General features: G+C 34.2%; 1 protein-coding gene and 1 pseudogene across 1 annotated transcript; both read left to right on the top strand.

Annotated features, from left to right (window-relative positions):
• Positions 1-2,040: 2,040 nt before the first annotated feature.
• LOC142340590 (sodium- and chloride-dependent glycine transporter 2-like) lies at positions 2,041-45,044 on the top strand. The gene is made up of 10 exons (XM_075391265.1): positions 2,041-2,954; positions 9,966-10,183; positions 16,312-16,528; positions 17,412-17,567; positions 18,490-18,658; positions 22,195-22,304; positions 22,755-22,949; positions 34,080-34,240; positions 34,828-34,966; positions 44,512-45,044. The coding sequence occupies exons 1-10, from the start codon at positions 2,624-2,626 to the stop codon at positions 44,706-44,708; spliced, it is 1,893 nt and encodes a 630-aa protein (XP_075247380.1). The 5' UTR covers positions 2,041-2,623; the 3' UTR covers positions 44,709-45,044.
• Positions 45,045-59,279: 14,235 nt separating this feature from the next.
• Positions 59,280-62,719, top strand: part of LOC142341188 (sodium- and chloride-dependent glycine transporter 2-like) — an 18,617-nt pseudogene continuing 15,177 nt past the window's right edge.

The following is a 62,719-nucleotide window of genomic DNA, read 5'->3' as shown; positions in this document are numbered from 1 at the left end:
AGTCTATAACCAACGGAAATCATTAAAGATCTGACAGGAATCTTAGAAGAATCTAGAGAGATGCAACATCTTTCATGATTCTTCAGCACATTTAAGCTCCTTTCACCACTGGTTGAGTTAATTTCCTGAGCTCCAAAAAGAGCGCACCAGAAGACACTACTGAAAAAATCAGATGCACTAACCCTTCCCGCTGTCTACTTACAATCAATAATCATGATCTCGATTAAACGATCTCAAATTAAGTTGTTCTCAATTTTTTTAACTCGAGTTTATCAGTTTCAGTAAGAGTATTTTAGGCTGTTTTCGCTTTGCAAATCCTAACCATAAATTTTGAGTACCTATTCGCGCACCAATTCTAGCTTATTCTAGATTGAATTAAAATTGTCAATTTATTAAAATATCAATTACAACATGGCACCATCAGCACCGAAAATCACCTATAGGCATTGGAATTTTTGGGAAAATCTACATTTCAGCACCTCTTGGGATGGGAACAATGGAAAACAAATCTTAAAATGGCTATTCTTGTCATAAAGATGGTTTTTCGATCGATCCGTGACCCGCGTACTACAGTCGCAACACTGCCAGACGATCATGTCCAAAAGAAGTTGGCAAACAAGTTTTCAAAATTAGAAAACGCTCAACGAGAAATTAAGGAAAAAGAAAAAAAACGGAAATCAGAAAGCGGAATAAACAGGGCATTACTTGTAGAAATGAACAATATAAAACTTCCAAAACTAGATATATTGCTTCCAAAATTAGACACCTTATTTTCCTCAATCTGGGAACGGATGAGAGAAGAATATTCAATGTCTAAGATTCACGTGACCTTCTCGCCGAGTCAACTCGTAGACAACAGTAGGATCTTTTAAATAGAACATCTGCAAAAAGAAACAGAAACATCACATTTGAAAACTGCATATGTTCGTGGTTTAATACAATTCGAACAAGACCCCATTGAAAATATTAATGGTCATTTTAAAAAAACTTTCCGAAAATTGGGATCTAGAGGATAAAGAAGACACTTTCAGAAGTTTTTGCTGCTAATATAGTTGACGGTTACATTCAGCGTGATTTATTGCAGTTCGATCTGAGAACGTTAACTATTGCTATAAACAAGGAAAAAGGCTTAAAGATTCAAACCCGAGTAGCATCAATTCAACCCGAATTCATCATCATAGCTGCAATTCGTACAGCAACGACATCTGCTGCAAATAAAATAAAACAATTTCGCAACGCAAATGCAGTCCTATTCCTGACTTTTATTTTTGTGCCTCAAAAAGCATTTTGTAGGGATCAGCGTAGACAAACGATCCTAATTAAAATTGCACAAAAGAGGATGAAACGTGGCACATTTTTGTTTCTGCCATCTTTTTTCATAGTCCATTTAAAATCAAAACCCAAATACATGCATTTTGAGACGTGCTATGCCAATATGTAACCCCTTATAAGAATTGCTCATACTTAGGACACTAGACACAAAACATACGCATCGGTAGGGTAAGCGGTAAGAACTAGGGTTGTTAATGGGGGGGGGGTTGCATGGTTTCGAGCCCGAGTTGGTGCAAAAGGGAAAATTTCTATTCGGTTAAATGATTTTCTCGTGATGCTTTTGCGGTCCGGCTACTAAAGTTGAAATAATCGAACGTTCGAAAATCTTAAAAACATGCAATTGAGCATCAATATGGTCATTTGAATGACAACGTTTTTTCTATCAAGCTTCTCTGTTTATAGGTTTTCTACGCGTTTTCTACCCGTTTCTATACAATTTTTTCTGAACGTTTCAAATTTAAACTTTGACCTTTGAACTTTATCCTGTGGCTTTTGAAACGTTCCCTTATTCCAACTTTATGGGACAAGCTATAGGTTTTTTTAAAAATTGAGAAAACAACCGCATTTCTGTTTTGGCAATCTGTCTTGTCATCACGTCACATGGCGCTAAATTTTATGTTTATAGGTCCGATGACTTCAGCCAAACGGCTCAACTAATTGCTTTCAATAATTATCAACTTCGGAAAGCTTTTCTTCAAGTTGCAGCTGATCAACTCACATTGTGAAAATAATGAAGCTTTCAACTGTTGGCAGTCATCGTTTAAGAAATCGTTGCAACAAATCGTAAAACAAAAATAGCTACACAAATGCGACAACAAATTGTTATTTTTTTTAACTTCCCCCTATTTTGAAACGTTTAAGAAGCGATGACATGCTAAATGCGATTTTGATTTCACAACTATACGTTTAAGTTTTTCGAACGTTTGCTTGTCTCAACTTTGTGGGACTTTTCAAATTTCAACCTTTTTTTTTCAGAAGCGTTCTTTGAATCGTTCGCTTTTGTACAGCAATTTTATGGGACTCATTTATGAAGTCAAACTTATGTGGCTTTAACTTATCGAATAAATAAACTGAAAGCTTAATACGATATTCAAGTTTTCACTTATACTTTAGTCCCCTGCATGAAACTACACAATAACGAGTTACAAATCAACCGATGACAGTAATCACTGCTGTTCATGTATCTTCAACTCTTTATTGAACCAAATTTTCTACTTTGTTGATTAAAATGAACTGCCAGGCAATTATAACTATTACTGAGTAGTTAAAATTTTTACTTCGTATATCGAACATGAGCAGCGAATCGAGCAGCGAAAGCTCGCACGAGAAGCGATTGAGCGATGACAAGACGAGCGAAGTCAACAATTGGGATAACCGAGACAACAAAACCAAGGACAAAAAGTCGACATCTGCCAACGACAGAGGTCAATATGGGTCATACGTTGAGTTTCTTCTGTCGGCTGTTGGATACTGCATAGGATTTGGTAACATATGGAGATTTCCGTACCGGACATTTGCAAATGGGGGAGGGGCTTTTCTTATCCCGTATGCCGTGATCATGTTAACAATGGGAATTCCATACTACTTGATGGAAGAAGCATTAGCTCAGTACTCCAGCAGAGGTAAAAAAAAAGTTTTATTTTAACACTTATTTATCAAAGTACCTGCGTTTCAAAACTAAGAGAAGGGTTTACGGACAAAGTTGGGCCACTGTAGAGAAAGTATTAGGCTCTTAAATTTGATAGCTACCCGCCATCCCCGTTGTTAAAATTACTATAACAAAGTTCAATCTTTTTCTATTAATTCTAGCTCCAAAAAATGGGACAAAGAGTGTTCTGGGTTTTATTGAATTGCGAACTTCTCGACAACGCGGGCTGACCAATATAAAAAACAAAATTGTTAAACCTAAAACGAAGCGAGAAAAAACGCCACGCATGGATGTCTATGGAACCGTACTCGTCATTTAAAGACACGGAAAGGTTGAGTTTTTCTGAAAACTAGGAGTTGGAGGGCACAGTACGCTTGTCTTCATGTAGGTTCAATCCTGTATCAATTAGAAAAATTTTAAGTTCTAAATTTCTTTTTCGGAGTGTCATCGCCGCTTTTTTCGTGTTCTTTCAGCATGAGTGTACTGTCGATTTTCTTTTTCTTTTTGTTGGTTGCAAAATCATGTCTGAATTGAATTTATGAGCATCGTTATTTTATGTTTTGTTATCTTCAAGTTAATGTGGTTTAAGAAATTTTCCTTTTTTGCTGTCGGTTATCGTAAATGCTCCTTGCAATATTTCGTTTGTAACTTCTAAAGACCGCAAAACTATTCGCGAAGTTGTAGATTTTTTGTTTTTGAACACGGTATCAGTGCTGAGGATAAATTTTTTCAATGCTAAACTACTTTGTCACAAAAATAATAAAGTTAATGTGCACTGCAGTTTTTAAAATAACAATTTGTGTCTTCTGGCTACGGGCCTAGGCTGTTTCCAGTTGCGGTTTTTCTGCATTTCTTTCCAAGAAAACCACCAAAATTTATAATCAAAAATTCGGCCTGAAAAAGTTCTTTCGGATAGGTTGCACGTAACAGCCTGTTGCGCCAATTTGGTTAATCTACCCCAAAGATTGTGGAATTTTTATCGTGTAAGATCTGACAAATTTCTGACAAAACCATCTTGCTAATAGCCTGTAAGGGGATGCATCTTATCAGATCTGTTAAGACGTTTATCAGATCTTATACGATAAAAATTTCTCTTATAGGATCTTACACGATAAAAATTCCTTTTATAAGATCTTACACGATAGAAATTCCTCTTATAAGATCTTATACGATAAAAATAAAATTCCTCTTATAAGATCTTACACGATAAAAATTCCTCTTATAAGATCTTACACGATAAAAATTCCTCTTATAAGATCTTACACGATAAAAATTCCGTCTTATCAGATCTTACACGATGAAAATTTCCTCTTACAAAAATTCCTGGAGTATGGTATATTCTTCATATTGAAGACAATTCAGAGTTGCCCTCAAGCAGTAGCCGAAAAACTACAGCATGCAACACTTAAGTGTCAGAGCAACAAAGAGAAAAATATCTTATACTGTCTTTTAAGACTTATAAGATATTGTAAAAAAGAGTATTTGAGTGGCAGGGGCTTTCTCCGAAGCGGAGATTATCAAACAAGGCTAAAAATGTTTTTTTCAAAGACCAAAATTATCTTGGACTGCTAAGTTTAGCCATAGTACCCAGTTAAGACTCACAATAAAACTGCCGCCAAAACAGAATCAACAAACATTTTTTTGTTTCATAATTGGTTAGCTGACCGATTTTTTTTTAAATTTTCCTTGGACCTTGACTACTTTATACGGTTATATTGAAATAATTAAAACATGTCATATCAGATCTTATACGATAAAAATTCCGTCTTATCAGATCTTACACGATACAAATTCTGATAAGGGGAATGTTTATCTTATTAGATGTTTTATCAGATCTTACACGATAAAAATTCTGATAAGAGGAATGTTAATCCTATAAGATGTCTTATCAGATCTTACACGATAAAAATTCTGGTAAGAGAAATGTTTATCTTGTAAGATGTCTTATCAGATCTTACACGATAAAAGTTCCTCTTACCAGAATTTTTATTGTGTAAGATCTGATAAGAGGAATTTTTATCGTTGAAGATCTGATTAGATCTTACACGATAAAAATTCTTAGTCAGAATCTTATCAGATCTTACACGATAAAAATTCCAGAATCACTGGGGTACTTAAAACCCTCCAGATTGCGTTGAAATTTAAGATAGAACCAATCGTCAGAAAACAATTGTAGTAAATTTGGTTAAGTTAAATGGAAATTTGTCCGCAATTCTTTACAGTTTCCAGCCTATAAATTATCAATTCAAACTATTTGACCAAAAATTTCCCAAAAAGTTATTTATTTGTGTTATCTCAAAATTTTGTTCAAAAAAAGTCTATTACTCTCTCTGTTTTCTGATGGTTAAAAAGTATTGTATAAATCTTTTCTCCGTGTTTGAAGATCTTCCGGAAAATTGAAGACTTCAGGCAGTTTAGAGCTCGAAAAACCAGCAGAAATCAACTTTCAAAATGTGAAACTAACAACAACTTTTTTCTGTATTCATTATATCGTGAGAGCAGACAGATCGAACTAAAATCACAAAGTAGAAAGAAACAGAGATGAATGTTGGAGTTGGAGAGTTTACGAATTGTCAGTTTGAAAAATATAACACGTGATAATACGTTTGAAAAATAAGAACCTGATCTTTGCCAGGATTTTGGCTTTTTTTGTCATTTGAACAACTAAATCACTTACTGTTTGTGATACTCCAGATTTAACAAATGCAGTTCTTTAGAAGGAAAAAGAAGAAACTGTTTCCTTTTTGCTTCACATAAAAACTCATTAAAGTTTCCTGTTCTTTAAAAATAGTGTTAGTTAATATAGTGAAAGAGCCAAAACGTAAAACTTACGGACAACCAATGCTTTTCAACGCTACCAAATAGGAGCCTTTAAGGACAGCTTTTCCGTTCCTTAATCGGTTACACGCAACTACTTGCAGAAAGCAAAAACTGCAAGAAATAAAAGTTTTAAAAATTTCGTAATCTTTGCTAAAAATTGCATGCAGTTTTAAAAACAATCAATGTCATAAAAGTGTTTATTAAGTGTAGCTTCAAATATTCTTTTCAGTTTTTAGTGTGTTTACGATTAACCACACAATTGCCCCCAGAAGTTCACGCCTGGTTTTAATCAAAGACACTGACGCCATTAATGGAACAGTGAAGAACTGTGTGAAAATCAGGTGCCAAAAAATTTGAAAAATTTTGGTTTGGTGGCGAGGTTTTATTTTTGTTTCAGTATGTATGTGATTTGTGTGTGTGTGCGCGCACTTGTATTTGTGCGTGGGTTTTTAAAGTAGTTTTGTTGTGTGTGTGCAGAGAAAAGAGGGAGAAAGAGAGCTAGTGTGAGAAAGATAGTTCCTTTAAAAATTAGACACAAATGGACACAGAGTGCAAAAATTGACGAAACGATGAAAAGTTTGAATAAACACTTAACATATGGTACAAATTGCGGCTTTATATACGTCCGTAAGCAAAACTGTGTGCTCAAGTCCTTGGAAAAAGAACCTTTGCCTCATTACGCTACTGAAAAATAAAAAATGACAAAAAAATTCCAAAAAAATTTTTCAAAAAATTCTGCTCAAAATTCAACTTCAATTTTACGATTACTAATACAACTGCTTTGTGAAATCTTCATCGAGATTTCCACCAAAATAATCGAGATATAAACGAATGGTGACCAACTTTGTGTAAAGATCAGATGACAAAAGCTTTTTTAAAATGATTTCTTGTTGGTGAGATTTGTATTTGTGTACGTGTACTTGCTTGTCTGGGATCACGTACTGGTGTGCGTATTTTTAATGTGTGTTATAATTGTTCATAAGAAAAACAGAGAAACAAATGATTACCGCGAATGATATAACTCCGTCAAACGTTTGACAAACATGGAGGTAGACTGCAAATACTGTCAGAAATAAAAAAATTAGAAAATTTACTTTTTGCTATAAAATGCGGCTTCAAACATGTCCAAATCTGCGACTGTGTGTTTGTAATTTTTTCAAACAAAACATCTGAAACATTTTAAATTATTGATTGTCCCATTATGCTCTGTAAAAATACATATTGACAAAATAATTCCCAAACTCCAAAAAGTTGGTTTCAAATTTTAGTATCAGTTTTACAATTACTGATCTCTCTGCCTCGAGAAGACCATTGCAAGTTATCAAGGAAAAAGCAGTGCATAAATGAGCGGTTTGGGACATTGAGAAACGATCAGATGGCAACAAGAATGTTTCATTTTTTTTTGGTGACGAGGTTTCATTGTGTGATCGTTGGTGTGCGCGATTATATGTGGATTTATTTAAGTGCCTTTGTTTTTGAAAAATGCGCAGTAAGTATGCGTAAGAGAGGGTGAGAGAAAAAGAGAAAGTGGGAGAAAGTTAGAGTAAGCTCCTTTAATTATTCGACACGAATAAAGGCAGAGGGCAGGAACTGTCAGAAATCATAACAAAATTAGAAAAATTACTTAATAACTGCTACAGATTGTGGCTTTAAAATGTCCAAACCAAAACGGCGTGCTTTCGATTGTCGCTGAAAATTCGTCTGCCTGATTTTGAAGTTATTGTCACATTATGCTCATGAAACATTCAAATTGACAAAAAAATTAAATGCCATTGGAGATTTTAAGTGTCTATTTTACGATTACCGATAATATTGCCTATAGAAGTCCACACCTGTTCCTCCAGAAGGAACAACCAAGACATAAATGATCGGTGACGAGCTTCGATTTTTCACCAAATGCCATAAACAAAGTTTGTTGTCGTTTGTTTGTGTAATGTGTTTGTTTTTTTACGGTTTTATGAGTCTGTCTTTCAAGCTGTACTACACTTAGTGGAAATCTTTGAAGAAGTTTCTGTTTCGTCTACTGAAAAAGGGCATATTTTAGTTCAATCAGTACAAGTAGTTTTCTCCAAAGCTTGTAGGTTGCTTTTGGATACTCAAAACAATTTCTCTGATAGAATTTCAAAGTAGGTTTTGAACCTTAAGAGGTATATTGGATCATTCTATGCTACGCACAGACTCGCACGAGCCGTCATGTTTTCGTTTCAAATAATTTTAGCAGCTTTTCAAATACATCTCACCGAAGAAAAAACTGTTTTCCTTTAAGCGTATGCGATCCAAATATTGTTCTCCTAATACGAAAAACTTTGACCGACTTGAGAATATTTGATTATTTTAGTCGAAAAAAAGACCCGTTTAATGGAGACAGTTTTTAATTTTTGTTTAATGATAATGGGAAACAAGAAAGGCAACTTCCAAATCTCTGATTTTTTAAAATCAAAGAGCTGTTTATTACGATGATTGTTTACTTTGTTTGGTTTAAGAGATATTGATCTTTTGTGTCAGTTTCACTCAGATTCTGTACGCTATCTAAGACACCTTTCACAGCAGAGCCCTGCCGAATTCCACAGGGACTAATTAACCTCTGTTTTAGATTAATATCCGCGCCCTGCCTACTACATCAATAAAATCGCATACATATCACATATTATATTATCTGGAAAAAATAATTGCAAGAAATTAGAAAGCACATAGTCAATTCAATTTTGCATTTTGGTCAGGAGTGCAAATATTTCATATACGAAACTAGCAACAACGTTCTTTTAGAGTAACCCAGCCTGTAACTTTTCAATTTTAATTCGGAATAATAATTAGACCTAAGAGATTGAGTAATTACGTTATTGGTTCATTACGTCTATAGACAGAAGTTTTGTCCTGATTCCGAACAAACGGATATCAAAATAATTTTGTTTTATCTTTAATAAGTTTTGTCTCGTATGCTGTTTCAATATTTGAGGCCTGCTGATTGAAGTAATGACAAACTTGCAAGTATCTTGTATGTCATCTTTCAACAGACTGCATATTGTTTTCATCTTGTAACAAGATTCGTGCAAGATTTTTTAATGCCTTGCAAAACTGATAATTGTTCCGTCCCAAATAATGACAGATTCTATACACAACACACTCTTCTTTGTTGACCTGTTACCGAGTCTCATTATTGACCGGTCTCCTATCTTAACTTGTAGTGGTTAACTTGTTTAATTCGGGTTTTATTTGGTTTCCTTTTTTTGTTATTGGGTGTTTTTTACATAAAGACATCGAGTTTTGGTCGTGCTTAAGGTTTGCTATTATTTGATTTGTACGTTTGTCTTGTCCAGTACTCTCATAAATGGCAATTCTAATCGGCCCTCTAATCCAGCTTAACTTTTTCACTTATTTGTTTGTTGAACGATACGTGACTTTTTGAAATTTTTCTATCTCTTCCTCATTTGGGAGACAATTAAATCAAAACGTGGATGAGCGGCGTCGGAGAATAATATACGAACGCACATTACTAAGCCTCCTTGTTCTTTGAAGGGTTTTATCAAGTATGATCAGTGCTTGAAATCAAACTGATTATTACCGAATGATTGAGTTTTCCCGTATAATTATTGTTATTTTCTCTCCTCTTTCTCTCCGGGCGTGGAAAAGCACCAGGGCAGAGTCCTGAAGTAAACTATGGGAGTACTGATATATCACGGTATTAAACTGAACTCGTACAGTTCTCAGGAGAAACAAATCCAAACAAATTATAAATCAACTGCAGGAAAATTTTCTCAAATCATGTTCACACCAGATTTTTGAGATTTTTACAGTATAACTTTTGTGGTTTTCGTTTCCTTGATTCTCATCATGGGTTAGGGACTACCAATGGGTGGGTTCTCGCAAGATTTGAACCCGCTCATCACATTAGAGAAGACACTAGAGAAGAATGAAGAGGCCAACGACAATTTTCGTCCAATGACAAGGAATTTTAGTCCCGGGTCGTGGTGTCAACGCTAAAAGTCACTTAAAAATGTAAGATTTGCGGGTAATGTGGTGAAAAAATTTTTTTTCAACGCTATTCACCGCAATTCTTACATTATTTCAACAAAACTTCGACCCGGGGTCAATAACTATTGTGCCTTTTATTTTAACCTGTTGTGCTATTTTTCCCAATAACTGATGTCAGCTGAACACATTCTAGGTCCCACGGCTATCTGGCATATTTGTCCTCTGTTCAAGGGCATCGGATATTCCATGTACATTCTCAACTTCCTGGGAGCTATTTACTACAATGTGGTACTGGGCTGGGTAATCTACTACCTGGTCAATTCATTCACAACCCAACTGCCCTGGGATGGTTGTGACCATTATTGGAACAGTGACCGGTGCAATCAGCCAGTAAAACAATGCTCTGAACAGGTTAGGTCAAAAAAGCTGATTTTTTGGTTTCTTCTGGTTTTTATCAGCATTGAATTTATCAGCAATTCGGGAAAATTAATAGTTAATAGCCTGAAAATTTTTTTAAACTAGTCGGTTTATCCTAGCGATGAGTCAGTAATCTCGGTTGGACTTTATTTCCTCAAGAACCGTAGCAATGTCGTAAAATATTCACAGGGATAGTCTGATGGTTATCTTGAGTAATTATTCTTATGCAACTCTAGCGATAGTTTGAAAAAATTCCAGGAGAGTGCAGTCAAAATGAGTGCGGAGGATAACCATTTTTTCAGACCGGATGAAGAGACGGCAAAAAACTCTAAATACAAACTCGTGTTTTGTTCTTGCTGAATCACTAAGCAGCAAAATCCAAATTTCTTCAAGAACAAATGTTGAGGTAATTCAGGCTAAAAAATATCAAACTGAGAGGAGATGATACCGATAAATATAATTTTCTTACGAGGACTAAGAAAAACAATCGCTAACATGAAAAAGCAGCCAGTTTGAGAAATCGACAAAAATCTGTCCATAAGTGTTTAAAAAACCACTGAAAATTAATCATTAATGAAAGATACGACGTTGAATACATTAATAGTCGTTTTAACACACAAAACAAATTGTTAAAGATAAATGCAAAAAAACTGTTTAAACGAAGCTTGAATTTTTTTCATCAATTGATTTTATCTGGAAAATGTCAGAACGGCGTCTCAGGCGAAGTTGTTAAAAGCAGAAGAAACAATCTGCCAAGATAACTCAACAACAACTATCAACTTGGCAAATTCTTTTTCTTGTAAAACCACTTGAATTTTTAAAGATCAAAGCTTTGACATAAAATTACAATTCGAATGCAGTACCAGCCAGAATAAACGCTCATGAAAATAAATTTAAATTCAAATTATTACAGCTCAGATTCGGTTAAACTACGAAAAAAAAATGTTTCCCGAGTTTTGTTCCCCATTCTTTGGAAATTTCAATTTTACTTTCTCCTACTTTCTATTTAATAAACAACCATTTCAAAGGAAAATATCCAATCTGCAGCTAAATAATGATTCATCAATTTTCAAATCAATTAACAGTTGTTTTTATATATTAAAATAATTTCTGTGAGTCGGCTATCTATTTAAAGTTGGACAACTTTCTGGAGTTTTCACGAGTGTTTTCCGACGATCAAAAGTGAGGTCAAAAACTGAAAACATGTTTTCCATTGTGAACTGATTTTTTCGGTTTTCTGTTGGTTGACTGCTCTGAATGAAGTTTGTAGCAGTTATTGTAAACGTGTGTGTTTTCTTTTGCAAAAATTTCGTTAGGCCATTTTCTTTTAGAACATTATTTTTATATCAGTTAAGTAAATTCTTTCATCCTGAGTTTTCGATTTTCTGCTTTGCTGAAATTGTTCTCATTGAGAAATTGGGTCTGCGTTGCTAAAACAAAAGCGATTGCAAGCTAGGAAAAGAAAAAGGCCTGATATTTTAGTGGTAAGTATTTCAGTTTAGGGCGCAATAGGTCGCGGCTTCTAATTCTTCCCAAGCGGAATTTTACGCACCCATAAGGAAAATTCTTTCTTTGCTGCAGCTTCTTATGATTCAACTTGCCCCCCCCCCTCCCCTGACGCTGGAGTGTAATGTGTCCGACGTTTGCCGGTTTATGTTTTCTTTGTGTTTAAAAAAATAATAGATCTGTTCCCAGACGCACGTACCAATTTTTATATAACAATTTACTATGTAATGGCACGTGCTCTTTAATTGGGGCTTCCATAACTTTTTAGGGGTGCAAACAGAAATGATCCACAAGATATGTGCCAAAACAAAATTCTAAGCAGTTTAAATTCTAAGCAGACCGCTGAATATAGCTTTCTTGTTGTTTATTTTACTATGAAGAGAAAGATCTTTTCTCGATAAAATAATATATAAATAACTACTTTAAATAATCATTCTCTTAAGCATCGAACCATTAAAAATTTAACTTTCCACGTAAAAACTATGAAAGCAAAAATTACAAAAAATGTTGCTCAGTTCTGCCGAAAAAACTTTTATTTTTGAGCAGCATACGATGAAGAAAAGAAACAACTCATGTACTGGTGTGAACGACGCTCTATTATGCGAACGTATTCGGGAGGATTGACAACAAGCGAAAGAAAAATTTTGATAGAGAACACTGTCAATTTTATCAATTTTGTCGGTATAATCCACCTTTCTAAACAAATTTGAATTACCTTATAATTTCTTGCTTTGTGAATGGGTTAGTGTTCAAACTAAATTTAAAAACCAGTTTCCTCTAAGGAGAAATCTGTAGCTGTTCGTTTAAAATTTTGTACCGAAATGGAAATAAAAATATTTTCACAGACTTTTATTTGGCAGAGCTAAGTAAAATCGGGGAAAGAATGATTGATTTAGGTTCCAAACGAAGATGGCTAATTGGCAAGGAAGAAAAGAGTGCCTGAACTGAGGGGAACAATCTTGTGTCACTTTTTTGATCGTGTTGTTTTTGATATCTTGGTTATACTTAGATAAAAGTAGGCTCAGCAAAAAGACGGCGAGAAAGAGATAGTCATTTAAACTGATTAAAAAATACTTCATAAAATTTTAGTTTGCTGCAACATGCGAACTTTGATGCGACAATCTAGCAGTTTTATCAATTTTTGATCTTTTGATGTTTGAAGATTTGTTGTTTTATTGGTAAATTTTATTAATGTATGCAGAGGAATTCTGTTTTTTTTGATAATTTCGTATGTAAAAGAGTTCTCAGTGGAATGAAAACGCCAAAAAATGAAAAGATAGTCATTAATGCTGTCTTTCATTTTCGCAGAAAAAAAAACAACAGTACCTCTCTTGACTTTCTAGACTTCTGATACAGAATTAGATAAATTTAAGCTTTATGGCATAAAAAAACAGCTTCTAATAATTGTAAAAAACTAAACCTTCAGATTGCAATATGTAAAGCAAACATTGGTATAAAAAGATGACGCTAAATTTGAAGTAGCTAAGCTGCAAATAAATTGCTTTAATTGACCATCGTAGAGAACTTGAGCGACTTAGAAGAACCGGTTTCACAATAGAGTTAATACATTCAACAACCCAAATTCACTCATATATCAACACTGGTAAAAAACAATAAGCAAGTTGTACTCAATCTAAATAAGCCTCTCTTAGGAACAAGGAGGCTCGGTAATGTGCTTACGCACATAAGGTTCCGACCCCACTCATCCACGTTTTTGACTTAATTGGCTATTTTTTTAAAAAAAAACATACATAGCGTTCAATAAACCACTAATGGAATACAATAAGGCCACGCTAGAGGGCCGGTAAAATTTGTTGTTAATGGGACGACTGGAAAAGACAATAAAAAAATCAAATAACAAACATTAATTTCGACCAAAACTCTGTCTATAAATTTGAAAATCATAAAATGAACCCTTCATCACATAAAATCTAAAGAAAACAAAACTAAACTTTATTTCAATGGACAAAATATTGGACTTGTTCTCAATGAGACTGGGTCACAGATCGACAAAAAGAGCAAAAAGGTGAGAAGGTCAGAATTACGTTTCTATTTTTGAAATTAATTGATTTAAAAATTGATTATTATCTTTAGATATTATCTGAAACCACTAAAAACTACTTTTTTATCTCCATAGTGAGCAATTGAGACCTGTCATTATCCGGTAGACGTCTTGCGACTACAAATAGAAGGACAAATACCGACAAAATAAAATTTTGTGGGAAAATGTCAGCGAAGCCGTTTAAACCATAAACTTGGTCACTAAGAGTAAAAATAATTTTTAATTGTGCAACATTTACAAACCAATGTAACCTACCTTTGACTTTATATTTTCAAACGAAACCAAAAGTCCTTTAAAACGTACAATTATATAAAAATCTACAACACGCTATGAAATTTCGTATTAACAGCAGTATCCAAGCCGAGAAACAATTTGGCTGAATTGAAACCGTTATTAGATAAATTATAGCTCACTAGAAACGGGTTGATACCTGTCTTTACAAAGAATATGCTAAAAATCGACCAAAAGAAACAATTTTAAGAAATGGAAAAAAACGCAAAAATGTTTTTGAAAACATTTTTTTTTCAAAATTCATAACGACAAAAGTTTTCTGCAAAAAGAAGCCGATTAAGATGTAATAGTCCAGAAAGCCAATTGGACCTGTCTTGAATGATGAGGCTAAGTCACGAGACTACAAAATACAGGCAGAAGCTAAAACTTCACAAACAATTTTACGGCACCACAGTGTTCAAGGTACTATGTTTATAAGTTGTTACGCGCAAGAGCTGCAAATCATCACATTATCACTTGGTCTTCATCTGAACATCTGTGAAGGTTTCCGTAAAAAAGGACATAGAAATGACTACAAAAGAATCCAAAAAAATGAAACAGTAGAGAAATCTCGAAATTTTTTATGAAACTAAATGGCCCGAGCAATCAGTCAAAATATATTAGCAACCCAGAAAATAATGTTTGAATCAACTAAAGTAAAAGAAACTTCTTTTTTTTTGAGATTGAGTTAAATGCTGTCAAAAATCAAAGCAAAAAGGAAACTGTTGAATTTGTGTTTTTGAAAAAAGAAAAAGCAATGTACTGAAAGATTTAAATAGGTTGTTATACGTCCTTGGGAAACAATTGAGATCTATCATTATCAGGTATATGGCGTACAATAACCAAAGAAAGACAAACATACATAAAAAGAAAAAAATCAATTTGTTTTGCGAGAGAACATTGTCTCAGCCCAAAAGCGCAAACTATTCAACAAAAACAATTATTATAAATAACACCATTTTTTCAACCCTTTTCTTTTTTTCCAAAAAAGCTTATCTTCAATTGGAACTGTCCATAATGTGATAATTTGACAACGAAATAAATTGAACTCATAAAATCTGCAATTAGGCTTAAAAATAAAAAAAATTTAAACCTATAGTGTCAAACCAAGAGTCCATTAGTTAAATATAAAACCGTTACAGACATTGATTTATTAGTTAACAGGAAATAATTTTTTGCTTGTTTTTTACTGAGATTACGCCCGAAGCTGCTAGAAGGAAAATAGTGGCAAAGTTCAAAAATTCACCAACATTCTCTTAAAACAAATACATTCAAGGTCATGAGAGACATTAGATAACAGTTGAGAGCTTTGTCTAGTTTACTTAAACCTCCTATGAAGCCATTTGAATCATTGATTGGGGTGACTATTTAGTTGGATTTAAAAAAGTATAAAAAATGAAAATTTAGAAGACTCTTAAAGCAGGCGGGAGCGCAACTAGATCTCGCTTTAAGCTTAAAATTAATAAGCTGCAGTTTTAAGGTGTCTACTTCCAGCAAATTCAAAGAAAGCGGGATAAAAAAGCATATTTGGTCTCATTTTTGACAAAAAAAAAGTCGGAAGTTTGAAAAATTTAGCGTAAATTTTAGCCAAAAAGCAGAGATCGAACAATTCATCAACCCCCCTTTATCTTCTAATACAAACTAAAGAACACTACCGTTAACAATTTCAACATATTTTAGCAAAATAACTAAAATTTGTTCAAAAATACGGAAAATTTGAATAAAAAACAACGGAATATCGTCTACTGATCAGAAAACTTTAAGCCTCGACAACTCCCTATGAAAACCGAAAATCAAAAAGTCTTTTCAATTCCATATTCTACGCTGGACGGGCTTTGTAATGATACCACTCACAATTCTCTGCGATGATTATATCGATCGGCCAAAATTGTCTGAACAAAAAAACCAGTTGAGTTTATAGTTCCTCCCCCCACTAAAAGGTCCTCTGCAACAGAAGACCAATTAACGAACACTTTAAAGAGTTATCAAGCGAGTCTGTCTGCCGCTTGTAATGTGAGTCAAAAAAATTTAATACAGAAAATCTAGATTAAATATGTGTATTTATGGCAAAAGATAGTTTTGCATGAGCTGAGTTCAGCCATGAGGGGTTTTCTTCGCTTGGAATGGAGTAAAGATCTTTTCGTAGGTAACCCAATTGGTTTTTCATTCTCCTTTTGGCCGAGTATTGTCTTTATTTAGATAGATAACCATGTCAAAACCACCTGGGTTCTGTGTCTTCAGTTTTTTCGAATCTAACTATATGTTCGTTGAATTTCCTCTCTAGGATGGAGTGATGGATGATAAAGTGTGTCGTTACAACTTCACTGCCAGAGAAATGTTCATCCAACAGGATAACAGCTGGATATCTTCTGCCGAGGAATTCTGGGTCAACAAAGCACTCTCTCGCTCACCAGGCATTGATGAAATGGGGTCTTTTCTCTTACCTCAATACGCAGCATTTGTCATCGCACAAGTCTTGATATATTTCATCCTCATTAAAGGTTGACATTTCTTACCTATTTTATATCCACAGCTTAAAATGTATTTTACAAAATTTTTCCAAATAGGTTGTTCAAATGTAGAATTTTTTCGTTGTAACCACTATTTTTTTTTTCAAAATTTTTCCAAATGGGTTGTTCAAATGTAGAATTTTTTCGTTGTAACCACTATTTTTTTACAAAATTTTTCCAAATGGGTTGTTCAAATGTAGAATTTTTTCGTTGTAACCACTATTTTTTTACAAAATTTTTCCAAATAGGTTGTTCAAATGTAGAATTTTTTCGTTGTAACCACTATTTTTTTACAAAATTTTTCCAAATAGGTTGTTCAAATGTAGAATTTTTTCGTTGTAACCACTATTTTTTTTTCAAAATTTTTCCAAATGGGTTGTTCAAATGTAGAATTTTTTCGTTGTAACCACTATTTTTTTACAAAATTTTTCCAAATAGGTTGTTCAAATGTAGAATTTTTTCGTTGTAACCACTATTTTTTTTTCAAAATTTTTCCAAATGGGTTGTTCAAATGTAGAATTTTTTCGTTGTAACCACTATTTTTTTTCAAAATTTTTCCAAATGGGTTGTTCAAATGTAGAATTTTTTCGTTGTAACCACTATTTTTTTACAAAATTTTTCCAAATGGGTTGTTCAAATGTAGAATTTTTTCGTTGTAACCACTATTTTTTTACAAAATTTTTCCAAATGGGTTGTGCAAATGTAGAATTTTTTATTCGTTGTAACCACTATTTTTTTACAAAATTTTTCCAAATGGGTTGTGCAAATGTAGAATTTTTTATTCGTTGTAACCGCTATTTTTTTACAAAATTTTCCCAAATGGGTTGTGCAAATGTAGAATTTTTTTGTTGTAACCGCTGTAAATTTGTAACAGGTGTTCAGTCCTCTGGCAAGGTTGTGTACGTGACAGCCACAGCCCCCTTCATCCTCCTATTTGTTCTGTTTGTGAGGGGACTCACCCTCCCTGGAATGGCCAATGGACTCAAGTTCTTCATACAACCAGACTTCAACAAACTCACCGATGTCACGGGTATAATACACAGCCCACTCACACAACTCCAGGAAAACTAACGTCTCCATAAATAACCAATTTGAAACGGGTCCATAAATAACAATTCCTAGCCAAGACAATAAAAAGTGGAAGAACTTAATTGTGTCGGTACGCTTTAAACAGGTAGTTTTTTTGCGTTTTTCAACCAGCATTTTCAAATCTTGTATATCTTTTTGCCGTGCTTTAAAGAGGAGCAAAATGTGAGCTTGTAAAGTTCATCACCATAACAGTTTTAAATATTGTTCATTTTGTAGCGATCTAGCGGTGAAGTCAGTCGTTTTAGTGTCAACGAAATGCGCTCAAATTGCGCTTAGAGTATACTGCGGTAAAAAATTTAACATTTGTATCAGGATTTTTTGAGAAAAAAGAACCAAGACTGTTTTTAAATTTGCTTTGATTTTTAAATTGTCATCATAACCAGCAATTATCTTAATTTGACACCTTAGTTTTGTAATTAAATAGTGGAAAAGTCAGCCGAAAAAACAGAAATTGGAATAAAAATACGCCGGAATTCAGGAATGGATTTTAAAACTTGCGAATTTTAGCACACGCCTTACGGTATTATATCGAGAAAGTTTCCCCGGAAAGGTTTGATGATAGTACATGTTAAAAATTCTGACCAAAATAATTTTTGGATCTTTTCCGTTTGTGACCCCAGTGCATTATGCTCCCTCCAATTACAGAGCACGTGCCATTACATAGTAAAAATATGGCACGTTATGTTAAAATATGTCACGTGCATTGTATGTTAAAATATGGCACGTGCATGGTATGTTAAAATATGGCACGTGCGTCTGAGGGGTGCAAATAATATGCGCCCACTAAGCTGGGGAGTGCAAATAATATGCGCCCACTAAGCTGGGGGAGGGGCACAAACGGAAAAGATTCAAACTTTTAATAGTGTGGGGGTCAGCAGCTAATCAGATAGTGTACACATTGGGACTGGGATTCGGAGGAATACATACAATCTCCAGTTTCAAGAAGTTCGACACAAACTGCGTGAGAGATACCTGGATTGTATCTAGTGTCAATGTTGCCACCAGTCTATTCGCTGGATTCACTATTTTCAGGTTTTTAGTGAAGTTTAATCCTTTCTGTTATTGACCTCTTATAAACCTCCGTAACTGCATGTGTCATTACATAGCAGATTATGGCAGCTGTTACAAAACATATGCAAAGGGTTACAAATAATATTCACCTACTAAACGTTAATAATTAATCTTACAAACTAAATTTTCAAATGATACTAGTGATTTGATTCATATGAGTCGATATGTAAATTCGCAACCTTCGTTTACAAACTTGGAAAAATATATTGAAATAAAAGCGGGTCAGAAACGGTAAATAACTTTTTTTTAGGCATGAAGAAATTCTAACAAGCACAAAGAAAGGAACAAAGCACAGTTGCATGGTGAAATTCAACTGTAGAGCAATTGCATCGGAGAAGTTTGATTTTATGAAAAAAAACCATGAATCAATATTGTGTTCCTAATAGACGAAAGGAGATAAAAATACTAGTTTTGGTCTCCTAGGCAAGTTTACTTTCAAAAAAATTCGAATTCTATTTGAGAGCTTTCTTAAGAAAATTTTTAATTTTGTTTTTTTTAGGTCAACAAGAGACTAGTCACTTTTCAAATCGAGGTTCCGTTGATTAAAACCTCAATTTAAAGTCGAATGAAGCCCAATGAACAAAAAAATCGTTTTCTAGGTATCACTTATGTTTTTTTTTTGGCCTCGACCCTGAGCTTTCGAAATTTTAAATGAAATTTTGATTTTCTTTTTCAGGTTTTGCAAAATTTTTGGAGTCCTATGGCCTAGACTCTTTGACTAGAAGCGCAATAGGTTTCGTATTGTTTCGCATTAAGTGAACCTATCTAGTGCTTTGGGTGGAAAGCTAATGGCTGTAAAGACTTTAAAAAAATTTTTTGATCTTTTCTGTAACATCAATCAATCATAATTTCTTTAACTCTACGTCAGTCGCAGTAATGACAGGACTCCCTCCCTTCCTTCTGCAACCAAAATTATTCTAGTTAGTGATTTTCTCTTCTAACAATTGGTTATATGACTTCAATGGCACAAGATTTAAAAAAACTTTTAAAATTTTTGGATATCTTCGTTATATTGGTTCTTTTTGAAATCTTAACTTATTATAACTAAAATTGGCTCCCATTGGCTCAGAAAAAAACATTCAATGGATCATAGATAAGGTTTTCAGATAAAAGTTCACGGTTTAAGTGGCTTCGACACTTTCTTCTTGAACTCTCCTACTGAGTTTTTGGTTTTTGCCTGTTTTTGTTGTTGTTTTTATAGTCAGACTTTTGGTTGTGTCTTTTTGATAACCTATGCATGACAAACATCCTTGTCTTCTAATTGAGGCTTATTTGAGCGTATTTATTGCATTTCGATGAAAACTTTTGAAAATAATGTTTGTTAAGACTTTAAAAATAAATTTTCGAAAAAATTAACCGCAAACATTTATAACTTTTTCTCGGGAACTTAAAGTCAACCTCGGTAATGACAGGACCCCCATCCTTCCTACTGCAACGAAAATTATTTTGGTTAGCTGTTTTATCTTCTAACTATTGGTTATAGGACTTCAATGCAACAAGAATTAAAATTTTTTTTAATGTTTTCGTTCTGTTCGTTCCTTTTGAAATCTTACCACATTGTAACCTAATATTAATAGCACCCATTGGCATAGAAAAGATTTTCAATGGATGATCGATAAGGTTTTCACAGAAAAATTTATGTTCTAAATGACACAGGCAACTTCTTCTCGCACTTCTGAGTTTTTGGTTTTGCCCGTCTTAGTTGATGTTTTCATAGTCATAATACTTATTGTGATGTCTTATTGATAACTTTTGCATGACAAACATCCTTTTCTTCCATTCGAGGCATTTTAATAAATCTTTGGAGTCCTTTGGCATAGTATTGTTGACTAACAGTGCAATAGGTTTCGTAATTTGCTTTAAGTGAACCTATCTAGAGCTTTCAGCGGACAGCTAATGGCTGTTAAGACTTTAAAAATGATTTTTCGATAATTTTTTAGTTATTAACCGATAATAAATTTTTTTGCGTGAATCGTGAATTTGTCTTAGTAATGACAGGACACCCTTCCTTTCTACAGCAACCAAAAATATTGGCGGTTCTATCTTCTAAGCATTTGTTATATGACTTGCCACAAATTTTCAAAAAATCTAATAATTTTTTTTGGGTAGTTTCCTATTGTTAGCTCTTTTAGAAATCTTATCACTTTATCCTTATATTGATATCTCCATTGGCTTGAAGAAAATTCCCGGTGGATCATGGATAAAGTTTTCAGGGAAAAATTCATGGTTTAAATGGCTTCGACGCTTTCTTCCCGCACTTTTCTAATGAATTTTCTGTTTTTGCTTGTGTTTGTTTTTTCTATACTTATTTGACTTATTGTGATATCATTTTAATTACCTTTGCATAACAAATATCCTTGTCCTCCAATCAAGGCATACGCTCCAATTGAGCGTATTTATTGATTTCCGTAGAATGCTATTGAAATTAATGGCTGTTAAGACTTTGAAACTAATTTTTCAATATTTTTTTGAACAGTAGCCAATCTGAAACTTGTTTTCGGGATCTGTGCGTGAGTCTCGGTAATGACAGGAGCCCCTTCTTTTCTACATCAATCAAAATATCTCTAGTTAGCGGTTTTAACTTCTAACTAGTTGCTATATGACATCAATGCCACGTACTACCCAAAGTTCGGAGTGTTTCAGACTTCCACTCACTAAAAGATTACTTTATAGATAAAAGAGTTTCGTTGGATGAACCGATTCTCTCATAAATGCCAGAACACTCGTTATTTTTGGGGTAACAAAAATTGCCTCTTTGCGTTTGCATTTCATTTGATGCAGAGGCTGTAACGATGTACGTCTTCGGAAATTATATAAGTGTTGTTTTTCTAACACTTATTTAAGAGCTAAAATTGTTAACGGGTGGAATATTTTAATTCCGTTCAGTCTCAAATTCATCAAGATCTACAATAAAGGGTTGAACCAACGACAAATTTCTTAGGAATAATTTTACCCTGATTTACCATTCTTTGTCGCCTGTCTGCAGATACCCAAGTAATCAAAAAAGGTTCATTGTCAGCTGAACTATAACTTTTGTTTTGTTTTGTTTAATTGCTCTCAAACGAAGTTTGTAGCAATTATATTAGTCCTGTCGGTCTTTTTTATGCGATTTTTCGCTTGACCGATTTTTCGTCTGACGCTTTTGACTTTTCGTCCTCAAAAACGGGATAAACATGTAGCCCCCCGAGGGCATTAAGTGCTCTTAGAGCCTTTTAGCTGTTTCAGCTCAAACTGTTTTGCAGACTTATACTTATACTTATGGTGTGAAGGGCGGTTCTTAGAGGTTGAAGACACCCCCACACTGTTGACCCCCACCCCCACTATTGCCTCCACCCCCCACCGCGCTGTTGCCCCCTCCAACCCAGTGTTGCCACCCCATCAGCCCCTGGTGCACCCCCCCCCCCCCCCCGTGGCTAGCTACTGACGAAGCCAACCGCTCGCCGGTCGTTTGAGAGCAATTCGCCCGACGTTAGTCGGTTATGTTTTGTTTTGTTTAGTATAATGGGTTTTCTGGCACACGAAATGCACACTGATGTATCGAAAGCAGTTAGAGATGGGATGGGTCTGGCATTCATTGCCTATCCAGATGTCACGCTTCAGCTTCCAGGTGCAATAATTATTATTCTACAAAACTTGAACTTTATCCACTCTTCGCAGAAACATTGATTGAGAGTTTATGAGATCGCATAAATTAACGTAGTTTTGCAATATATTGCAGAATTATGCCTTTTTCAGCGCAAGAAACTTGGAAGATCTTGCAAGATCAATCTTTTTATTCAAGAACCACAAGCAATCTTGCAAGATATTTTTGTGACACAGTGAAAAGTTACTAAGTGTTATTATAACTATGTTGAAGATTTTAGCATCCGTTAGAACTCATGCATTACGTGCCAGCTCCTGTTTCAAATAGTTGTATAAATATAAGCACTGATACCATCAACTTTTATCGTAAATTGATTATATAAGCCTTATATATGACGAAAAAAAATCCGAAATTGTGAATTCTGGTGGCGAAGTTTTTGGTGATTGATTTTCAGAATTATAATTTTGTTTATAGGTTCCTTCATCTGGTCAATCCTGTTTTTCCTTATGATGGTTAACATTGGAGTGGACACTGTGTTTGTGGGAGTAGAGACGATAGTGGCCCCTATCTTAGATGAATTCCCTCGTCTGGAACCCCACAGAAAATACGTCACTGCTTTTGTAATAATTCTGATCACAGTACTTGCCATTCCAATGTGCACGACTTCAGGTAATTATTTGAAATAATTAAAATTTTTTTTCACACTATTACTTTGACAATGTTTTATGTGTCATTCATGACCTTGTATGATTTCTAGGAAATTATATATGACCTAGTATGACTACTAAGAATTGTGCATGATGAGTATCCCGGGAGACGAGCCTAGACATAAAGTAATAGCGTGAAAAAGACCTGGATTTTACAAACAGCCTGGAAGAGGCCCCTTTTTTCTACTTGTATATCAAAACTCTGGTTTAAAAATGCCGCCTAAAGTTTTCAAGGAGCGGCTTGGCTTAACATCAAATCTTTTCTATCACATGTTAAAACTATAACTCTCGTGTAGTTGAAATCAAATTTATCTCCGAAAAATATAAAGAATTACAGATGAGCTGTTCTTCGGCCGTGTTGTTTCCAAAGTAGATTGTCAGCTGATGAATCATTTACGTCCTAATAGTTGAGAAGGAGGCAAATGAAAAGTGAAGTTGACAACCTCGGGATGACAGTTCTTTGCAATCATACAAGGATCATAACTCAAAACGTATTCTCTAGTGCGATCCCGGAGCTCGGTGGGAGAGAAAATCGAGGCTGAATTTATTCAAAGATTTTTTTTTGTATTTTTTTGCGGTGTGGCCGGTACTTTGTTCGTGTCCCTATTTATATTTTGGCTATTATTGATTTAAGAGTAAAATTTACTGTTTAAAATTAATTTGAAGCTTCACTCCCACATAAAATATTTCCGCTACACGCGATTCGAACAGGGTAAAAGTTGGCTATTTAAATTGCAAAGCCAGTCTTGACCGCAAAGCTTCATGAACAGTGGAGTAAAAAACCATGACTTAGGTGTGAAACACTTGTATACAGTGAAAATAATTGCAGGTTATATGTTTCAAAAATATGACATTACGTTGCGGACTACATTTCGAAGCAAAAAAATTCTCAGATTATGCATTATAAACTTCGTGAACTCAATAAAGTCATAATGAAAAAGTAAATTTACGAGAATATTAGAATTTTCATTAATGTTTTAGAGGTCGGAACTTTATGCTACTTCTAAAATTAAATGTTTTCAAAATTTTTTGTGCTTTTTCATTTTTCGTATAGATTTTTGGACTGCTAAGAATCATTCAATATGATACTACATGAATACTAGAAAAATATTCAAAACATGTGAGCTTTGATGAAAAAATTCTTTGTAACATTAGGTCAATTTTTTAAATGAAAAGTACGCCTTGAGGTAACGTTGCTGTAAAAAAGATTTTATCAGATTAAGACAGTAACCCAGTGTTTTCCATTAGTCAAACGGATGACTGCGTTCCAATAATTGATTGGATGTTTATTATTGGCTTTCTCTAGGTTTTTTGCAATTAAAACAATTTTTGAATTGCATTGGGACGCTGCTTTTTCAGATTGAATTTCATGTTTTGTTAATTTTCAAAGTAATATTGGACTATTGATTTTTTTTACTCCAAAGCGTGAAGCGGAGCTAAAATCTATAATTTTATTGGGTAAGAGTTTTTACTCGAATTTTCAAATGGATTGAGAGAACAGTGCGTGACTGAACAAAAAATCTGTTTTTTCAATGGTGGTACTTCTGATAGTTTTTATGTGTTTCTTAGGTCTTTTCGTATTCATTTTGTCAACTTTTCTCGGTTCCTCAACCAAAATTTACTCAATCAGAATTTGAAACTTCTTACTTCTATGTTTTGTCACAAAACAAGACATTCGGCTCGCTTCAAATATTTTTCTTGTTCAATTGTACACCTTATTTTGAGTTGCGTGCGTGACTTTATATTCTAAATTTTTTGGAGCGGGTTGTTTGCTTTTTCACAAGAAAGAATTTTTGGTCACACTTTGCTTTGTCTTCTTACAAATTGACTATCCCATATCTCTAATTGAGTTTGATAACATCGAACCCCTGTGCGGCTTGTCTAGGTCGTTGTCTATGTCTTTTGTTGCCTCTATTCCGTCAAGCCCCTATAATTTCAATCAATTGTGACTTTTTACGCCTGCATGATTTAACGCCGCAATCTTAGAATCCCCAAATTGCTTCGTCTTTCACCCCGATCTTAATTTTCATATCATTGATAGAAATTAAGTCTAACTAGCAGGCCCGCAAAAGCGTTACAAGAAAATCACTTAAAAGAATAGGTTTTAAACTGGGATTTTTTTCACACCAGCTCGGGCTGTAAGCCATGCCCCTCGTTCAACAGCCAGAGGTATTACGTTACGTTACCGATGGGTTTAGTATATTACCCCAAGTAACAGCAATTTTTGTTATCAAATGCAGTAAAACATGCCAAGTTCAGGAGCTACAACATACAAAAGAGAAAAGAGACAGAAAAGAAAGAGATAAAAAGGGGTACAAGAGGAAGAAAGCAAATAAGTGAAAAAAGTGAGAAAAGAAACTGAAAAGAAAACGAAGAAAAGAAAGTGAAGAAAAGAGAGTGAGGAAAAGAAATTCAAGAAAAGAAAGTGAAAAGAGAAAGTGAGAAAAGAAAGTGAGAACAGAACGGAAGGATAAAAATGAGAAGACAGAGTGAGAAAACAAGATGAGAAAAGAAGGTGAAAAAAGTGGGGAGAATGAGAAAAAAAGTGACAAAAGTGAGAAAAGAAAATGAAAAGAAAAGAGAGAAAACAAAGTGAGAAAAGAAAGTAAGAAAAGAAAGTGAGAAAAAAAGTAAGAAAAGAAAGTGAGAAAAGAAAGTGAGAAAAGACGGTGAGAAAAGAAAGTGAAAAAGTGCGAAAACAAATTGAGAAGACAAAGTGAGAAAACAAATTGAGAAAACAAAGTGAGAAAAGGTGAGAAAGAAAGTGAAAAAAGTGGGAGAAGAAAGTGAGAAAAAAGTGACACTGAGCAAAGAAATTGAAAAGAAAAGTGAGAAAACAAAGTGAGAAAAGAAATTGAGAAAACAAAGTGAGAAAAAAAGTGAGAAAAGAAAGTGGAAAAGAAATTGAGAAAACATAGTTAGAAAAGAAAATAAGAAAAGTGGGAAAAAATTGAGAAAAAGAAGGTGAGAAAAGAAAGTGAGAGAAGAAAGCGAGAAAAGAAAGCGAGGAAAAAAAGCAAGAGAAGAAAGCGAGAAAAGAAATTGAGAAAATAAACTGAGAAAAGAAGGTGAGAAGAGAAAGTGAGAAAAGAAAGTTTGAAAAAATGTGAGAAAAGAATGTAAAAAGAAGTGAGAAAACGAAGTGAGAAAACAAAGAGAGAAAGGAAAGTGAAAAAAGAAAGGAAGGAAATGTGAGAAGAGAAAGTGAGAAAAGAAAGTAAGAAACGAAAACAAAGAAAAGAAAGAGAAAAAAGAATGGGGAAAAGAGTGAGGAAAAAAGCGTGATGCAAAGAGTGAGGAAATGAGAGTGAGGAAAAGGGAGTGAAAAGCGAGAGAGAGAGAAAACAAAGTGAGAAAAGAAAGTAAAAGGCAGCGAGAATAAAAAGTGCGAAAAGAAAATGAAAAATAGGAAGGAAAAGTGAGAAGACAAGGTGAGAAAAGTAAGTGAGAAAAGTGAGAAAAAAAGTCAGAAAAGAAAGTGAGAAAAGAAAGTGAGAAAAGAAAGTGGGAAAAGAAAGTGGGAAAAGAAAGTGAGAAAAGAAAATGAAAAATAGGAAGGAAAAGTGAGAAGACAAGGTGAGAAAAGTAAGTGAGAAAAGTGAGAAAAAAAGTCAGAAAAGAAAGTGAGAAAAGAAAGTGAGAAAAGAAAGTGGGAAAAGAAAGTGGGAAAAGAAAGTGGGAAAAGAAAGTGGGAAAAGAAAGTGAAAAAAGAAAGTGAAAAAAGAAAAAAGGAAAAAGTGTTAAGACAAAGTGAGAAAAGAGAGTAAGATAAGCGAGAAAAAAAGTGAGAAAAGGAACTGAGAAAAGAAAGTGAGAAACGAAAGTGAGAAAAGAAAGTGAGAGAAAAAGTGAGAAAAGAAAGCGAGAAAAGAAAGCGAGAAAAAGCGTGAAAAGAAAAGCAAAAGAAAGTGAGAAAAAAGTTAGAAAAGAAAGTTAGAAAAGAAAGTTAGAAAAGAAAGTGAGAAAAGAAAGTGAGAAAACAAAGATAGAAACCAAAGTAAGAAAACAAAGTGAGAGAAGGTGAGAAGAGAAAATGAGAAAAGAAAGTGAGAAAAAAAGAGAAAAGACAGTAAAATTTAGTGAGAAAACCAAGTTAGAAAACAAATTGAGAAAAGAAACTGAAAAAAGAAAGGAAGGAAAAGTGAGAAGACAACGTGAGACAAAAAGTGAGAAAAAAAGTGCGAAAAGAATGTGAGAAAAGAAAGTGAAAAGAAGGGAACGAAAAGAGAGAAGACAAAGTGAGAAGAGAAAATGAAAAAAATGAGAAAAGAAAGTGAGAAAAGAAAGTAAAAGTAAGTGAGAAAAGAAAGTGGGAAAAGAGAGCAAGAAAAGAAAGTGAGAAAAGAGAAGAAGGAAAAGTGAGAAGACAAAGTGAAAAAAAAGTGAAAGGAATTGAGAAAAGAAAGTAAAAGAAAGTGAGCAAAAAAGTGAGAAAAGAAAGCGAGAAAAGAAAGAGGGAGAAGAAAGCGAGAAAAGAATGCAAGAAAATAAAGTGAAAAAAAGTGAGAAAAGAAAGCAAGAAAAGAAAGCGAGAAAAGATAGTGAGAACAGAAAGTCAGAAAAGAAAATGAGAAAACAAAGTGAGAAAACAAAATAAGAAAACAAAGTGAAAAAAAAGGTGAAGAGAAGGTGACAAAAGAAAGTGAGAAAAAAGTGAGAAAAGAAAGTAAAAAGAAGTGAGAAAACCAAGTGAGAAAACAAATTGAGAAAAGAAACTGGAAAAAGAAAGGAAGGAAAAGTGAGAAGACAACGTGAGACAAAAAGTGAGAAAAAAGTGCGAAAAGAAAGTGAGAAAAGAAAGTGAAAAGAAATGAAGGAAAAGTGAGAAGACAAAGTGAGAAAAGGAAGTGAGAAGAGAAAGTGCGAAAAGAAAGTGAGAGAAATGAGAAAATAAAGTGAGAAAAGAAAGTAAAAGGAAGTGAGAAAAGAAAGTGAAAAAAGAGAGCAAGAAAAGAAAGTGAGAAAAGAAAGGAAGGAAAAGTGAGAAGACAAAGTGAGAAAAAAGTGAGAACAGGAATTGAGAAAAGAAAGTGAGAAAGGAAAATGAGAAAAAAAGTGAAAAAAAAGTGAGAAAACGAAGTGAGAAAACAAAGTGAGAAAACACAGTAAGAAAACAAAATGAAAAAAGGCGAGAAGAGAAGGTGACAAAAGAAAAGGAGAAAAAAAGTGAGAAAAGAAAGTAAAAAGAAGTGAGAAAACGAAATGAGAAAACAAAGTGAGAAAAGAAAGGAAGGAAAAGTGAGAAGACAAAAAGAGAAAAGGAAGTGAGGGAGAGAAAGTGCGAAAGAAAGTGAGAAAAGAACGTGAAAGAAGGAAGGCAAAGAGAGAATACAAAGTGAGGAAAAAAAGTGAGAAAAATGAGAGAAGAAAGTGAGAAAAGAAAGTAAAAGGAAGTGAGAAAATAAAGTGAGAAAAGATAGCAAGAAAAGAAGGTGAGAGAAGAAAGGAAGGAAAACTGAGAAGACAAAAAGAGAAACAAAGTGAGAACAGGAAGTGAGAAAAGAAAGTAATAAAAGAAAGTGAGAAAAAAGTGAGAGGAGAAAGCGAAAAAAGAAAAAGCGAGAGAAGAAAGCGAGAAAAGAAAGCCAGAAAAGAAAGTGAGGAAAAAGTGAGAAAAGAAAGCAAGAAAAGATAGCGAGAAAAAATAGTGAGAACAGAAAGTGAGAATGGAAAATGAAAAAAGTGAAAAAAACAAAGTGAGAAAACAAGGTAAGAAAACAAACTGAGAAAAGAAGGCGAGAAGAGAAGATGACCAAAAGAAAGTGAGAAAGAAAAGAAAAGAAAGTAAAAAGAAGTGAGAAAATGAATTGATTAAAAAAGTGAGAAAAGAAAATAGAAGGAAGAAAGGAAATGTGAGAAGACAATGTGAGAAAAGGAAGTGAGAAAAGAAAGTAAGAAAAGAAAGTGAGAAAAGAATGTGAGAAAAGAAAGTGAGAAAAGAAAATGAAAAAAAGGAAGCAAAAGAGAGCAGAAAAAGTGAGAAAAGAAAGTGAGAAAAACGAGTAAAGAAAGTGACAAAAGAAAATGAGAAAAAAAGGGAGAAAAGTGAGAAAAGAAAGTGAGAAAAGAAAGCGCGAAAAGAAAGTGAGATAAAAGTGAGAAAAAAGAGAAAAGAAGCTGAACAAAGAAAATGGGAAAGAAATTGAGAAAAGAAAGTGAGAAAAGAAAGGAAGGAAAAGTGAGAAGACAAAAAGAGAAAAGGAAGTGAGGGAGAGAAAGTGCGAAAAAAAAGTGAGAAAACAACGTGAAAGAAGGAAGGAAAAGAGAGAATACAAAGTGAGAAAAGAAAGTGAGAAAATTGAGAGAAGAAAGTAAGAAAAGAAAGTAAAAGGAAGTGAGAAAAGAAAGTGAGAAAAGATAGCAAGAAAAGAAAGTGAGAAAAGAAAGGAAGGAAAAGTGAGAAGACAAAGTGAGGAAAAAAGTGAGAACAGGAAGTGAGAAAAGAAAGTAATAAAAGAAAGTGAGAAAAAAAGTGAGAAGAGAAAGCGAAAAAAGAAAAAGCGAGAGAAGAAAGCGAGAAAAGTAAGCAAGAAAAGATAGTGAGAACAGAAACTGAGAAAGGAAAATGAAAAAAGTGAAAAAACAAAGTGAGAAAACAAACTGAGAAAAGAAGGCGAGAAGAGAAGGTGACCAAAAGAAATTGAGAAAAAAAAGAAAAGAAAGTAAAAAGAAGTGAGAAAACGAAGTGATGAAAAAAGTGAGAAAAGAAAATAGAAGGAAGAAAGGAAATGTGAGAAGACAAAGTGAGAAAAGAAAGTGAGAAAAGTAGGAACAGAAAGTAAGAAAAGAAAGTGAGAAAAGAATGTGAGAAAAGAAAGTGAGAAAAGAAAGTGAGAAAAACGAGAAAAGAAAGTGACAAAAGAAAGTGAGAAAAGAAAGGGAGAAAAATGAGAAAAGAAAGTGAAAAAAGAAAGCGCGAAAAGAAAGTGAGATAAAAGTGAGAAAAGTGAGAAAAGAAAGTGAACAAAGAAAGTGGGAAAAGAAATTGAGAAAAGAAAGTGAGAAAAGAAAGTGAGAAAAAAAAATGAGAAAAGAAAGTGAGAAAAGAAAGCGAGAAAAGAAAGTGAGAAAAGAAAGTGAAAAAAGTGAGGAAAGAAAGTGAAAAAAGAAACTTAGAAAACGAGGTGAGAAGAGAAAACTAGAAAAGAAAGTTTTTTTGTCAGACTGTCGGCTTATCCGTTGACAGGCAGAATAACTTAACGCCCTCTGCAACCGTTCAATAGCAACCAAATTTGTTGCTCAATTTTTTGGATTTCAGCTTTAAAGCTTTGCTGCAGTCCTTTTATTGGTAAATCAGTTATTTCTAAAAGTGAACTATAGCGAAGAAAAACAAAGAGAAGCAAAGAAAAGCGAGCACGATAACTGAATTACAGGATAAGAGTCTGAGACAATGAAGAAATCCGAGCAAAGCCTCACAAACCTTAAGACCAGTTCAGACCTGCCCACTCTAATTAATTTTGATTACCAATGGGTGCTTACCAAACCGTCGGCCATCTTGTCGGCCATTAAAACAACTAAGTGGTTAAACTCAATGTAATGGTTAACTTCAGTTAAATGTCAACAGGTCAAGGTTTAACACGCGCTCGCGCACGCATACACACACTCGCAAGCAGGTTCACACACAAACACACCAGGATAAATTCAGTTGTTGTACTCCATGCCATGGTTAACATCAGTTAATTTTCATCAGTTGAAGGTAGCAAACAAACACACACAAAGTACGCACGCAAACACACAGTCACATACACGAAAGCGGTCAGGTTAAAAGAACGTTCGAAAACAAATCGAACGTTTGAAAACCAAGTAAACATTTGAAAACTAATCAAACGATCGAAAACGAATTGAACGTCCCAAAACCGAAAAGAGCAAAATGGTCATCTGAATGCCTACGTGCACACACACACGCACATACATACGCATGCACGCTCACGGACATACGCACGCACACACAAACACACATCACTCACAAGCAAACTGAAACCAAGCCATTACCACAGAACATGCTGCATGTTCAAGGACCGTTAAAACATGTGAAGATTGGTGCTTAAACATAGTGGTATAGCATTCGAGTTAGATTTAACATATAGATATAGACAGATAGATAGATAGAGGGAGAAGATAGATAGTGACAGGAGAGACATGGAGCACGAAGAAGTTTGAAAAGAGGACAGAATTGGAGAAAGGAGAAACGATTGCGACGTTAGTGGAAAAAAATCCCGACGAACTATGCGCCTCGACTGCTCATTAGCTCAACTCATTGCGCTCCCGCTCCTCAACCCGTAGACCCCGGTTCAAACCCGACTGTTGCCAGTCGTGTTCTCAGAAAACCATGTTTAAGGGCCATTAAAACATGTGAAGATTAGGAGCTTAAACATTGTGCCTTTTATGTCGACACTGAATTAATATATAGAATATTCACTTTATTATAAATTTTAGAGACTAAAATCGTGATGAAAAAATGAATAATAGGTTAAAAAACCACTTTTACACCTCAGTCAATTGACTTCAACTTTACTGTAAATTTTTGACTCATAATAGTCCAGAGCATAAAGCAGAGTACTCATTTCCTCTTATGACCATTAGCAAATTAAATATTGCATCTGGTGTTTATTGAAGTTACTAAGAATAATTGGGAAGTGAATCGAACTCTAAAACAATTACTGTTTTTTGTCATGAAATCAACATGATATCTGCCGTCTTTGAGTTTTTAAATTTACACACGATGTTCAACGTATGCCCAAACATAATCGGTCCTACCTGAACCCCCGGACTTGATATATCCGAAATGTTCAAAGCGTTTTTAGAGTTTTGAAGCAGAAATGAAGACCAAGTGCGTGTTTTTTTGTAATTCATATAGAACCTCAGTACTCAAAGTTTCACTATCTTTGCCTAGAGGGATATTTTTTTAATTGATGGAAAAAAGTTTAATTTTTCGAACGGCTGGGAAGGACAAAAAACTCCGGAAAAAGTTTGAAAGCTTGCAAAAAAAGGGAGAAAAATTTCAATTTTTAGGGCTTTTCCAATTTTATTTACTTGTTTTTGGAAATATTTTTTGCTTTTTTTTGTGTTAACCTCTCCTTGCGTTCCCAAGGAGTTATGTTGGATGCTGACATCATAAATCGTTAACGAGTCTGATTCGAGGCCTTTAAACATTAGAGTTTCTAATTTAGAAACACAGTTCTGCAAATTTTAGATTTGAATTATCTGCCAGCAAAAACATCAATCTTAATTTCTTTGATTTTTCTGTTAAATGCATAGTTAAATTTTGTTTCAGTTTTCTGAATTATGCCTGCTCTAAAAGTAGGTTTTAAATTTAACCTCATCTTTCAAAAACATCTCTTCATGCTTTCCAATTTAGATGGCAGTGCAAACCAAAGGAATATCAGACTTCTCAGGTGTTCTTGTTCGACCGAAAGCTTAGATTTAAGAAACCGTCTCGTCATTTTTTTGCGATTTCAAACAAAGGCAAGATATTTAACCACACTATTGAAGGACATTGGCGTTATTTTATTTAGTTCCTTGAATTATAGCTTTGTCGACTGTTCGTTTAGACTTAATTTTCAAAATTGTCGAAAATTTAAGGCAGAACATAAGAAATGGTGACATCTCCAAAATTTAAAAGCAAAAATTTTAAAACCAAAATCAAGAGCAACAAATATTTAGCAAATTTACAAACTTGATTTTCATCAAAGTGTCTCAGAAAATTTTTAGCGTTGTACTTTTTGGATCATTTAGTTAACTTGATGTATTTCATTGTGAAAAAAGTTGTAACGATAAAAGAGTGTTAAAAGTTTAAAAAGTCAATTGAATTTATGTTGCGACTTAATAATTACAGCAATTAAAATAACACAAAACTAAACACATCACATCAATCCATTAATAATAATTTTAGGTTTGTTATATGATTTATTAATCTAGCTGCTCCACTAGATAAAATTGGCCTCGAAAACGTCTCTAAGAAAAAGATGTGCAGATGCCGTTTCTAATTCATATCACAATTCATACGGAAAATGGTTCATCATCAATTTCCCGGAGTACAATTTTTACTTCACATTTTGTACAATTCAAGATGCAGTTTTAAAACAATACATATATTTGTGCCGAATCCTTTCCGTGCTTTGAACTCAGAAGATGTTGTAGTATATTTCTGTAGTACAATTTTAGTGCTCTTGGAGTATAATATTTTAGTTCTTTTAAACCTAGATAATGACGACATTTTGATTTCCATGAAAAGTTATCACTTTTGATTAGTTGTAACTTTTCTCCAGTAATTCTGGAATTTTTTTATCTTGTAATACTTTTCCGACAAAATTTTCTTATCAGCTTTGATCCGATAATGCATTGCTTTGAATTTTTTTCAGATCTTACCAGAGAAGAAATTCAGATGTTTAAGATCTTACATGATGAGATGAAAGATCTGATAAGACATTATTTTTTTTCAAAATTCCAAAAAAATAGTTGCTTTTACAAGCTAGAAAAATGCAACACCCAGCACTACCACGCAAAAATTGATGGAAAAGCATTATTATAATAGCAAAAAATATTGGGAAGGACATTATTTGGGATCTTAATCCAGCATTCTCTGGGTCCGTAAGATGAGATGAGATTGCGGTAAGCATCGAGTTGTTTCAGCATAATCAATGACAACGTTCGACATAGTCTTTTAAAAATTACATCAATTTTCTCATAATTGTATTTGTTACGTCACTGGTGTTGACAATTTTATGAGCAACAAATTGGATTTTTCGTAAACCTGAAAATTGTTCATAAATTTTTAAGATATCAAAAAACTTTTTACGACTGTGACTTTCTCTGATAACTTCTCATAGATTTTATACGATAATAAATAGAGAAACTTAATTATCAGCTTTTAAGAACTGTTAAACTCTTCGTGAGAATTTTTATCGTGTAGAACTGATAGGATCTTAACGATAAAAATGGCGGAATCTGGCGTTTGAATATAAATTAAAATTTGACATCAGTTGTTTTTTCTTCTATACAGATCTTTAGAACAAAGCGTTTTTTTCGGATACGGTTATTTTAAGTGACCAATTTTTTTGTGTAGAACTTAACTTTTTCAAATTTGTTAAAGGCATCTACTGGTTTTCTCTGCTGGATTGGTACACTGCGTGGTACCCTCTATTCCTATTGGAGTTGATCCAGGGAGTGGTCATTGCATACATATACGGAGTGGACAGATTCGCACTCGACATCCAGACAATGACTGGAAAACCTGTCGGATTTTTCTGGAAGGTAACCCTACCGTTTCACACAAACTCTGTTTCACATGCTCAGAAATAAATGCTCTTAACCGTTAAACCATTGCCTAGTAACTCATTTAGAAACAAAATGCTAAAAATGGAAGGTATAAACATATTTTCACACATTTATTTATAATAAATAACAATTTGCATCGAAAAAAGGGATCTATTCTGTTTCGTCCCCCCTCCCAGTGTTTTTATGACCACCAGTTACAAATTATATGTTGTTATATTGCACGTTACTATGTAAGAAAATAGCACGTGCACCTGGGGGTCAGAAAAGATTTATGCTCACTAAGCTGCTGGGGGGGGGGGGGGGGGGGGGGGGAATAGATCCGAAAAAAGTGCTTAATGTATACAAATTTCCCAGCACACGGGTTACCTTACTCTAGTCTAGTAATTTTCTAGTGGGGGACTGCGCCAATTTTGAATATACAGCCCCCTATTAATGCCGAGGTAAAGTCTTTTTAAATGCAATTTGTGTCCAGTAGGTCTTCTGATAGAAATTTCTTTTCCAAGTCGAGGTCTAGAGTAAGGATAAATAAAACCTTTTCTTAGGAGCAGCTACAGTCTTTTCAGGTGTGCTGGTTAGTGGTGTCCCCAACAGTTCTCTTCCTGGTACTTCTCATCAATCTAGTACAGTACAGTAGCATCACTCTGGGAGACTACAAGTTCCCTCTCTGGGCAGAGCTGTTGGGATGGGCCATCATGACAATCGGTACGTATAACCTGGAGTAGTTTTTAAGCCGGAGATTACTGAAAGCCCAACCTTCTTTTGCATGTCCCATATTGAGGTGCCATCCGGAAGTGACCTCTGATCAGATCAAGTCCAACGCCAAAATTACAGGGTCTGGGATTTGTTTTGAGCGCACAATAGTATGATCAGAGGTCATTTCGGTCTGGGAATGATATGATCAGAGGTCACTTCGGTCTGGGGATGGTATGATCAGAGGTCATTTCGGTCTGGGGATGGTATGATCAGAGGTCACTTCGGTCTGGGGATGGTATGATCAGAGGTCACTTCGGTCTGGGAATGGTATGATCAGAGGTCACTTCGGTCTGGGGATGGTATGATCAGAGGTCACTTCGGTCTGGGGATGGTATGATCAGAGGTCACTTCGGTCTGGGGATGGTATGATCAGAGGTCACTTCGGTCTGGGAATGGTATGATCAGAGGTCACTTCGGTCTGGGGATGGTATGATCAGAGGTCACTTCGGTCTGGGGATGGTATGATCAGAGGTCATTTCGGTCTGGGAATGATATGATCAGAGGTCACTTCGGTCTGGGGATGGTATGATCAGAGGTCATTTCGGTCTGGGGATGGTATGATCAGAGGTCACTTCGGTCTGGGGATGGTATGATCAGAGGTCACTTCGGTCTGGGAATGGTATGATCAGAGGTCACTTCGGTCTGGGGATGGTATGATCAGAGGTCACTTCGGTCTGGGGATGGTATGATCAGAGGTCACTTCGGTCTGGGGATGGTATGATCAGAGGTCACTTCGGTCTGGGAATGGTATGATCAGAGGTCACTTCGGTCTGGGGATGGTATGATCAGAGGTCACTTCGGTCTGGGGATGGTATGATCAGAGGTCACTTCGGTCTGGGAATGATATGATCAGAGGTCACTTCGGTCTGGGGATGGTATGATCAGAGGTCATTTTGGTCTGGGGATGGTATGATCAGAGGTCACTTCGGTCTGGGGATGGTATGATCAGAGGTCACTTCGGTCTGGGGATGGTATGATCAGAGGTCACTTCGGTCTGGGGATGGTATGATCAGAGGTCACTTCGGTCTGGGGATGGTATGATCAGAGGTCACTTCGGTCTGGGGATGGTATGATCAGAGGTCACTTCAGGATGGGATTGGTCTGATCAGAGGTGAATTCACGCGCACATTAGTCTGATCAGACAGCATTTCGAGTCGAATTTTGATTTTTTGTTTTGTTTTACCGAGCGAATATGGCTCTGTAGTTACAACATTCACCTATGAGGCTGTTGAGGAAGATTCGCTGTACATGAGATAGATGACGATACGAGGAACTATATACTCAACTGTTTTTTTTCTCACTCTTTCGTCGATCGATATATTCGCCGATCGATATGTTCATTGCACAGGGTTGTGAGTGGTATCAATAGAAAGCTTGTCAAGCGTTGATTTTCAAAACAAAGATTTTTTGACTTTCGCTTTTGCCGAGGATTCAGTAAGTTTTAAGGATTTGTGAACGTTAGCCTAACTTCCGTTGTTTTGTTTATTTTTATACCGAATTTTACATTTTGATCAATTTTCGCTAAACATTGGATTAAACTATTTACGATAGTTTCATTGTTTTTATGTCCAGAGATAAAAAGCAGTTGATGAATTGTTTGAAACAAATATTTTTGCTATTTTTCAGCTAATTTCTTAAAAATTCACCATTTTCTTTTTCATAGAAATGGCTTGAATCTGCATTTATAGCCAATTTTGTCCAGTTTGACCAGTAGTGCAAACAAAAAAACTGCTGAAACACTCTTTTTTACTCAGATATTAGCTTACTGTACCTCCGGTTTCTCGGAAAGTGTTCTGATACTAACATTTGTGCGGTCTTTAGCTATTTGAAGCGATATTCATAAAAAATGCAAAACTCTTTTTTTAGTACTATTTTTGCATACTTTGCAAAAAGACCGTTGCGCAATGTTCGCTTTGTTCAACAGCCCTGAAGCGATAGCAACGCCGGTTGTGGTCGCACCTTCGATTTTTCCAAAGAAAAGGAATTCGGATTGTATTTTATCCTTTCAACATTGTTTGCAACTTTTTCGTCCCAATTTCAGTCAACGCTATGTTCATTTAAAAAGTCAATTAATAAGAGAACCATTTTTTAAAATTGAAAAATGAACAAATTTTTTGTTTTCTGTGGGATGGTTAACGTTTTTACGGCTCGGACAAAACGTTTTCCATAATTTTTTAATGAAAAGGTAATTTTCCACCATTTTTGTTCTACTTTTTTCGTTGTTAATTTGCATTCTTTTGACTTAGTCTCACTCACATTTTCCATTTATTTCCTAAACAGCAAAAATTAATTTTAATTTTTTTTTTGAAAAATTTAATATTATTTTGTCCTATCGTTTTACAAAAATTGTTTAAAGAGAGAAATTATTTTTTAAATTTGCATTTCTCGATCTTAATTCTGCCACTTTTTAGCATATTATCAGCAAAAAAAAGGTTGGCTTTCATTTCAAGTTATTTCAATTTGATCTCTTTTCTTATTTAATTCAAGTTTTTGGCGTTGATACTACGAGCTTTCAATTTTTCAAATTTTTTGAAAATATATTTTATTTGAGGTTCTTGTCCGATCATTCCAGTAATTGCACATCAATGACAAGTCGCATATAACATTAATGGCGTTGAAAGAAGGAGAAATTGATTATATTCAACTTTTTTACTGACTAGATTGTGATTTTACAGGCTTCAGCACTGTTTACCGTTTCCTCTCAAAAGGCTTCAACATTTGAATTTGATTTTTACAGGCTTCAACATTTGAATTTGATTTTTTTTTTGTTTTTTTTTTGGTCGAATGACAATCTCAATACTTAGATGTCTGAGAATTCTTGCCTTAAAGGTATAATTGAAGATATTGAAGGATTTCAGTTAATATTTAATGGTTTTCATTAATTTGATCATTAGTTTCATTAATTTTCTTTAATTGTTTTCAGAGAGTGTATGCTTATTTTCTAAGTTTTCCCTTTTTGTTCTCGTTCTGATTGATAAATAGTCGCAATAAAACCAGACCATTTTTTTCTAATTAAATAAAAGTCACTTGGTTTAGTATAGTGTTTATCTGATGCTGTTTTCACTTTTTGTTGATTAAACTATATAAAAAAAACAGAGAAACAATAAGTTTTGGTCGTAAGTAAGGATTGAGATTTTTAGTTGATTTTGTTGATTAACGTGTCTCCTACTGTCCTTGATGGCAGTTGTAATTGGTGCTCTAATGTGTTTTTCATTTAATTGGTATTGTGATTTGAGCTTACGGCGATGTTTTTAAATGGATAGACGAATTATTATCGAACAGTGAGTTTTTGAAAGTTTTCTATCTCTTCCTCATTTGGTGGACTTCCAGTTTGACCGGTATTGCAGGCATCAAACTGCTGAAAAAAATATCTTTCTTACTATTTTTTTGTATGTCTGGTTTCTTAGAAAGTGTTCTGAAATTAACACTTTTTGCGGTCTTTCGGTAAATTGAGCCGATGTTTATAAGAAGTTCAAGATATTTTTTATATAACATTATTTTTGTACCTTTGCAAAAAAAATAACTGTTAGGCAATGTTCGCATTGTTCAACAGCCCCGAAGTTATGATAACGCCAGTTTTCGTCGCATCTTCAATTTTTCCAAAGAAAAGGAATTTGGATTGTATCTTATCCTTCAAACATTGCAACTTTTACATCGCAATTTCAGTCAAGTCTATTTTCATTTAAAATTTCAATTAATAAGAAATCCGACTTGTTGTTCATTAGGCAAAATAAGCGAAATTTTTGTTTTCTGTGGAAAGTTTGGTTTTTACGGCTCGGACAAAATGTTTTCCATAATTTTTAACAAAAAGTTAACTTTCCTTTATTTTTATGTTCTACCTTTATTCGTTGTTAATTTGCATTCGTTTGAATTAGTCTCACTACCATTTTCCATTTACTTTCTAAGCAGCAAAAAGTTATTCTACTTTTTCAGCGAAAATTTCATTATTGTTTTGTCTTATTGTTCGAAAAAAAAATTGTTTGAAAAAACATGGTTTCTTTCTTAGTTTTGCATTTCTCGATCTTATTTCTGCCATCTTTAGCATATTATCAGCAAAGAAAAGAATGGTTTTCACTTCAAGATATTTAAATTTTATCTTTCTGTTTTATTTAAGTCTAGTACTGGCGTTGATACTACGGGTTTTCAATTTTTTTTCCAAATTTTTTGACAATGTCTTTTTTTAGGTCCTTTTTGTCCGATCATCCCAGTAATTGCACTTCAAAGTCAAGTTGCTTATAACATTAATGGCGTTGAAAGAAGGAGCAAATGATTATATTCAACATTTTGACTGACTAGGTTGTGATTTTACAGGCTTCGACACCGTTTACCGTTTCCTCTCATAGTATTTGACTTTGATTTTTGCCTGTATTTATTTTTTTGTAGTCGTATGACATTTTGTATACTTACAAGTCTTGAAGTTCTTGCATTGAAGGTATGGATGAAGCCTTTGAAGGATTTCAGTTGATTGCTAATGGTTGTCATTCATTTGATTTTAATTGTTTTCAGAAAGTGTATACCTATTTTCTAAGTTTGCCCCTTTTTGTTCTTTCTTTTTGTTAAATAGTCACAATAGAAACAAGCCCTATTTTTTTTCTGAGGAAAAAAAGTCACGTGGTTCGGTTGAGCGTTTATCTTATGCTATTTTGACTTATTTTATGGAACTAAAAAAAAACAGATGAACAAAGAGTTTTGGTCGTAGGCAATGGTTCACGCTTTTATTTGATTTTTATTTATTTTCTCCTACTATCCTTAATGGCAGGTGTCACTGGCGCTCTGATGTATTTTCTGTTGAATTGGTGTAGTGATTTGAGCTTAAGGCGCCTTTTTATATGGATACACGAATGATTTTCGAACAGTATGTGATTTTTTTTAAAGTTTTCTATCTCCTCATTTGGTGGACAAGGAAGTTAAAAACGTGGTTGGGCAGGGTCGGAACAGTATGTGCAAACACAAAGAGCATGCTTGTTTAGATTTTGGCTTTTTTGAGCCATCTTCTGTAAATTTGCTGATAGTTGTTGATCGTACTTCCTCAAAATGCCTTGTTTTTAACTGCGCTGAAACAAAGTTTGTGGCAATTATATTATCCCGTGGTGTCTTGAATGGGGTTTTTGCTGGACAATTTTTTCGTCTGCTCCTTCTCACTTTTTGTCTTGGACAACTTCCACCACCGTAACCACCACTATCACCACCCTCGCCAACACTTCCCCGTAATCCTCCTCCAACTGTTGATTTGGACCCCCTAACGCTTGACTCCTGTCAAGCCACCCTCCAGTAGCATCCCTATTTCCAAGCTGCTGGCTATTACTGAAGCCAACCGATCGTTGCTTATTCTCAAAAATTTCGACTGATGATATTGACTCAGACTAAGATATCGCAGTGTTTGTGAAACAGTCCTCAATTCTGGTTGCTTAGATTGCAATGAGATAAAAGAACACGTTTAAAACCAAAACTGTTTTGAGGAGACAACCTCATGGTGTGAAGCTCACTTCTTAATTTTAAGAGGCAATTTTTGAAGATGCAATTTTAAAACTAAGTGTTTTTGTTCGATTAAAAGATTAAAACTGCAAAATTAAAGCTGCAAAGATTAAAATTGTCGCCGTTTTCCAAATAAAAGTTGCACATTGATGGTTGCTAATGATAGCTGGTTTTCTTTTACCAGTTTTCAGGGAAGAGATACGCGGTAGAGCCAAGAACTCATTGACGACATAATTAAGTTTTTTTTTGTCATCTACATATTAATTCAGTGTCGACATAAAAGGCGCCATGTTTAAGCTCCTAATCTTTACATGTTTTAACAGCCCCTGAACATGCTTTTCGGCAAAAAGCGACTGGCAACAGTAGGATTCGAACCGGGGTCTGTGAGTTAAGAGGCAAAAGCGCAATGAGTTGAGCTAAGAAACAGATGAGCCGCGTATTTATCGGGGTTTTTGTCCATTAACGTCGCATCCGTTTCTACTTTCTCCAATTCTCTCCTGTTTTCACAATTTTTTGTGCTCCATGCCTTTCTGTCACTATCTATCTTGTCTCAATCTACATATTAAAAATAATTCGAATACCTATACGACCATATTTGAGCTCCTAATCTTCACATGTTTTAAGGCCTCTTAAATATACATCAAAGCGCTTTGATTCGCATGTATTTTAGAAAAGGTCAATGACCGAAAACTTGACCTTGCCATATAGTAAATGACCGAAAAGTTACCTATGCCGTAAAGGTCAATGACTGAATACTGAATGTAAAAATGGTTCATTTTTGGAAAAGCTGCCTATGACCGAAAAGCTGTCATTGTCAAGAAGTCAGTCACCGAAAAGTAATTTATGCAATAAAGGTCAATGACTGGATAGCCGCGGATGTTTTTAATCGGAACTTTTTACGCTGAATGTTTGCGTGACCAATTTTTAATCAATTTTTTGCTTCTTTTGTTTTCAGTTTTGCTTGATCTCAGTCTCATAAAAGTTTTGAACAACTGAAGTTTAATTAACTGAATCTTTTGTTGCCAGTTTTTTTTCCAAAAGTTAGGCTGTGAAGAATTTGGTCTATTTTTCTTTTTTACTTTTGAAGGAAGATCCTTTCTCTTCCGTTTCCTTCTTTCTTTGCTCCTTCTTTTTCTTTTTATTTTCTTCATTTGTTTTGTTTTTGGTTATATTTCTTTTTCTCTGTCTCTTCTGCTTTTTATCTTTCCTTTCACTTTCTTTTTTCCTTTTTTATCTCTCCTTTTTTGCTTTTTTCTCTCTATTTTCTGTCGTTCTGCTTTTTTTCTGTCTTTTTCTGTACTTGTATGCGTTTCTTTTCTCTTTTTTATTCTTTCTTTTCTCCTTTTAGTTTCTAAATTGTTTTTCTTTTTTCGTTCCTCTCTTTAGCTTGTCGTTCTTTCCTCTTTCCTTTCTTTTTCTTTTCTGTCTTACTGTACTCTTTCTTCTCTGCTTTTTTTCTCTCTGTTTTCTCTTTTCTGTTGTTTTCTGCCTTTTTTCTCATCCTTTCTCCTGTTTGTTCCTGTTTAGCTTCTCTCTTTATTGTCTCCTCCTTTTGTTCCTGTTTAGCTTCTCTCTTTATTGTCTCGCTCACTTTTCTGTCTTTCTTTTTTTTTGCTCTTCTCTGTCTTTTTTGTCTTTGGTTTTTCTTCTTTTTCTTTTCTTTCTGATAGTATTTTCTGCCACTTTTCGTTTTTTGTTTTTCTTTGCTTTCTCTCTCGTTCTCTTTTTTTTCTGTTCTTTCTGCTTTCTTCTCTCTTTTTTGCTTTCTGTCGTTTTCCTCTTTTTTGTGTTTCATTTTTCCCTTTTCTCTATTGCTTTTGTCTGTTTTTTTTCTGTTTTTTTTTCCTGCCTTTATTTGTTTTCATTCGTTTTCTCTGTCGTTCCTGTCGTTTCTCTTTATTTTCTCGTTCTTTTCTCTTTCCTTTCTGTTTCTCTTTTTTCTACCGCTCTTTTGTGTTTTTTCTGTCTTTCTTTTCTGTCTTGATTTCATTTTCTTTTATCTTGCGTTTCTCTTTCTTGTCTTTCAATTCTGTCTCTTTTCTCTCTTTCTTTTATTTCTTTCCTTTCTGTTCTTTTTTCCTTTCTTTTCTCATTTGTTTCTTTCTGCTCCCTCTTTCTCTTCTTTCTCTCCTTTCGCCTTTTCTCTCTCTCTCTCTCTCTCTCTCCTGCCTGTTTTTCTCTCTTACTTCTCTCTTGCTTTTCTCTTTTCTTGCTTTTCTGTCTTTTGTCTCTTTCTTTTCTGTTTTTCGTTTCTCAATTTATTTTCTCTCTTTTGTTTGTCTTTCTTTTCTCTTTCTTTTCTGTCCATTTTTCTTTTCCTTCCTTTCTCTCGCTCTTTTTTTTCGTTTGTTTTTCTTTCTCTGTTTTTATTTGTCTTTTTTGACTTTTTCCTCTTTCGTCCACCCATCTTTTCTCTCTATTTCGTCTTTTTTTCGGTCATTTTTTCTCTCGTTTGAACTTGCTTTTCTCTCTTTTTCTTCCTTTCTTTTCTCTCTTTTTCTTCTTTTCTGTTCTGCTGCCCTTTGTCTTTCCTTTGTCTTCTGTCTCGTTTTGCCCTTTCGTTTCTTTCTTTTCTCATTCCAATCTGTCTTTGTTTTCTTTTTTCTGTTTTCTCTCCCTCCATATCTTGTTTCTTCTCTTTTTTACGCTCCTTAAAAATGCAGCCTAACGTATTACATGCGTTACGCTACGACACCATGTAGAATTTCGTTATCTGTACAAGTCTTAGCGCTCCCTAATTATAAGGGTCAGCAAAGCCGAAAAAAGTTGAACACAAATTTGCTGGGATTTGGAGGTATTATACTAAACCAAACACATCGGTAACGTAACTTAATACCTATGGCTGTTGAACGAGGGGCATGTGTTCCAGCCCGAGGTGGTAGAAAAAATTGAATTTTAAAACTTATATTTTTCAAATGATCTTGTTATACTTTTGCGGGCCTGCTAGTTAATTTCCAATTTTGCACATTTTCATTGCTGGAGGACCATAGGGGGACCATGGGTTAGTGGAGGGGAAACAATGAGACAGTTATTAGATTTCAAAAAATTCACGGTCTTTGTGCAATTTCCTGCCACATTGCTGACAGTTTCATTGTAATGTCTACAATTATTGACAGAAATAAATCACCTAATCAGGAACTATTTTCTCAAAAACAATAATCGTTTTTACCCAGCAGCGACTTAAAATTTGAGATTTTCGAATTTTTTTAATTTTGTTTGCTGGGCTTAAGTAATTCAGTAACCAAAACTCAGGTCAAACAATATATAAATGAAAGAGGCGGCTTGCAGCTTTGTGACGTCAAACAGTTGTTTAAATTCGATAGGTATTGTTCTGATGGCTAACATTTAAAAAAGTTTTTCCCCGAATTTAGGTAATTAAATTATCGAATGAATTTTCATTTCTAAATTCTTAATATAACTGCTAAACAATTTACTACTAGAATGACTTACCCTAAATCTTATGAGAAGGAAATCAAAAGCACTCTGGGCGAGTTTTCACAAAAAATATGGTACAATTTGAGGTGATAAATAATTTTGTTGTAAAACTCCTTTGGTGTTTAATTCGACTGTTTAATTCGGTGTTTAATGAATATTTTGGCCGCCACTTTTTTTCTTCCACTAATTTTCTTCCACTGCGCCATCAATAATTTCTGCAGTATAAATTTTTACAGCATTTGTGAAAAAAATGCATGCCATATTCGGTTGAAATATTAGCGTTTTTACAGCTCTTTTTAGCGGTGAAATATAAATATTTTCTACTGCCTACACCGCTTTCAGCTCAACTTTTACATTTTTGAGAGCAGTTTTTAACGTTGACACCTCGACAGCTTTGTTGTCTCTAAAAAATTCTCGGAAAAGATTTTGTTTTGACAGGATTGTTTTTTTGAAGGTCAAATCAGTTGACAATTTATACATTTTTAGAATAATAGTCGATCCGGACAATAAGCAATTATTTTTTTTGTTAAACAAAGCAAGGCAATAATTTACCGCTGATAACTGAGAAATTTTTAATTTTTTAGAGTTCCTCCCGATTCCACTGTATGCTATGTACAGAGTATGCAACACACCAGGTGACTCTATAATAGAACGGATTCTCATCAATCTCAGACCGAGTCCTCAATGGGGGCCATCTGACCCCGAAGATAGAGAAAGAAACAACCAACTCATCATAGATCAACTTGGATCCGATTACATCACACTTACAACTCAGAGCTAATATGCAAACATTTGCTGCGCTGTGCACCCTAGTTGATACCAGATTGTTATGTTGGAAGATCTTGCAGGATTCATGCAAAAAGATCTTGCAAGAAGATGGTTATCCTGTAAAATCTTGCAAGAAAGCCATTCGATTTCGGCAGGGGTAAATTATATAATGACCTCAGATTCTGTATTTTTGGATTTGCTTTATATGAGTTATAATTTGGAGCTTGAAATTTTTTTAAATTTGAAATTATGTGGATGTGGACAATATAGTCCAGATTGATGTTAAAAATTTTTATTATTTTTTATAGTCTATAAAATACTTATATGAATTCATTCTTCTGACAAACGGGATCTAATGCAACTGACGTAACTGCCCATGTGAACCAAGCTGTTGGTTGCAGAGCCATATGTGAAGACATTAAAACGCTGTTTCACAGTGATAATCGTCTGAATGGACAATAAGAGGTGACTTGTTACTACATATGCTACCCTCACGTGACCAAAAGCTACCAAAAGCACATTTGCTCGAGTACATTTATTCGAGTTTCTCACTTTTTTCACGGCAAAGTTTTCAAATTAGTGTTATAATTGTCTTTGTTGATAGTACGTGAAGTTAGTTAAAAAAATACTTTCATATCGGGAAATTGGAAATATTGGCGATTTTTTATCACTGTCTCCTCTTTTTGGGCAAGCCTCTGCAACTGTGACACAAAATTGTGTCCCTGTTGTTCGCGCACAAAATTGACCTCGCCGTCACTTTTGGCCGTGATTATTAACTGTGATAGTTATTGACTTGTCAATTAGACCACAATGAACGAAAGCGTACATATGTCAGAACAAAAATCTTAGTCTTCGAGGGACTTAGAGTCTTGGCACGAGCACACTGGTGTCCGAAGTTTGGAAACATGGAGCGCAGAGGACTAGAACTTACGTATTTAGAGAATTGTAAAGTTAAAGATTAGTAATTTTTGTCGGTACTTGAGAAACAGTCAGAAGTTAGATTTTTCATTTGCGAAAAGGCCAGATATGGGCTAAACGTAAACAGAGGCGCCGTTTAAACATATTTTGGATCTTTGTTTTTGTGCAACCCCCCCCCCCCCCACCCCCCAATGTGTTATGCTCCCCCCAGTTACAGAGAACGTGTCATTACATAGTAAATCATGATTTAAAAATATGGCACGTGCATTTGGGGGGGGGGGGGGGGTTGCAAATAATATGCACCCACTAAGCTGGGGGGGGGGGGGCACAAACGGAAAAGATCCCATATTTCTTTGCGTATATGTTTTTCACGTGGGGTTCTGAGGCTTGATTTCAAAATGCTAAACTAAGTTGAGCGGCCACAAGGCTGTCCTGGACGGACTATTTTTAACCTTGATTCTATAATAGCTTTAGTAATTTTTTGCACACGGTCAATCGCACTACTAAAGTGGATAACGAAGTTGATTAGCAGTGCAGGTACCCAGAAATGTTAATTAATCACAAAAGAGTGTCCCTCGAAAAGTTAATTGTAGATTTAAAGACAATAAACAGTTTTGCAGCTACGCAGAAGATCACTTCTTATAAGCATAACTCAAACTCTAAATTGAGCCTCATTTCCTTGATAATTTAATTTGAGCAATTAAGTTTTAGACTTGCTGAATGCTCAAAATCCCGACATGGGAAATCGGTGAAAACGAGTGATAAAGTGATGCTTTTTCCGTCACTTGTCCACAACCAATGGAACACTTTGACCGTTTTTCAAATAAATGAACGGTTTAAACTCCAAGGGTTTTGGAATTTATTTCAATCTAACATGATGATCATTATAGTAATGTTAATTTCATAATTTCATGACGCAATTAGGTTTTTCTCAAATTATTTTAAAATTAATTGAAAAAGCGCACAAACTGGAAGGGCTGTTTGCCCCAGAACTAAATTCAAAAACGGTGGTTTTGTATGCTTTTCGGCACATAATTACAACTAGGAGACAGAACAAGCACACCAAAGAACAGTCAGTTGTTCTTTTAGTATTCGCACTTGATTTCTTTTGATCTTTCGCAGTAAACACATTATTCTGACTGCTCTTTTCTTTCTGAGCTACGTATACCAATTACTCTTACAGATGACCGAAAACATCAATGATCCCAAGAACTGACAAGAATACAATTAGTCAACAAAACTTTACTATTCAAAATCCTAATGAGCGCCTAAATATTGTGAACGCAATTAAGTTTGCTCTGAAAATTCTATTTTTCAGTTAGGAAAAAGAGTTTTATCCATTGAAAGATACCAGAGTCCGTCATTTTTAAATTTCAACAACTTGGATCTCCTAGAGGACGGTAATGTACTGCCACAAATTTTTCATTTATCTAACGAAATTCTCAAGGTAAGCCTCAAAGCTTATCGAATAGCGCATGCTTTGAGGCCAGAAGAATTTGCCTCCGTTATTGTACTTTTTTTGTGTTTGCAACAAAAAGATGTGATTTTGTAGAGAAGTTCGTGGCTTTAGGGTTTCAAAAAATTGTCAGGTCAGCCAATTTTTATTAACGAAAGGCTCGCAAAAACAGACACTGAAAAAGAAAAAATGGCAAGTGAACTGAATACTGAATATAAAATCCGCAAGTCAAGGCTTTGGGCGTTCGATGGAAAAAACTACCAAGCAATTGACAATCAGGCTGAAATGTCAGCCTACCCCAAGAAGCAACCAAGTACCTTTTCAGTCACGTCTGGTACAACATATCGCAATTAGGGCAAAAGAAATCTTAATTTTTCTCCAAATGGTATGGTCGATGGAAGCAATAGTTATGTCAATCCTATTTCAAAGAAACAAAACGTGCGGTTCTCCAGAAGTTCATCAACTGGCATGGTTACCCTAGAAAAAACCAACCAATCAAAAAACCAAGCGCAACATTGTTTTTTCTAAATGTTTCGTCCCTAAATAAGCACGTTGAGTAATTCCAAGTTCATCTGAAAACACTTGAGTCTCTCCCCACCGTAATATTTCTAGTCGAAACAAGGATTAAAATTGGCAACTACCAAAATCATATTCTACTTGATTAAACAAAAGCATAATAACAAAAAAACCGCACTAAAAAAGGAGGAGTCGCAATTTTTTGCAAAGAATGTGTTGAAATTGTCAACAAGTTTTCAAACAATTATGAAGAAAATCTTGGATTCGAGGTTATTATTGGAGTGCAAAAGCTGATCATCATCACTTTCAACAATAAAACACCGAGATACAACAAAAGACGTTTTCTTGAGTTTTTTGATAGACATCCCAAAACATTTGTCAACAAAAGATCGAAAGTAATCATACGCTTCGATTTTAACATTGAAAGACTTCGCCAGACATCCAATGGGTCACCAATTTGAAAAAATTATCTGCGCTAATGGGTTCATCTATTAAATTGAGGAAATCAGATATAAAACGACAATCTCGGAGTAAAGTCTTCACCCTTTCTTCGCAAAATTTGATAAAAAAAATTGTTGAGCTATCGAAACAGTTTAAAATGACATAACAGACCACTTTTCCGTTTTGCTTTTCTTGAAACAAAGTCCGTACCAAATTACACCCATATCACAGGAATCATAGACAGATTCCAGCCATTAGTCGCAGCTAAATGTCACCAAAAGAAAAATTGGATAACCAATCGTTAAGAAAATTTTAATCGCCAAGCGTAATTTATAAAGGAAAACATGGAAAACTAAAAATGTAGACCCTGAAAAAAAACCGTTATTTTCCATTTAGGCACACGTGCACTCAGGAAATACGGGACTCCAAAAATATATTACGATACTTTATTCGGAAACTCTAGAAAAAAAGACTCAAGAGAAACCTTCCAATTAATCAAAAGACTTATCGGTAAAAAAAACCAAAAACCAGCATCAAAATTTGAAACTAAATACAGAAGAGACAGGAAGTGTCCGAAAGCAAGGGAAGTTCGAAGGTCTGCAGCAAATATTTCGCTTCAGTTGCTAATAGCAATCTACTGAAAATTCCAAATACTCAAAACCCTAAGTTCAGGCGATCAGTGGATTCTTCATTGTTTTTGACGGAAACAAAGCTAACTGAACTGCGGGGGAACGCCTTAAACTGTCGGCTTTTCATGTTGTAGATCAAATATAAGAAAAAATTCTCATTACGTTTGCCGAAATCCTTGAACCTTTCATCACTCATCTAATTAATTACTCATTAAAGAATCAAGAAAATCTGATAGATTTCAAAAAGGTTATTGTGATTCCGCTTCAAATACAAGGATCAACAACGGATCAGCAACCAGCCCATCTTTGTCCTCTCGTAATTGAGTAAAATTTTTGAAAAAGTTATGTTCAAGAAAAGCAGTGGGTTTCTGGGAAAATTTAATATTCTGTTTGAAAAAACAACTCTCCTTCAATCTAACCGCTCGACAGTCGAAGCGGTGGCCAGCCTCCTTGAAACCATCACTAGGGGAAAATGAAACGAAGTAATTGTACTGCTGTTTTTTTCGATATACAAAAAAATTTGACACCGTGAATACAGAAATTCTCTTAAAAAATTTGAAAAAAACCTTGGCTTTCGTGGACCTGTGTTGAAAGAGTTTACTTCCTATCTATCGGATAGAACACAGTGTGTTTTATGAAATAGCAATTTTTAAAAAGGTTGCGTTGAAAAATGGAGTTCCTCAAATTTGGAGCTTAGGACCCTCCTTCTCTTTATTATACTTGAATGCTTTAATGGACTCATGTAGATACTTCACGCCGTACCTGTTTGCAGATGACACTTGCTTGCTTTTCCCAACAAAACCCTCTTGTGAAGAACCAAACAAAGAGATAACATCCATTGTCCGATGGCTACATTCAAACAAGCTGGAAATCAATCACTCGAAAAGTTTTTTTCTCAATTTTATTGAGCAAAAAAATATCACGCGACACCGTGCAGACTGCCTTTTAAATAACTGTCATTGTTTCAAATGCTTAGGGCTCACAGTACTTTATTGACTCTCACTTAACATTCGAAGAGCACAGTGATTTTGTTTTCAAAAAATGTCTAAATTCTTTTCTATTTTGGCTCTATTAAGGAAGTCATGCAACCGTAAAAGCTCATTTTTGTTTTATTGAAGTACTGTTGGCCCAGTCTTTGAGTATGGAGATTTGATATATGGATGTACCACGCTGGGTTGTATACAAAAAATGGAGAAATTGCAAAAGAAAATTCTTCGAAGAGTTTTCTTCAAAAAAACATTATGACTCAATCTTTAATGTTCTGTCAAGTTCACGTTTCGACTGTTACTGAGTTCTAATTGAAATATTTACCCAAGTTTAGCTTGACTTGTTAGCACAAGGTTCATGAAATTGTGGAAATCTTTAAAATGTTGAATTTTGACTGTAATCATAGCTACAGGACACGTTCCAAGACAGCACAGCTTGTTATTCCAAAGTCATCCAAGACTAAAATGTTAACAATGTCAATTGAACATAAGGGTCGAGTTTTATAGAACCTCCTGTTGCAAAAAAGGTCTTGACAAATGCTGAAAAAATGACATCTCATAAAATTCAGAATCTTATCAGCCATTTCCAATATATTTTCATAATGCAGAACAGTGTAATCAAAGAGCTTGTGTTCAAGTAACATGTTTCCTTTTTCGGGGCTTTTCATAAAGATACGAGAGTATTGCCAAACTTCCAATTCTGTTAATCTGTATTAGGTGATTATGATTAATCCGTGCCCTTTTATCATTTTAGTGAGAAAATTCAATTCATTTATTCATTCATTTTGCTTCAATTTATTTAATACGAAGTAGGAGAAAGTTATGTCAAAAAATTTATAATAAGCCGAGTCAAAAAATTATATTAGCCGCAGGTTTGCTGAAAGTTTATTTGTAATCGTTCACACTTCCCTTGCCCCTTGCCTGGAAAAAATGGGGAGGGGAGGAGTTATATGACCACTGATTGGCCCAAAAGCGCTATATATTCAACTGAGAAATATGAGTGGTATAAATAAAAAAATCGTCCAGCGTAGAATTCGAAATTAAAAAGATTTTTTGAATTTCTTTGTTTTCGAGGAGTTATCGAGGATTGATTTTTTGTGTGAACACGGGATATTTGGCATGATTTTGTTCACTTTTAGTGTAATTTGTCTTCAAGTTAAGATTTTTTAAAATAAAAAATTTATTTCAAAAGTACAATTCACGCCACAAAATGAACCAGTTTTAGTTTCTAACAGAAGAACGGCGCTAAAAAAGACTAGTTCTGTTTTCATTTGGAAATTTACTATAAAAACCGAAATCTATTTGAGAGCTATTTTTAGAAAATTGTTCTTATTTTTTGTTTTTTTAGTCACCTCGAAACTATTCACTTTTCAAATTGCGGTTCCGCTAATGACAAACCTCATATACAGTCAAATTAAGCCCAATTAAGAATTAAGAACAAAGAAATTATATTTCAAAAAATCGCTCATGTTTTTTGGCTTCGACTGTGCGTTTTAAACTAAATTTTGATTTTCCTTTTGAGGTTCTACCAAATTTTTGGAGTCTTACGGCATAAACTCAGTGACTAAAAGTTCAATAGGTTTCGTGGAGAGGATTAGATGAACTTATCCAGTGCTTTGAGTGGACAGCTAATGGCTGTTAAAAATTTGAATATGATTTTTCGACAAAAAAATTCAACCTTAACGGATCAGAAACTTATGTTTGTGAAATGTAAGTCAGTCTCAGCAATGACAAGACCCCCATCATATCTGCTGCAACCAAAATTAACCTCCTTAGCGGCTTTATCTTTTTTTTGTTGGCTCTATGACTTCAAGGCCACAAGATTTCAAAAAAAAGTTTAAATTATTTGGATATTTTAGTATTATTGGCTCCTCTTGAAATCTCATCACATTATCCTGATATTGATAGCTTCTCTTTTTTAGGGAAGACGCTCAACTTTATAGCGGATAAAGTTTCCAGAGAAAAGCTTATGTTTTAAATGACTTGGACACTTTATCGCACTTTTCTAATGATTTTTTGGATTTTGCCTGTATTTGTTGTTGTTTTCATAGTCATAAGACTTATTGTGATGTCTTATTGATTAAATAAGTATGGACAACATTTTTGTCGTTCCATCAGGGTGTTATATTACGTATTTTTTGACTTTCGTTTAAAGCTATCAAATTTAATGGCTGTTAAGACTTAAAAAATAATTTTGCAAAAAATATTTTTAACCATTTAACAATGTTAAACTTTATGTCCTCTGTTAGTCAATCTCAGTGATGGTCGGAGCCCTTCCCTTCTACTCCAACCTAAATTAATCCAGTTAGCGGTTTTATCTTCTAACAATTGGATATATGACTTCAATGGCAAAGATTTCTAAAATTTTTGAAAAAAAGTATGTGGATGTTTTTGTATTATTGGTTGCTCTAGAAATCTGTCCCATTATCCTGATATTGATTTCTCCCATTGTCTTAGGGAAGACGTTCAGGAGGTCATTGATAAAGTTTCCAGAGAAAAACTTATGGTTTAAATGGCTTCGATACTTTCTTCTTGCACTTTTCTACTGAATTTTTGGACTTTGACCCTATTTGTTGTTGTTTTCTTTGTCAATGACTTATTGTAATGCGCTATTGATAAAATATTAATGACAAACATCATTTTTGACCCATCAAGACATAGCTGATAATTTTGATTAGCTTCCGTTGAAAGCTATTGAATTTAAGGGCGTTGACACTTCCTGTTTTCTCAAAAATAAAATTTCGTAGTTTTAATGTAATTGTTCATATTTGTTGAGTTTTTAGTCAAAATATTTTAAAAAATAAGAATTCCTTTCGCCTTTAAAGAAGTGAAATTAGACTTTATACTATATTTTCACTATATTTTTCATGGCTTAGACACTTTTCGCTCAATTTTTGAATTTGACAATTTGCCTGTTTTTTTTCTTCAGTTTGCCGTAAAATGCTGACCGGTCTCATAAGCTTATAATTGACGATTGAATGAGTGATGTTACCCAAAGCAGTCAATTTTAAAAGAATTTTCATAAAGTTTATGATATTATACATTTTCAATGTTTTTTCACTTTTTAGATTTTGTTGTTCCTTTCGTCAACTTCTAAATTATTCTCATCATTGAGAGGACCCATACAATTCCCTTCAATTCAAAAAATAACATTTGCAATGATTTTATGTTGTAACTGATGTTTTGTTTGTTGGACAAAATTTGTTTTCAAAAAAGTTTAGTGAGTTGTGCATTTGTATGTCTTTTCCTCTACATGTAGAGCATTCGCGTAATAACTGATCCCAATGATTTTCAAATGTGTCCCAAATGAAATTAGTTATTCTTTCCGAATAACTTTAGATGAATAAAAGATAATTGAAATAAAAATACATAATATTCAGATAATAACTAAGGACTTTAATGGCTTCAGTAATTTGTGTTTTCGCAATGTTTGTAATTTGTTGTTTGTAATATTTAGTCCAATCCTATTGCTTAGTGTAACCAAATACATGTCCTATTGGTTTCAAAATGACTTTACAGTAAATTAAATATTATTTTTTCTTAAAGGGTAATGTTTTTAAGACGTTTGAAATTATTTCCTTTATAAAAATTTTTGATTGATTTTTGAATTTCGCAATGATTATTTCTTCTTTTTTTTCGACTTGTTACCTAGTTTCATTAGGGGAAGTCAAATCTTCTGTATAATTAAAATAAAAGCAAATTTGTACAGATAAGGCTTTTTCTAGTTCTTTTTTGACGTTGTTAAAAGGTGCTTTTAAACTTACATTTTTGCGTTTTCGCCGTCAAATTTTTGTTTTTGATTGTTTTTTATTTGTTTTTTTTCTCGTAGTTTTTTAATGGCAGATCTTGTGAGCCCTGTAATGAGGCATGGAATTATGTTATTCAAATTATAGTGAGGTTGTGTAACGATTTTTCAATACTCAAATTTCTATATTTTTTATCTTTTCATTTAGTTGACAAATTAATGTAGATGAGATCGGGTCGGAACATCACGTGCGAACGCACATTAACGACCATCCTTGTAAAATTTAAATTGAGAAAAATTTTAAAAATTCAAAAACACTATGAAACCTATGTTTAATTCTTGTCTTATACAGAGCATGGACAAAAAGTCAAAACTAACGAAAAGATGACTCTAAAATTTCATGAAATCCCTCAAATTAATTGCAAAAAATATGTTCAGCTTATAAAATTGAAGATATTTCAACTCTTGCAAATACAAAAAACAACTATAACAATCATTGAAAACTACAAAAAGGGATGTTTTTTCCCATTTCCACTGAGAGTATTCTGTAATTAAAATTCCCCGGTTTCTGCTAACTTTTTTCTATGATCGTCAAAATTGCAGCGTTTATTTTTGATTTCTTAACTAACAAATTATCTAGATTCAGAGCCTTTGAAAGAATTGTGTGTTCATAGTGGACAAACAGCAATGGCGAGGCTGGTTTTGGTCCAATCTTGGACTCATACAATCCAAAAACAATTCAGATTGTAATCAATCGGTCTTTTTTCAAAAAAGTTTTGAATTTTTTATGTTAATTAGAGAAAGAACAATGCAAGTAAACTCTTAGTCCAGTTTGCTTCACAAAAGGTTCCGAGTTAATGTTTCTAGTAGATCTTAACTCGAAAAATTTTGGTCGTTTTGAATTTCAAAAATATTTGATTTCTAAGTAAACGATGACTTACTGAAATTTGCGACTAATATTTTCCCGATTTGGTCACTTGTATCTTTGTGTCAGCAATTAAAGAACGCTTCTTCTTCTATGTTTTTTACTGAATTAAAATTTTACCTTTTTTGCGCGTCAAGTTATAGTTTTCTGGCTTTGATACTATTAGGTTTCACAATTTTTTAAAAAATTTTTCACGAGTTGGCCCAGTTTTCACGATTTCTTCTCAATTTGTCACATTATTCCATCATTGAAAGCTCACATATTACTTCTTTGATGTTCCAAATAGGGCATAATTGAACATATAAAAAGCTTCACAGGCATTGATTATGGTTTTAACGGCTTCGACAACCGTTTCTCGAAGAATTTAGTTGAACTTTTTACATGTCTTTAACTGTCGTTTTTACATTGTTTTTTGGTCGTACGAAAATTGCTGTATATTGGAAGTTTTGATTGATTTGAGTAGATAGCTGAGTGCTTTCATGCCTTTGAAAACAATTGTTTGAAAACAAAAAAAAGTTTTAAACTTTTGTACTTTTGTCTATTTGTTACCTAGTCTCGTTTATTACTGGTGACATATGACATTATTGTTGCCAGGGGAAAGTGCAAGTGAACAAAATTCTAAAGTTTTAAAAGATTTCGTTATTATTTTACTGGCTTCGACACAGGTTTTTCGCAAAAAAAACTGATTTTTGATTTTTGCCCTAATTTGTCGCTCTTTTTGTAGACGTTAACAAATTCTGAAAATGTACAAGACTCAGGGGCCTCCTTTGGACGAATAAACAAACCTATTTCTTTTTATTTTCTCGTAGTTAATGACTTTTGTGACTTTGAAAAAAAAAATTTCGAAAGATACGAAAGCATTACTTAATTTTGCCCTTTTTTCTCTTTTTTTTGTCTACTGAATTTTTGTTTGTTGTCTTTATTTGTTGTTTGTTTTGTAACCGCATAAAAAAATTGAATGAAGACAGGTCTTAGTGCCCTCGTATAGTGGCCTATATGATGATAAAGATGTTGGATGTTTTCAATTGCTAGCTATTGTTTTTCATTACTTCAAAACTAATTGTTTTTGAAAACTTAGACAGTTTTTTGTTCTTTTTTGTATGTTTGTTACCGAGTTTTTTTATGCAGTGGTCTCATATTTTTTCTATTGAACTACGAACTGTTTGCTATAGTTTAAGTTTATTTGACGCTATTTTGACCTTGCTAATAATTTTTTTTTTCAAGGAAAAAAATTGATATGAAATTTTGGATGTAATTAATGTTTGTTGTTTGATTTTGTTGTGCGTCTTGACTTGCTTTCTCAATAATGCTGATTTCATCAATCTAATGCGGCATTTTTTACTCCACTGAGTTATCTGCGTTGGAAGCAATCTTTTTGTTCATACACATTTTTTTTCAAAAATACTTAAATTTTGGGGGGTTTTTCTATCTATTCTTCAATTGGTAGACATTTAAGCCAAAAGTGCGGATGAGCGGGGTCTGAACTTTATGTGCGAACGCACCTTACCGAGCCTCCTTGTTGTGTGTTTCTTTTTTGGGTTTCCGACACTAGAGATTATAGGTTTCTCTTCATTCGTTTTGATATCATTCATTTGATTAGTTCAAGTTGTTTTATTGTTAATGGTACCATTTCGGTTTTTTGAAACCTTTGTTTAGTGATCTTACAGTATGTTTGGTTTCACTGTCTACTTTATAAGGTTTGTTGTTGTTATAATCACTCTCAAGGTTTTTCTTTTTGTGTTTCATTTGCATATAGTTCAATGCGGTGGTTAAATTATAACCTCATTTTTCTGTTTCTTTATTGGTACCTTGGAGTTGAATTTTGTCTGTTTTCTGCGTCAATTCATGTCCAAGATAACTTAAATGTTGGCGCCTAGAGCTGGTGCTGTTGTCATCTAGCAGATTTTTTGCCTGCATTATTTCTGATTCCAATTCGGTTGTGGTCCGGATGGTTAGCTAAGCTGTTGGTATTCTATTGGAATTCGTTATTTAAATTGTTTTTTTTTGGGTTGGGGGTTTATTTTATATTGTTTTTGTAGTGCGTCCGCTTTATCAAAAAACTGTATGTAAACCAAGGTACTTAGAGTATATACTTCACGCAGTTTTGCGAAGTTTTTGTCTTCTAAACCAGCGTTTTCTTGGTTGAAAAATTTTGCTGTGTTTCTTCTGTAGTTCGAGTTTTTTGGCCTTCTTGTTGTTGCTTGTAGTAATGGTTCCCAAGTTGCCTGTTTAACTATTCAAGGTTTTTTTTCTTATCAACTATTTGATTGGTTGTCGTTTCTGGAACATTTCACCGGGAAATCTTCGCAGCCCAAAATTTTCGAGGATGCTTGTCCGACACTGCATATAAAAACATTTTTTATGGTCCCACTATTTGTTTTTCTCGATTGTATTGTTTATGTCGTGTATGTTTTTCTCCCTTCTGGTACACCAAAATCATGCATTGGTAGAGCTTCTCACTGTGTTTTGGTGGGTTTATCTCCAACTCGCCTTGCCATGCGAATTAAGACATTTGTAACTGTTTTACGTGGTTCAACTCTGTTTAGAGCGCTTATTTAAGATCTCACAGTTCTCACAAATATAAAAGACAAGACTAAAAGAAGACTTGATTTCATTAATAAACAATAATAATGAAGAGAATGTATTGATCCTGATTTCGATGATAGTAGACAGTCACTCTATTTCAGATTCAGTCAATGTTTCCATAAACCAGATCAGCTCTAAGTAATCTCATCATAAATTTAATTTGCCAAACTAAACTTCGGCTTTTTCAACTTTTAAAGAAGGCATTTGTCAGTCAGATTTTTGTCATTGTTTAAGTGATAAGTTTACTTTATCTGCTATATGCTGATCAGAAGGAAATCTAAATTTGAGTGGTATCATTAAAAAGCAGGTACATCCTAGAATATGGAATTAAAAAGATTTTTTTGAGTGTCGTAAATTACAGGGAGTTATCGAGGTTTAAAGTTTTGTGAATATTCGCCACTTTTTATTCACATTTTCAGTAATTTTTTGCTAAAATTTGGCTCTATTTTGCTAATATTACTCAAAGTAAGTTAAAATTTTATTTGTAAGTTAAAAGAGTATTATTGTTACGGTTAGAGACAGAAGAGCGTTGCTGAAATGTTTGATTGCGGTTTCTTGGACTTTTTTCATCAAAAATTGGACAAAATATGCTTTTTTTGGTCCACTTTGTATAAATTTGCCGAACGTGGAGACCTTTGTTTTTTTGTGGAGACGTGGAGATCATTGTTTTTTTAAAGAAGTATTTGAATTCTTTCACTCAACAATTGGTCTTATTCGAAAATATTTGGAACACTTAGGTGGTTTTTAGGGCGTGCGGCAAAATCAGGGATAAGTTCGATTTTATCATTGTTTCAGAATTACAATTAGAATTTTTTTTGTTTTGATGGTGCCTTTTTATCGAAATATTTTGCAATTGTTTTTTTAGAGTTAAATAATGACAAAATTTTAATTGACGGCTCCAGTGATGACAGTCCCATTTACGGAAAAATGAGGCTGAATGTAGATAGAATTTGTTTTCAGAGAACCTAATGGTTTTAGTGGCTTTGAGAAGGAGTTTTAGTGAACTTTAACTGAGTTCCTGTGTTTTGCCTTCAATTGTTATTATTTTCGCATTTTGAATTCTTAATACAACCATTCAAAGGTCCGAATGACTTCCTTAAGAGGTGTAAGTGAACCTGTACCATGCAATTGGTTGTTACCTAAAGTCTCCTATGTCATTGAATGTATTTTTTAAGGAGATTTCATTAATTTCAAATTTTTTAAATTGTTTTTGTCAACTTTCAGCTTGTTCTCAGAAAACACAGGTCGAAACTTTTTTTCGTATAGAATACAAACTAATTTTGTAGTGGATTGTTTTAGAAAAAACGGTTTCTTGGTTTAGGTACTACGAGATTTTATAAAAAATTTTGTGATTTTTGTGCATAATTGCCCGTTTGGCTGATGTTTTTGTTTCTTTGGTAAATTGCCACATTACCTAACAGCCTAACTGAAAACAATTTAACAAAATTTTTAACTGAATATATTTATTGTTTTCTTAACATATGATTTTAAGGGCTGCGACATCGTTCTCTTACAGTTTGGTAATTTTTTTGCCATTTATTTATTTGTAAGTAATTTTAGTCGTCGTGTGCCAAACATTGGGTAATTATAAGTCTCAGTAGCCAAATATTGATACATAAATGAACTTATTAATTGACATCAATATATAGCTAATGGTTTTTTTGCCTTTCAGTTCAAAGTTTTTCAACAAAAAAAAAACAAATTTATTCTTCAACTAATCCTTCTTTTGTTCTGTTTTGCGTTTTTTTGCCCTATTTTACAATGTTGTATCATTTTCGTTACTAAGCCTCAAAATTACTGATATTTTTAGTGAACACCTGATGTTTTTAGTCAACAGATGTTGACTTGCCGTTCTTGTTTTTTAAATGGGAAACATCCAACATTTGATACGACGCTGTTCCGTTTTTCCCTGCCGAGCTCTTTTTTACGTTTGATCGAAAGAACTATATTTAAGTATTTTTTTATGCTATATGAAATGTTATATGATTTTTTTGCTCTCTTATTCAGAAGAAAACTTTCTAAGTTATTGAATACGTGAATAGTATAAAAACGGTGGTGGTCAAGCAAGCCAATGGGCAAGCAAGCCGAATTTTGAAAATGAGGCCAAGAAAGCCGAAAAATTTTGGGATACCCGTAATTTAATGGGTATTTTAACGGGTGCGAACGCACATTACCGAGCCTCCTTGTTGGTTGAAAAATTTGAATTTACACTTTCAGAGAAAAAACGGCACAAGCGAGACTGCTTCTTACCAATTATTTTATTTGAGATAACATTGTAACAAAGAACACTTATAGAAAAGCTACACATAACTCAGCGTTTTTTTCTGATTCACACGTATAAACATGTTTTATTTTATCTGCAAGTATTAGTACGCACAGAACTTGGAGAAAACACGACGACGAATAAACATTCAATTTTGCTACAGCTATTGTTATCGTTGAGTTTTTCTTTTTGAATTGTAAAACTAATTGAATCATTTTATTAAATCATTTATTTAATTTCGAATTTTGAGCAATGAACAACTCCAGCGACAATTTTTACAGACAAGCATCAAATAACGACTCAACGAATGGAGTGAACAACTCGGCAAAATCAGAGGACAATAAGTCAAAAGATGCAGACGATAGAGGTCAATGGGGGTCATATATTGAGTTCATACTGTCGGCTGTTGGATACTGCATAGGGTTTGGTAACATATGGAGATTTCCATACCGGACATTTGCAAATGGGGGAGGGGCATTTCTTATCCCGTATGCTTTCATGTTGTTTACAGTCGGAATTCCTTATTACTTTTTGGAGCAAGCGTTGGCACAATACTCGAGCAGAGGTAAATTTTAGGTTCTTTATCAATATGAATGACATTTCTGGGATCTATTCTGTTTGCCCCCCCCCCCCAGTGTTTTTTACGACCCCCAGTTACAAATTATATGTTGTTATATAGCACGTTACTATGTAAGAAAATAGCTCGTGCGTCTGGGGGTCATAAAAAATATATGCTCACTAGGCTGGGGGGGGGGACAGAATAGATCCCATTTCTGCACGCTTATATTTATCCATTGAACGGCCGTGGCAAAAAAAGTTGACAAAAATCGAAAAATCAGGTTGGGTGCAACAGCACTTGTCCGTCCTTGGCGCCATTGCAATTAATTTTTTTTAAAAAAAATGAAGCTATGAAGAACTACGATTCATTTGCATATCAATTGTTCCGACCCATTTTGCAGTCTTGTTGACCCTGATGTCTTTGAGAGCCGTGGGAAGGGGGTAATAAATTGAATCAGGCTCATTGATAAAAAACCTTGAAATGATCGAAAATATATAATCGTGGCGTCATTCCATTGAAATTCGTGGCATCATTCCTGTTCATGCTTCAAATATGTTTGTATATCCTGGGGGGAATTCAAATATATTTAAAACTAGAGAATAGTCTTAACGTTACAGAAACCCGCGAAACCTAAAGCAATAATACGTATTATCAAATATAAAATATATAGATGAGCTTGGAAGTGAAAGAACCAGCAATTAGGGAACATTAGGTAAGCACCTTGACAAAGTAAGAAGAAAATTGTGAAATTACTTCTGTAATTAGTTTTACCCAAAATTGTATTTTTTATGCAGCATCAATAAAAAAAAACAATCAAAAAACATTGATTGTTAAAAGACATTTTTATTGCTTTGAGTTTCGGAGAATGAATAGTCGCTCTAATGGTTACACGATCTTAATTATTTAAATAATTTACTCCCATTGATTTATTGCCTTAATATATTCCTATTGGTTTTTTCAATATCTGAATCTGGCTCCAATTTATGCTTTTTATAGTTAATCCGTCTGATCATTACGCTGGCTCATCAACGCAACAGAAAGAAAACAAAACAATCAATGTGAATCTATACTGGTTAGCAATTCAAAACGCTATTTGGTAAAGCAATACGAATGTTATGATTAGCCTTATTCTCACTAGTTTCGTTCCCAGAAAATAGAAAAAGAACATTTATGTGAGCTTCCCCCGAGATAAGCACCTTAACGTTTTAAAACGTCCTTTTAGTAAAATTTCGACGAATTAATTGGTTCCAATACCAGTGTTATAAAGCAAATGTTGCAAAACATGGCGGATTGCTCATTCAGTAAAACTTTATAATGCATGACCAGCAGCCACAAAGCGTTGTAAAATTTTGAGAATATAGTGAAAAAAGATTTAGCTAATCAAAAATCATCAATCATTTTTTTTTTCATCTTCAAAATGATTTGTTCAATTTTTAACAAATTTTAAAACAAACAATATGTAGAATGCAACAATATAGATTCCTTGCAATGCATACGATTGTTCTTTTCTAGTCAATTGCAAATCTGGTTGTTAAACTCATAGCTACTCCCGTTCGTCTGTCGTTTTCTTGGCAGTAATTTTTTTGTTTTATAGGCAAATACAAAGTAAGTCAAAGTAAAAGCAAGCGAAAAGTTATGTAATAGAAATGTAATCAATCAGAAATAATAAATTATTACCGTTACAATCAATACTGCGCTTAATTTTATACTGCATAATGTATTCCAATGCACCAGAAAAAAATACCTCAATTTTTAGACATCTAGTTGGTACGGGCCTCAGCGGACCACTGTCCATGGCCCTGCCTCTCATCCGCTGTGGGATGTAATCTGGAAACCTCGGACCGGTTGTGCCCCCGGCCCGCCAGAGGCAACTTAAAATAAGGGTATCCCAAATTTTTTCGGCTTTCTTGGCCTCATTTTCAAAATTCGGCTTGCTTGCCCATTGGCTTGCTTGACCACCACCGTTTTTATACTATTGACGTATTCAATAACTTAGAAAGTTTTCTTTTGAATAGGAAAGCAAAAAAATCATATAACATTTTATATAGCATTAAAAAATATATTTAATTATAGTTCTTTCGATCAAACGTAGAAAAGAGCTCGTAGGGAAAACATAACGGCATCATATCAAATGTTGGTTGTATCCCATTTAAAAAACAAGAAAACTAACCTTGCAGTCGTAACTGCGAAATATCGTTGCCCTCTCAACATATGAGCCGTGGTTTTTTCTTGCCTACTTGTGGTTTTTGCGTGAATTCAATTGTCATTCGTAGTCCGCAATCAACCAGCTTCGGTTGGGGTGGCAAAGTTAGCAATCGTTTGAACCAAAAATTGAAAATTTCTCATTAGATCTTACAAATATCTGTTACAAATACATGTGTCTCTCTATAGCAATTCTATTATTATGTCAAAAAGAATGCTGATCGATAAATATGAGAGAAGTTTCATCGTTTAGCCTCTTAAGATCTTATTCATCATCCTGCCAATTCCTACTCGATCAAAATTTCATTATTGCTGGATACGTTTTTAGTGTCTTCCTTAAAAGTGTCACCCAATGTCGGCTGTTTTACTTTTTAGGTCCCACGGCTATTTGGCACATTTGTCCTCTGTTCAAAGGAATTGGTTACTCCATGTTCCTGCTTAATTTCTTCGTGGCTATTTACTACAATGTAGTTCTGGGTTGGGTCATCTACTACCTGGTCAATTCATTCACAACCCAACTGCCCTGGGATGGTTGTGACCATTCCTGGAACAGCGACCACTGTAACCAGCCACTCAAATACTGCATAGAACATGTAAGGTCTTTTCAGCTAAAGGTATCTGTTAATTTCAGTCAGAACTCAGGTTTAATGAAAAGTCAGGACCCTGGACACTACCAGACCCTCTGGCTCGAAAAGCTTCTGTCAGACCCGTGAAAAAAAAAAATCTCGTCTTTGGTTGTGATGCTGGACAGTGATTTTTAATCAATTTTGCCCTCTCCCCCCTCCCCAAAGGGCTTAA

The sequence above is a fragment of the Convolutriloba macropyga genome, chromosome 6 (genome assembly GCF_964194025.1).
Source record: "Convolutriloba macropyga chromosome 6, txConMacr16.3, whole genome shotgun sequence".
In the NCBI taxonomy this organism is placed as follows: domain Eukaryota; kingdom Metazoa; phylum Xenacoelomorpha; order Acoela; family Convolutidae; genus Convolutriloba; species Convolutriloba macropyga.
The sequence above is the reverse complement of the archived record's forward strand: the minus strand, read 5'-3'. Positions and strand labels throughout refer to the sequence as shown.

Excerpts from the sequence above, each read along its gene's own strand:
- LOC142340590 (XM_075391265.1), top strand. The coding sequence starts at position 2,624 with ATGAGCAGCGAATCGAGCAGCGAAAGCTCGCACGAGAAGCGATTGAGC. Across the intron at positions 2,955-9,965 it reads AGCTCAGTACTCCAGCAGAG|GTCCCACGGCTATCTGGCAT; the intron begins GTAAAAAAAAAG and ends AACACATTCTAG. Across the intron at positions 17,568-18,489 it reads CAAACTCACCGATGTCACGG|TGTGGGGGTCAGCAGCTAAT; the intron begins GTATAATACACA and ends AACTTTTAATAG.